This window comes from Glycine soja, chromosome 20 (assembly GCF_004193775.1).
Source record: "Glycine soja cultivar W05 chromosome 20, ASM419377v2, whole genome shotgun sequence".
In the NCBI taxonomy this organism is placed as follows: domain Eukaryota; kingdom Viridiplantae; phylum Streptophyta; class Magnoliopsida; order Fabales; family Fabaceae; genus Glycine; species Glycine soja.
The window spans coordinates 42,568,259-42,640,347 of NC_041021.1; the positions used below are offsets into that span (position 1 = coordinate 42,568,259).

General features: G+C 32.4%; 5 protein-coding genes and 1 non-coding gene across 10 annotated transcripts; 4 read left to right on the forward strand and 2 right to left on the reverse strand.

Annotated features, from left to right (window-relative positions):
- The first annotated feature begins 622 nt into the window (after window positions 1-622).
- On the forward strand, window positions 623-5,321 carry LOC114403625 (protein IQ-DOMAIN 14-like). Of its 2 annotated transcripts, XM_028366707.1 has the most exons (4): window positions 623-1,171; window positions 3,276-3,473; window positions 3,852-3,920; window positions 4,333-5,321. In XM_028366707.1, the coding sequence occupies exons 1-4, from the start codon at window positions 803-805 to the stop codon at window positions 5,065-5,067; spliced, it is 1,371 nt and encodes a 456-aa protein (XP_028222508.1). In that variant the 5' UTR covers window positions 623-802; the 3' UTR covers window positions 5,068-5,321. The 2 variants fall into 2 exon arrangements, with proteins under 2 accessions (XP_028222508.1, XP_028222509.1); XM_028366708.1 differs by lacking the exon at window positions 3,276-3,473 and having other exon boundaries at window positions 641-1,171.
- A 1,828-nt stretch (window positions 5,322-7,149) lies between these two features.
- On the reverse strand, window positions 7,150-8,494 carry LOC114401727 (putative non-specific lipid-transfer protein 14). Its single transcript, XM_028364307.1, has 2 exons — window positions 8,064-8,494; window positions 7,150-7,796 (listed from the first exon to the last, which is right to left on the reverse strand). Exons 1-2 carry the CDS (start codon window positions 8,420-8,422, stop codon window positions 7,787-7,789), a joined length of 369 nt encoding a protein of 122 aa, XP_028220108.1. The 5' UTR covers window positions 8,423-8,494; the 3' UTR covers window positions 7,150-7,786.
- Window positions 8,495-8,699: 205 nt separating this feature from the next.
- On the forward strand, window positions 8,700-8,773 carry TRNAV-AAC. The gene has a single exon. It is a non-coding gene; the product is annotated as a tRNA-Val (tRNA).
- Window positions 8,774-9,396: 623 nt separating this feature from the next.
- On the reverse strand, window positions 9,397-12,612 carry LOC114403837 (RHOMBOID-like protein 2). The gene is made up of 5 exons (XM_028367026.1): window positions 12,214-12,612; window positions 10,874-11,037; window positions 10,506-10,669; window positions 10,070-10,320; window positions 9,397-9,727 (listed from the first exon to the last, which is right to left on the reverse strand). The coding sequence occupies exons 1-5, from the start codon at window positions 12,504-12,506 to the stop codon at window positions 9,610-9,612; spliced, it is 990 nt and encodes a 329-aa protein (XP_028222827.1). The 5' UTR covers window positions 12,507-12,612; the 3' UTR covers window positions 9,397-9,609.
- Window positions 12,613-26,154: 13,542 nt separating this feature from the next.
- Window positions 26,155-32,474, forward strand: LOC114401487 (homeobox-leucine zipper protein ANTHOCYANINLESS 2-like). 4 transcript variants are annotated; one of them, XM_028363995.1, is made up of 9 exons: window positions 26,155-27,090; window positions 27,224-27,441; window positions 27,552-27,669; window positions 27,772-28,461; window positions 28,660-28,761; window positions 28,839-29,051; window positions 30,293-30,467; window positions 30,569-30,936; window positions 31,605-32,474. In XM_028363995.1, the coding sequence occupies exons 1-9, from the start codon at window positions 27,025-27,027 to the stop codon at window positions 31,986-31,988; spliced, it is 2,334 nt and encodes a 777-aa protein (XP_028219796.1). In that variant the 5' UTR covers window positions 26,155-27,024; the 3' UTR covers window positions 31,989-32,474. The 4 variants fall into 4 exon arrangements, with proteins under 4 accessions (XP_028219796.1, XP_028219797.1, XP_028219798.1 ...); XM_028363996.1 differs by having other exon boundaries at window positions 26,155-26,781; XM_028363997.1 differs by having other exon boundaries at window positions 26,155-26,331.
- A 23,232-nt stretch (window positions 32,475-55,706) lies between these two features.
- On the forward strand, window positions 55,707-60,678 carry LOC114403275 (E3 ubiquitin-protein ligase XBAT33-like). Its single transcript, XM_028366118.1, has 10 exons — window positions 55,707-56,081; window positions 56,158-56,217; window positions 56,590-56,661; window positions 56,885-57,069; window positions 57,346-57,506; window positions 57,584-57,642; window positions 57,725-57,771; window positions 57,870-58,013; window positions 59,194-59,285; window positions 59,645-60,678. The coding sequence occupies exons 1-10, from the start codon at window positions 55,905-55,907 to the stop codon at window positions 60,184-60,186; spliced, it is 1,539 nt and encodes a 512-aa protein (XP_028221919.1). The 5' UTR covers window positions 55,707-55,904; the 3' UTR covers window positions 60,187-60,678.
- Window positions 60,679-72,089: the final 11,411 nt, after the last annotated feature.

Consider the following 72,089-nt stretch of genomic DNA (forward strand, 5'->3'; position numbering starts at 1 on the left):
ATTGATAAAAAAAATAAATCAAAATCAAAGAAAGAAAGGAATAAAAGGTCACAGTAATACAAAAAATTAGGGACTAAACTAAAATATTGAATAAACACTAAGATAAAAAGTACACTGAATAGTATATATGTGTGTGTTACAAAAATTATTACATACTCGTTTGCTTAAAAAATAGTGCATTGTAAAATAATTAAAAATATAATTTTTTTGTTATATAAAATAAAAAAATTAAGTATATAATATTAAATAAAAATGTTCCATTTTTTCCCTATAAGATGTGACATAATCTTTGTTCTTGTTCTAATTTACTTTTTTTTAGTCTTATTTATAAGATGCTTTTAATTTTTTATTATATATTTTGTTATATGAAGAAATTTTTTAAATACAATTTCTTTGTGGAAATTTTTTTCTCTTACTACAGTCTTACTGGTGCAGTTATATTACACCCAATTTTATAAATACATAAACGACTGCTTTGAAGGTAATGCATGATATATACTATACTGTAATGTGCAGTAAATTGTCACCATAACAAATTGATTAAGACAAAGTTATTTACAGGAGGGTCGGTGAAAAAGAAGAAAATGGGAATTGCGAGTGAAGAAGAAGGTGTTAATAAAAGCGCGTGAAGTTAAACCCGAAACAGAATGAGACGTCCAAATCTCCGACACTCTCTCTAAGTCTAACTACAAAATCCTAGTATTCCACAGAACTTCTTCAGCTACTTCCATTTTCATTCTCTTTCTCTTTCTCTAACTAAACTAAACTCATTTCACTTCTCTCTCCACCAATGACTTGAGAAATGGGTTTTCTCCGGCGAATTTTCGGCGCCAAAAAACCATCCGATTCCAAATCCGCCAAGAAAAGATGGACCTTCCTCAAACACACCGTCAGGAACAAGTCACTCCCGCCGCCACCGCCACCCTCCGCCGTCACTTACTTTGATTCCTCAACTCCCTTGGACGCCAACAAGCATGCCATCGCCGTCGCCGCCGCCACCGCCGCCGTAGCAGAGGCTGCTCTCGCCGCCGCCCACGCTGCTGCGGAGGTTGTCAGACTCACAAGCGGAGGCGTCTCCGCCACAAGCACCAGGCCCGCCGCTATGGCGGCGCGTGTTGGCAACCTTGAAACCGCCGCCGTTAGGATACAATCGGCGTTCCGTGGTTACTTGGTAAGTGAAAAAAAATACTAAAATCTATAAATTTGCCTTTTTTTCACAATTTACGATAATTAATGATGTCCTTGGAATCATGATCATCCTTGTTTCCGAGGGTTTTTTTTTTTCTGTTTCAGTTTTTTTTTTTAAAAAAAAACAAATTCTTCCATGGTTAGGTAATTTCAAATGTGTTGACTATTTTTTTAAAAAAATTCTTGTTGAAATGGAATTATTTTTTCTACGGATTTTCTCGGGAATCAAACGGTGGTCAAATATTGCTTCTTTTTCAACAGAGAGATTTTTTATTTTTATTTTAAAATTATTTTTCGCACTGTAAGCAACCTGTTCCGTGGACATAGGTGTTGGTCCCCTTCCACCACCGCCCCCACACCTTTGCTTCCTTCCAAAATAGTGAAATTTACATGAATTAATTTTTAAATAATTATTTAAAGACTTTTTATTTTATTTTATTATAGTAAGATTCTGGAATGTGTTTGTTCTCTCTGTCTTCTGGAGTTGGATACTGCTTCTGAGTGCTGACAATTTGCTATATGTATATCATGTCATAAGATTCAAACTAGAGATTCCTTTTATTTTCCTATCCTAAGTTTTTCGATACACAATTTACGTTTGACTAATTATTTTCCTATCTCTCGTTGCATCACGTAATCCTTTCTCTTAAATTATTAAAATTATTTACGAGTATCGTTATCCTATTCGGTTTAGAGAATTATTGTTACCTCTTCTTATCACGTGCTAGTGTGCTACATTATATTTAATTCATTGCTTTTCAGTCATTTCTGCCATGAGTTCTTGAGTTCCTTATTCTACCTTATCTCATAAACTTTGGCTCTACATTACAAGAAAGTCGTAATTTCCATCAGAAAATGTTGCACTCTAGTCTCTACTCAATAATAATTTTTCTAATTTATTAGTTTGATTGACAAAAACGAATGATGTTTTAGATAATTTTTTTAATTAATTAGGAATAACATAGGAAGGGAAAATAGAGACTCCTAAGTAGCCTACTCCTAACAAGGCTCAATTTTTAATTTTTAGAGAAAAAGTGCCTTTTTTGGAATTTGAGTGTGTAGGAATTGCAGGACTTTGTGGGGATTGAAAAGAGGAAAATAGGACGTGTGTGAGTAGAATAAGAGAACCCCACACATAGTTGGTGAATGGTGAGGTTATGATAGTTACCTTTGCAGGAGGCAAAGTAGAATGGCCCTGCGCGCAAAAACCATCAAAGGTTAGTGGCCCTGTGCCAGCCAATCTTCAACCACATCTAAGGTCATGGCCCTAACTACTCATTGGTGGGGTTGCTATTACTCAATGTAATAGGAGAGAGACCAGCAAGTTGGTAACCTCTAATTTTGTTTTTTGGCTACGTATGAGGGGTGCATTTGTGATCAAGTCTTTGTCTTGCCAAATCAAAAGATGAAAATACCATTCCTTTGTGGGGAAAAAAGGGCCTTTTTCACCTTACTTAACATAAACACATTCTAACTTTAATGTGAAAGAAGTAACCCTTGTTAAGGCCACTAACCGACCATAATGCATTCTTTGTTTGAAAAGGTAAGAGAATGGAGCCAGATTACTATATTCATTGAACTAATGAACTTTAACTCTTTTACCCTTTTGCCTTTCTGCTGGTCATGCAAGCCAAACTAAAGGGCAAATGTAGCATATATAGGAAGCTTCAACGAATAACAGAAGAGTAATTAATGACCTTTATGCAACAAATTATTACAATAATTTCTCCGCAAGGATAATTTTTACACACAGAAAATATTAAAAAAGAAAATAAAAAAAAGAAGATACAATAAGTGATCTACTAAAAATAGAAAACAGACCGTTAGATTGAACAGTGAAATTTAGTTGGAAATTAAGAAAAGAACATCGTTATAGAATGGCTTTTCATCACGGTGTGTGTTCAATAGTGATTGAGTCTACCAGCCCCCCCTTCTGGATATTTCTCATTTATTATAGTATTGTAAGATTTCCTTGCTTGTACGTACTCAATATTTTATTTTATTTCGATATGTAGAAGGTCCTAAATTACAATATGATAGGAAATATTAATAATTGTTAAGAAAGTGTTTTTGGGTGAATTTGGAAGGCAAGGAGGGCATTGAGAGCGCTAAAAGCATTGGTGAAGTTGCAAGCATTGGTTAGGGGCCACATTGTGAGAAAGCAAAGTGCTGATATGCTGAGGCGCATGCAAACATTGGTGCGACTTCAGGCCCAGGCACGTGCAAGCCGTGCGCACTTGTCGGATCCTTCTTTCAACTTCAACTCTTCCCTTTCTCACTATCCTGTATGTAAAGTATTTTACAACTGTCATCATTCTTTTCTTTGTAATCTCTGGCTAACTTTTTAGTTTGAGGCTAACTTCTTAGAAAGCCTCCTCATTTTCTTCAAACATGCTTGTCACCTTTTAAAACGTTACTTTTTCATATGGTCTTCCTTTTCTGCTAAGAAATTACTTTCCACCTTGTAGTAGAAGCTAGCTGAGCCAGCGCAATGGCAAATTGCAATATATGATGGTGCCTAGTAAACTGTTTTAGTTTGACTTGTGATTGCCATTGAAATATATATATCTGTTTATTATTACTACTACTCAGCAAAGAATGACTCATCAACTATTAACTTGTATGATTTATTTATTTATTTATTATTATTTACTTACTTGTAGGTCCCTGAAGAATATGAACACCCACCTCGTGGCTTCAGTACAAAATTTGATGGATCTTCTATCCTTAAGGTACACGATTCTTCCCCATTGGGAGGAGCAGCCTATCCTTAGGAGAGGGCTCTCCTTAGGCTCTCAAGAAATGTTTTTATTTACAATTGATATTTTTTTAAAATTTAAAATATAATAACTACTTGATAAATAATATTAACTTCTTAGAAAAATATTTTTTTTTAAACTCCCTATCTTATTATGATTTTATTTCTTCTCATAAAAAGGGCTGCCTAAGAGCACATAGGTGTTTGAATCAGTCAAGTGTTGATATAACTTGAGCAAAACTTGACTAAAATGTGTAGGCAGTCTCAATCATTGAACTCCCAAGCAACAAAAGTTTTCAATTCTGTTCATTTCTGGGTCTTGGGGATGGTGTACCTCTCTTAATTCTCCCTACTTCAATTGCATTTTTCTCTCTTAAAACTTGCAGAGATGTAGTTCCAATGCCAATTCTAGGAACGTTGACTCAGAACGAGCCAGGTTTGATTCCAACTGGTTAAACCGTTGGATGGAATTAGATAACAAGAGCAGCCAAACTGGAGATGCTTCATTGAAAAATGGACGCCCTGATGATGATAAAAGTGACAAGATTCTCGAAGTGGATACTTGGAGGCCACACTTCAAGTCTCACCACAGTAGCAGCTCCTTCCAAGCAGCACATTATTATTTGAGTTCTGATTACAATAATGAGAACTTTGGAGCGGCACATGAGTCTCCATCAAAACGTTCAGCAAAGGCTCTAAACCAAAGCTTCTCATCAAGGGAGGTGTTGCAGCTAAGCTCATTGAAGTTTCACAAAGGAAAAGAAGAAGCAAGTTCAAGAACTGCTGACAATAGTCCACAAACATTTTCTGCCAATTCTAGAAATGGAAGTGGTGCAAGAAGAGGAGGAGGACCCTTTACACCTACCAGGAGTGAGTGTTCGTGGGGTTTCCTCAGTGGCTACCCAGGTCACCCCAATTACATGGCAAACACTGAATCTTTTAGGGCTAAGGTTAGATCACAAAGTGCACCAAGACAAAGGCTGGAGTTTGACAGATACGGTTCCACTAGGAGGCCTGTTCATTTGGTGGGGTCTAATTCAGACCATGATTCAGATTTAAGGAACAAAGTCTTACCTGCCTTTAACCAAATGAACAGAATTGGGAGTAGCAACTTAAGGTGACATTGAGTGTGTTATAAGACAATCCCCACTTTTTTCCACAAAAAGTAGAGACATATTATTTCATTTTGTTTGATTTTCCTGTGTGTGGCAGCAGTTGAGAATGTAATTATTTGTTTTTACATGTATTCTTATAGTCCATACACGATTGTTCTCATTGTTGACGTTTTCAGTGAGTGTGGATTTGTAAATCATGACTTGGTTTGACTGTTTGCTTAGTGGAGTGCATGTTTTTAATCATAACTTACATGGAACTAGCCCCTTCATGTGAATAACTTAATGATGATGGATCCAAGTAATCATTTCTCGTTAGGGACAAATGCTTGGCAGTTGGCACATCATAATGTATAGGACAAATACTTCAGTTTTTTTGTAACACTTTTTCATAACTGTACATTTTTGTTATTAATATCGTTACTATTCTGAGATAAATGCACTAATTCATTTATTACAGAGCTACTAATTGTCTGTTTTAAAGTTGAGTGCAGTTAATTTTGACAGAATTGGTTTTGAACCTTTAAATGTAATTGTAATGTAGTATATTCAAATTAATTTCAATCATAAATTTTGCATTGAAAGATATGCACGGTGAGAGGAAATGATTTTATTTGCACAACAAACAATCACTGATTTTTTCGCACTGATTTTTTTTCGTACATAGGAAAAAGATTTTTTTTTTCACACTACTTTTGAGGCTAATATGCACTGCTCACACATAAAATGACTTCGATACAGATTAGTCAAATTACATTTGATATGATATATCTAACATAAACATGTCATTATAAACTCAATTTCAACCAAATTTACTAATTAAGTTTATAAAATCAAATTTGTTTTAAACTCCCCTAGTTTATAGACTCTACTAGTCTAAACACGCTAATGCATCTAACTCCAGAATTTTTGGGGTAGGTGTTGGGTACTCATGCACTTTTTTCCTTTGAATGCTAAAGCCTATAGTGTTATCAGAATCCAGTAAACTGGTTGTGCTTCTTTAGATTAATTCATCTAATCTATTCCAGAAAACGGGTTCATGTACCTAACGCATACTTACACACATTAACTCCTACTATATACCGGTTTCACTATCAAATTATAAAGGTCTTATCTTTTTATAATCTATATAATAACTTCCATTCTAATTTTGTCCAACGCTCCAAACGTGAGATAATGTATTTTATACAGATGTACAACTAGCATTTTCCTCTCTTTAATTTGCATAGGTGCAACCAATTTCAATTTGTTTCCGCACTGCCATTAAATGCAATTGTTCACTTCTCGATTATTCTCGTATATTTTTTAAAAAAATATCCCATTGAGCATAAAAATGTATATACTTTTATTTATATATAGAAAACCTTGTGTTGTGTGGTAGTTATTTAGAGAAGATTTGTTTCTCATATCTAGAGTGTTCATTTTACTTAGTATTGGCATTTTGATTTATCCACTGTGAATTCACGGAAACTAGATCTAAGCTTTCTTTCAAGTTTAGCCTTTCGGTGGTCCACTTGGTGAGAAAGGGACATGAAACAAAAGGACAAAATAATTCATATATGACAGCATTACTCACCTCTTTGGATCTTTCCCTTATCTTGTTATTTTCTAGTCTTTTGTTTTTCTTGAGGCTACGAAAGGGAACTGTGTGTCCTTGGATGCTATGCTCACCACGGGCCATGCAGTTGAAATCAAACGATTATATGGAGCTGGTTGTGACCATAATTAATGTAGAATTAGACTACTTCTTCTCATTTTCCCCTCTATGATCCAGTTTTGACCCACACCAATCCCCACTAAGACTCCCTACTCAAATGTCTACTTACAATGCACTTTTCTTTTGCTGATATTGTATAGAATGGTGGCCTTCAATTCATTATGCCAAAATCATTAGCTTTTTTTCAATCATGTAAAGTTCCAAAACACTTTATTTGAATCACTTTGAATTGAATAGTTCAACATAATTATTTCCTATTAGCCAAGTTCTCCAGAATTTAAAGAAGGAATAAACGCCAGAGTTTATGTTCGTGTTGGGCACGGGTAAATGGTAATAATTATGAAATAGCTGAATGGTTTCACCTGGGCATATTGTACCATGAGAAAGAGAAGTGTCAAAGAAGAGAAAACGATGGTGAATCACAAAATAGTATTATTATTCAAGGGGTGTCATATCCATGGCAGTGGGTCCAATCTTTGAAAGATTTATCATGTATAGTTTAATTAATTGATGCAGGCACAATGCGAGAGACCTTAGATTTACGGATCCAACACCACCAGACATACGTAGAGTGGGGCATAGCTTAGTACAGCATTGTGATTGAAATGGATGTGGAATATCCGCGTTAGGAACAATAGATTTTGCTCTTGGCTATTGGTGGTGGGTGGTGTTTAGAGCAACAGAGCTTCATTGTGCCACACACTACCCGTCACGTGATTCATAATGGCCATTTCTGTAATGAATTCCCCTATCAGCCTAGCCAAGGAGAAATACAAGGTGTGACTATACGTAATGCTGATGATGACCCCATTCTTGGAAATATGGTCTTTATACAAAACTTTATCTGATACTACTCAATATGAAGAATATTTATGAAACTAAAATGCCATGTAGGTATTGTGCATTACACTAATTTACAATTAAAATGTGGCATCTCAAATTACAACAAACACTTTATTAATATTTCCACGAGTGAAACTTCAAATATCTAAGATTCTTCTACAATTGTTTCTAAAAGACCCTGCAAAAACACAAGAAAACACACTTTCAATGAGTGACAAGCAAATATTGTATGATGGAATTTACATTTACAGTAATTGTTTCCTGCACTTCCATAGTTGTTTCTTACATCTAATCCGGAATGTAAAGTTACATTCTGAAAAGGCTAATTCACAATGTAATTTTACATTTCAAATGAGGTGTTCCGTAAGCTTAAAAACATACAGGAAGCAATTGCCTTGATTTACTCAAAGCCAAGCCAACAAGACAAAGAGGGAGAGAGACTTACAAACTACAGTCTGTGTTTGGATCAATGATGAAGCCCAAAGAGACACCACATAAACCTGGTAAGGTAGCTATGGCTGTGGCGTTTGGGCTATAAGTGTCAATTAGGCCCATTAAGCATCTACAAACATATGGCCTATTATCACCAGTGTTAGCAATGTTGTTCAAGCCAGACATGGCATCACAACAAGGGGACCCTGGAATGGGGTCTGGGGAGCCATAGATGATGGAGATAGAGCATGCAGAGAAAAATTGAGTAATTGTGGAGCATTCTATAAATGCAGATACAAATGGGGCCGAGGAAAGCAACATCAGCAACACAATTATTCTTAAACTCTTGTAGCTTCCCATACAAAGTTCCATCACAAATATGCTTCTAAGGCTTCTTCTTTTTTCCCTTTCCTTTTGTCTCTCCTTAAAGAAGCTTTATAATTTAGTAAAAGTGGAGTCCTTACCGTACATTATAAAATTATATTATAAGATACATAGGAGGAAAATGCTGGGTTGGTGTGCAATGTGGAGCTTGTGGTTTTACATGATTTTTAAATGAACTTTGAGGCATGCATGATGTAACTATTTCAAATGTTGGATTAAAACGTGTAAAGTTAGTTATTAGTTACACACGAAGCCGGTATTAGCAGGTGTCGTGGTGTAGTTGGTTATCACGTCAGTCTAACACACTGAAGGTCTCCGGTTCGAGTCCGGGCGACGCCATACTAATCTAACTTTTTTTCTTCCAATTTTTCAATTATATTTCACATAAGAACAAAGTGGATGGGCCAAATTTTAGTCTTTTGCAGACACAGAAATAGTGGGAGAACCCAATTGAACGATTTAAGGAATGACTTAAGTCTTGAGCAATGATCACTGACACTATTTGTACAAGTAGTGGGTGAGCCCAAGTGTACAGTGTAAGCAATGAACAGCTAATATCTTTTATACACAAACAAATTAGGTGGTGAACCCAAAGGGTACGGTTTAAGGAAGGAGTGGTGATGCGTCCAACTTATGCGTTTTCACCCATTGCTTTGCTTTCCTACCTAATTTGTCTTTTTCTAAACACAATATCTCTTGGATGTTCAGGGCTAACCAACGGATAAAATTTTCTAGTTATCGTTTCTTTTAAGACATTGATTCTTGGCCATATTTTGAATTCAGCATGCTTGTTATACAAAGATAAAAATAATTAAATAGTAATATTGAGTCTTCCTTCCAAATGATTTTGATCAGTGATAATTCCTTGATTACTTGAGAATTCTTGAATTGAAATTTGAAATCCATAATTACTTGGATACACATTAGAAAATAAAAAGACAATAATGAAGCCAGAGAGGATATAAAATGAGAAATGAGCAAATTTCTTGATATATCATATACTAATATGTATATTTTACAACAACAAAAAAAGAGAGTAATCATAAATTCATAAACACAAACTTATTTAAAGAACCAAAAAAAAACTAAAAGAAAAAACAAGCCAGTTTCTAAGAGCTCTATGGCTATACACACAAGAAAATATAGGCAAGTGAAAATCATTTCCCCTTTCTTGTTTAACCGTCATTGCTGCATTCCCATTTAGAAGTAGGGACACATGTTAAGTAGCGACACCAATGGCAGTGGTCATACCCTTTCTCACCCCGAAATAGCATCACCAATGCAGTCGATAACCTGCCATTAAATAAACAAATAAATTCAGTGATTTTAACATCTATTCTTCTTTCTATTTTTATCAAAGTAGAGAAGTGCATGGATTCATGACAGACTATAAACTTGCAACACTATGCAAGGAAAAATAACCAATAAGTCCGTACAATATTTGGTAGGGAGCATACAAAGAAGTAAAAAACAAGCTTTTCATTTGATAAGAACAGCCCATGGAATATCGAAAGATTGAATTGACGAATACTTAGACATATACCAAATGAATATAATATATGAATTTTATCTCCTTTAGCAAAATACTTATCAAAGTAACAACATTCCTTATGAGGATTAATGGAAGGAACTAACCCTGCAATCAACAGAATAAGAGACACAATCCATAGAACATATTGGTAAGCCTTGTACTTTGACTTCATCCCAACACCAGCAGGAAGACGTCGCTGCTCTAACCAACTGAACTGAGGACGTGGCAGCAAAATAAAACCAAGGAGAAATCCCACCAGGAATCCTCCAATGTGAGCAAAATTATCTACGTGTGGCAAAATGCCAATGCCAAGGTTGATCACAATGATCACTAGAAGGGTTATTAAAGCCATTGCCTACAACAAGAGTAAAAAAAAAAAGTTAACTTGTGCCATGTTAATATAATTTAAAGATATGAAACTAATTGATTACAATGAGCCAAAGTGTAGAAGATTTGAGGTGTCTCTTATATTGAAAAAAATTAATAACCATGCAGAAAGCCATAAAAATTAGGCTGACCTAAAGAATTAGGTACACTCACTTTATTGGAATATATAGTCCAGTTTGTGATAAGTTCAGACAGCATTGCGCCAAGAAGTCCAAAAAGGGCACCAGAAGCACCAACAGAGATGTGGTCTCTGATAAATAGAGACGACAGTACACTTCCACCAAACCCGGACACCAAGTATATGATTCCAATCTTAACTGCCATTAGTTTGACAAATGAAAATGTTAGGTCCATTAATTTGTAAAGTAAAACTTGACCAACAGAGAAACTGAATTAAGTTTCCTGACTAGCAAATATGAACTTGGAAGTTTAATATTTGTTTTCCTTATTTTGTGTGACATTTACTACGTGCCATCAATGTAATCGTAAGAAGATATTACTAGTTTGGAAGAAAAACATACTAAATCCGAATTGCTGTTCAAGGCGAATGCCAATGAAGACCAGACTCAACATATTAGCTAGCAAATGAATAACCCCAGCATGTAACCAAATGCAAGTGAAGAGTCTCCATCCCTGATGTCTATTCACAACATTATCCCATCGAAGGGCTCCCATCTTGGTCAATCTTCAAAAGTCAATAAAACATTTCAAGTCAATATTTTTTCTTCAAGAACATTAGAACAAAATAGGCTACCATTTAAACTGTTACATGAATAGTGCATACAAAGAATTGCAAGTTACAAAATTGGAAAATCCACACACTCATGGTTGGGTAGGTAAATATTTTGCTTTCCCCTTCCCCCTTTAGTAGAAGAGAATAACCAAGTCATGAACCCAAATGAAATAAGTCAGCTACAAATTACATTACTTAAAAGCTTATTAAATATTCAATGAAATAGAAAAGTCGACGGATGTATACAACCCGTTTCACATTCTTCTCAGTGACAACATAAAACCAGCCAACAAACCAAACTGAAATTACATATGCTAGAAAAAGAAAAAAACAAAAAAAAAAAAAAGCCTTTCCTGAAGCATTGAGCCTGAAACAAAGTGCAAGTCAATACACCAATTTTTAAGGATCCTTGATCCTTACCTTGTTTGCAGTTTATAAAGGGTGAATGAGAAAATAGTATAAAAAACTTATTGCCATATTATACAGTGATAAAAAAATGAAAATTTTAATACAAGTCCAAAGTGTTGTGCGTTGCGAGAAATGCCATAGTCCTAGCCAAGTCAAATGATAGTCAATCACAAAAGATGCACCCAACTTTCTCAGTTCACTTAAGGCATTTAACCACGCAAAGAACCTTTACGTTTCACCCCACTTGGTTTTCTATTCTTTCCTTCATTACTCTTTTATTTATTCCTATAAAAAAAATGATGACATCAAGTTCCCTCAATCTCTACCAAGGCAGAGAATTGAAACAGGCCCTGAAGAGAGAACCGTTTGAACTTAGAAACTCATGTCATAGAATAAACAAATTCCAAGTACGACAAAGCCATCTCTTAGCACACACAACATACTTAAAGAGACACCCAATTCACTAAATTGAGCAAAATTTTCCATAAAAAAAAGCTCAAACAAAAAACGCCCGAAAACAAAAAATATTTTCTAAATTACATTCTATTCAAGCCAGGAAGCGTGGAAGTTTCCTTTCAAAGTGAGACCACCAATAAAAGCAATACCAAAATCCCCCCAAAAGAAACGAATAAGAACCAATAAATCCACAAACGAAAACAATAAATGAAATAGCACAAGGGTATAGAAAGAAAGAAAAAAAACAAGTGATTGAGATCATACGTTGAAGAAGAAGGACCAAGCAAGGGATTCTCCTGCATAGGCTGAAAAGAGAACCTTCCAAGGAACCTGGCCACGCAGCGACCTTGGAAACGAAGGTTGTTCCTGGGACAATTGTTGATGTACATGGTAATAACAAAGACAGCAATATTAGCAACCACAAACATAGGCACGAGCCATGATGTCCAATGGGTCTCAGAATCATAAACATGGGAAGATTCAGGTGCAGAGTAGTTTTCCTCTGCAGTTCTGTTATTCTTGGTTCCTCCACCGCCACTTTCAAGATCTCTTGCCATAATTTCTCGCAAGTCTGGAACTTTTGCTCTGTATCGGTGCTTTATAGAGGTGGAAGAGGTGGAGTTGGTAAATGAGTTTAAATGGGGGAATGAGAGGACATTAGTTAGTGGGAAGGGTATGTCTTTTACTAACTGCCGCAGTAAGAACTTCACAACAGAGATTATGGGTGTATGGTTGAGACGGGTTTACTTTTTTGTTTTTATCCTGTGTGAGGTTTTGATATAATTAATTTTGTGAGATAAAATTGGGTTAATTAAATAATTTTATTTTTATATGTATTAATTTTTCACTTAAATACAATTTTAGTTATCGTCTTTTGTTTAATTCATAACTTTTTATTTTTTATTTTAAAATAAAAATATTTGATCCAAAATTTCATTTAAAACGAAGATATCAAAATTACATTAAATCTTAATTTTAATATTATCAATGCTTAAATTATAAAATTAAAAAATATAATAGTTAAGATATATTTTATTATGTATACTTTAAGATAAATAATATTGTCAACAAAATTGATCCAATTTATAAGGGAGGAACTTATATGTTATAAGGTGTAGATTTAATTTTCACGAACTTTATTAGTGAGTAAGTAATATGTAATATTTATAAAATCTTTAGAAATATCTTAACGTGAATCCTAAAACTCAATTTATCTAAGTTTCTATATATTAAAAAAGTAAAAATAATATTAATATAATTATAGTATTAGTTAGATGAAAATATTATTTGTTAAGTAAAAAAATGATATATAATTATTTAAAAATATATTTTTCAAAGGAATGTGTGGAAATTAAATTGAGACGATCAAAAGCATTTCAAGCTTGTCCTTAAAGTGCACGAATCTAGTTTTTAAAAAATGAATTCATCGAAAGTTCTCTTGCCGTGTTAGCAGTACTCAGTAGGACATGACAGGTGATGGCCAATGAAACTCGCATGATTTTGCACTGGTTGGACTTGTGATGATATGGCAGGTTTTGATTGGTAGTTGGTTTCAATATTGTGGTGGTGGGAGCAGTAGATTGTGGCCGGTACGCGGTATTTCGTTTTCGTGGAAGAAGATGAACCCAACAACTTACCTAGAAGGTTCGGTTTTGTGCTTGTGCTTTCGGGAGAAACCAAGTTGGACAAGTGTTGTGTTTAACGCTCCTAAGCTATGTATTAAGAAAAGTTTAAAAGAATATTACAAAATTATCTTTTCATTTATTTGGTTATAGAAAAAAAATTTACAGAGATGTATTTGCTTCTAATGTATAGCCACTAAAATTGGAAAGACAATCATTAGCACTTATCTCCGGCTTTTTTACCCAAAAGGGGTATTTTTGTTGGTATTTTTCATACAGGGTTGGTTTTGAATTAATTAATAAAAGGGATAAGTCTTAATTGCTGCTGTGACTTCCAAGTCATAAAAAGAAAAAAGAAGAAATTATGACTTTTAAGTCGTAAAAAACGAATTTATATTAAAGTTGTTGTAAAATTATTTATGATTTTTGTTAAAAATAAAAAAATTAAAATCATAACAGATATTATGACTTTTAACGAACTTTAGATTTAGGAATTTCAATTATAATAAAATATAAAAGACATCATTTATACTAATACTGATAGGATATTTTTATTTGATAATAAAGCATTCTATTAACTATATATTAACATTCCAAAAGAAATATTTATCAAAAATCCCCCCTTATGACTTACTCCCTTTGCTTAATTAATTCAAATCTGACCCTATATGAAAAGTAGGAAAAAAAAATACTGCTTTTGGGTAAAAAAAAAAGCCCTTATCTCCTTTGCCATTCAGCAAATAAAGAAGATATTTACATGTAGTCCATCTTTACTTTATTTGACTTTTTGAGTTCCTTGCACACCTTAAACGAAAGAAGCATATCCATTTTCTATTTTAATATACTTCTTACTCGCCTAAATCAGTATAGCAAAACAAAGGGTTATAATTTATAAATGAGAATTTTAAATGTACTTCAAAAAATTTGAAGTCCTGTTTTCAGTTCTGCAAAGATAACAAGAAAAGATTTTTTTGGGAGGAGGGGTGTTTAGAAGTCACATTAATCTTAAAAGGTTATTTTCTAAGCATAAGCAACCCTCATCTGGTGGCTTTCTCCGTTATTGCCTGCAAAGAAAGAAAAGCACAGAAATTCCAACACCTTTGAGGAATCCTTAAATGTATCCAAAAGAGTAAAGAAAAAAAAAAAAAAAAAAAGCTTACTATACTTCAAAACTGAGAAAACATTAATCCGTGTACAAACGCAAAAGTCATTAACCCATAATCTTCGTTGTGCCTTCTCAATTATAATCATCGTTCAAACAGAAAGGACAACTCATTCGGATAAAATGGACTTGATTAATGGTTATCATAGAGAGTACACACTTTTACGTACTCCACCCTTTCTGTTTATATGTGAAATGAAGGACACTAATTTCATTTTCGCACTCTCAAACCAGCACCTTTCTATATAATCACACTCTATTCAAATTATAATACTACTAAATTTGTCATAAGAGTAACTTTGAAATACTAGTTACACTTTTTTAGCAGACCTTTGCCATAATGACCTCTTAAAATGTGGTAACTATACCAAGAGAAAAGGAAAAGATTTATGTGAATGATTATTAATAAAAACTTTGATCCATTAATCAGTATAAAAAAATGAAGTTTTTAACCTTTTATTCTTTTAATTCAGAAAACTCTATAGAACCCCATACGGTTAATTGTGCTTGAAGAACTTCACAAAACCAGACTTAAGCATACCTTGAGTTTTTCTTTTCTTTTTTGAGCGGAGTTAGGGTGGGTTAGAAAGAATTGAATATAAATAAGGAAATTGCTATTCACACCCTCTATCTGCTTTTAAAAAAACATTGATGATGCTTTATTAAGAAGAAGGGCCAATAGGCCTAACATCATCAGATACAATGCTGAACAATTGGGGGAGAGTTTCCTGAACCCAAAATCTCTCTTTAACAGAAAATACTAATTTGGCTAAATTATCAGTAGCTTTATTTGCCAATCTATTTACAAAATTGAAAGATTGCAGATTTCTATAATTTATCAACAGAGAACAGTCTTGGAGAACACCGGAAAAGTAGTTTTTGTCATGAAAGTGATCGTGTTTCCAAGCATCCACAAGTCTCTTGCAACCTTACTCGAACTGGATCCTTGAAATAACTGTTGAACCCGTTGGATATCCCACTCAAGTGGGTCTTATGATTTATCAAGTTAGCCACAAGTAAATTCTGATCCACCCCCATGCTACTATTACTGGAATCAGTATTTCGAATCCACCTGTCCACCCAAACCTTTACCAAATTGCCATCCCCAATTCTCTAAACTGCACCATGTTCAACAAGCTCAGAAGAATACAATATACTTTGCCATGTGTAGCTAGCTCGAAAAGGCTTCTTTGCTACAAGAGGGACGAATTAGGAAATTTTTTTGCTTTTAGAACTTGAGCTGCCAGTGTCTCACCATTATTTATCAGCCTCTACATCTGTTTTGCCAACATGGCTTTATTGAAAGCCTTGATCCTTCTAAAACCCATCCCACCAAGATTCTTGGGTTTACCACCCCAAAAAAACCGACCTATTAGACCCTCTACTCGTCGACACACAGAGGAAGGAAGTTTAAAACAACTCATAATGTAAGTAGGAATCCACTGTACCACAGATTTAATTAAGATCTCTTGCCTTTGAAAGGGCTCCCTCTTTCCAACCCCTATGCTTCTTCCAAACTCTATCGTTCACAAATTAAAATACTTGAGATTTAGATCTACCTATAAGAGAGGGTAGACCCAAGAAAATATTCTCTATGGAAACAAGATTTTGTTGACAAAATACACTATCAAATCATGTATGTTTTTATTGTATAAGAGCAGTTGTCCAAACATACACAGTAAAAATATGATTTTGTTGTATATTTTGTCAACTAATCATATTTCTGTTATGTACTTTTTTGGTTCTTCTTACACAGTAGAAATGTGTTTCTATTGATCAAATACATAATAAAAATATGATTTTTGTTGTATTAAATTTTAATATTTTTAATTATATATATATATATATATATGTATAAGTTACTTTTTTAAAGTAATCAAATTAATATTGATATAAATTATTATTTTTAAAATTAAAATTAATTAAGAAACAATTTATATTTTTTAGCAGTAATCAGTATCATATAGATTATCTTTTTTTAATTAAAAGTAATCAGTATCATATATTAAAGTTAAATTAATTAGATACAAGTTATCATTTATAAAAATAATCAGATTAATTATCATATGAATAATCTTTATTAGTAATAATAAAATTAAATCTGGTACTAATTTGTATCACAAATAATTCTATTACTATTAAAAAATGTAATGTGTGTCATTGTTAATATAATTTTTATTATATTATTCAAGAATAATTAAAAAAGGTAACTTTTTATAATTAATAACAATATTTTAAAAAAAATAATGAAATAGAACTGTACTTTCATTGAGTAAGAGGAAGTATGAAGAAATACACATATTTTTTACACCTTCTCTTACTTTTAGTCTATAGAATCATATTTTCGTTCAATAAGGAAGGATATTTTGAAAATGAATTTCTTAAAAACATATGGTGTAAATAGTAAAATAGGAGGTATGAATATCAACTTCCTAAAAATGAGTGGGCCTTGTATGTTGTATCATTCAAGCCTAAAGTTAATAAAGCTTACCACTATCCAATCGATATCCTATCACAATTATTTTTGGGAGATGTCATTCTCACTCCCACACATGTGGATTTTTTCTTTATTTCTATAATAGTGTTTAGTGTAACGTTGTGTGTTGTTATCATACACTGATTTATTATTTATAATCATAAGTATAAGATAATTAAGAAAACTAAGGATAATAATATTCCTACATATCTGTTCAAATATACTCAATTTTTCTATTTATATTTAATCATATCAAATCATATATTTAATAATTTCGAAATTCTGTTCTCACTAAATCATGATTTCTTTACAAAATACAAATGAAATTATGTTTTTGTTGTACAAGAAAATATAAAAAAATACAAAATAGAAATATAATTTTATTATATATTTTTTCAATGGACGGAATTATATTTTTGTTGTATAGTTTTTTTTATTTTCTCTTACACAATATAAACGTGTTTTTATTGTAAATTTTTATATAATATTTTTAATTAATTAGATATATAAGTTATTTTTAAAAGTAATCAAATTAATAGTGATATACATTTTTTAAAAAAAAATTGAAATCAAATTATTAAAATGCAATATAATATACCATTTTTAACACTAGTCAGCATGATATAGGTATTCTGTTTTAATTAAAATTTAATTAGTTATATATAACTTACTATTTACAAAGGTAATCAAATTGATTATAATACTATTTTATATTATAATTAATTTTATTACATTTAAAAATGGTAACTTGTGTCATCATTAATTCAAATTTAAATAAAAAAGTAATTTATATCCATTAATTCTAATACTATTTAAAAAAGATAACTTATATCTATAATTAAGTATTTTTTTTTTTTTTGTAAAAAATTAACAAATGAAAATATGTTTCAGTAGTTGTGTAAGAGGGGTGACAAAAAATTATACAAATGAAACACAATTTCATTGACAAAATACATAATAGAATCACATTTTTATAGTTTTTTTTTTTGCACTCTCTTACACAATAAAAATATAATTTTATTGTATTTTGTCAATAGAATTATGATTACATGGGAAGGATACTTTTGAAAAATAAAATTTAAACCACACATGGGAGGTGTAAATAGCAATTTTGGAGGTGAGAATAAAAGCTCCCTTATTTTGGTTCACTTTTTACCTTTGGTTCAAATTGAACCTAATTTTGCAATGAACAAAAAAAAAATACTTTTGCAATTATAAAAATGTACGCATTTTTTAAGAAAATCCCGTTTAAATAAAAAATAATTAAAAAATAGAGGCCTTTTTTTTTAGAACAAAGAATAGAAGTCTTAAAACTTTGTGAGGGGATAACTTGCCTAAAAAATAAAAAATGTGAAATGGATGAAGTTATAGAAGAGCTGTGTGCACGAACATATGGCTATATATAAATGTAGGATTTCAAACATATCATACTTTTCCTCAAATTTTGAACAATCATTATTTGTTTTTAAAGAGTGTTTAGAGAAGTTATTTGGAATAAACTGATGTTGAAATTAATAATAATGAGCAGGGAAGGCAAAATATTTTACTATGTTATACTCATTTTGCTATAATTCAATCGTTAAGTTATTTTGACAAATTCAAAGCATAAAAGATAATTAGGTTATTAAATAATATATTAACTTTAAAACATTATAAATTTAATTAATTGGAAACAAGAACTAATTGAATAGAGAAACCATAACTATTGGTGCAAATTTGAAGGTAATTACGAGTTCTTATCTTTTAGTTTGAGCCAATATAATATCACAATCAATATATATGAGCAATATATAGAGAGAAACATTTTTATATGAAACCGAGAGAAGTAAGCTTAAATCATATAATTATACGTGAATGCTCTAAAAGTTAATGTTACATGAGTATTTAAAAATACATATGACTTTTTAAAAAATTCACATAATTTTATATTTTTTTATGTAATTTTATGTTCTGATCTTATCATTCATCACAAAATCTAATGGTCAATGTTCATTTCCTTTATTCTCACATAAAAAAGTCACACAAATAAATCATATAAATTTAAAATAAATCTTTCTATTTCATTTAAATCTTCTCATACCCAACCATGAACCAACTTTGCAATTTAATGAAATTTGTCCCTCCTCTTCGTGAGACCTCGATTATATTCTTATTCTTTAAACATGAAAAATCAAGAAAAAAATTATTATTTTATAATTATTTATAAAAATTGAAATAAAACATGTTTTTTCTTCAAAATAATTTTTTTTCCTTTAGTGAGTCAAGAAATAAATATGTTTATAAATAACTTTTAACTTTGTTTCCTAATCAACATTGTGTCGATTCGTGAACTATATTATAGTCAATTTTGTGTTAGAAGACTTTCTCCTAACCATTAACTCTGAGTCATGTTATATATATATATATATAAGTGTCTTCCTCTAATAAATCAAATTATTTTAACTACCTGTCATGCATGCTTCAAAAGTGATTAACTACAGAAGAATATTTGCAAGATCTCCCACATAACTCTATTTTTAGTTTTGCAATAAAAATGATTAATTAATTTGCATGCCATTAAATCTGAAGGCATTTATATTGAACACCTTATAAATAAAGTAGGCTATATAGACTTTTAATTAGCATAAATGTTAAAAACATAAAATCAATAAGACGTAATTGCCGTAATTGTTCCATGAACAAAAATAAATCTAGGGTACTTGACATATATATTACTACATTTTATGAAGTCGAAGGTTCTATTGTGTCTTTAAATTCATTTCGTTTCATAACTTCTCCCTGGCCTCTTTCTTTGATTGGCTCGTAACAAATGTCATATGTAATTAAGTAGGTTTATTTTTCACCTTTTGAATTCAAGGATAGAAGTATTTTAAATGTGGACTCATCTAACTAATTGAACGAACCTAGTTGAATAACTATGTTGTTTTTTTCTCAAGCAGGAGGACTCGACCTAAACTAAACTAATTAAACTTTATTTCAATTAATTTAGTTCTCGAGTTTATATATTTTGATGCCAATACTTTAAATAGTATTTTAAATTTAGGTAGATTTTTATTATTTTTTATGATGGATTTTTTCAATCTTCATAACAAATTTATTCAAAACAAAAACCAATTAATTTAGTTTTTCTCCCTAAATTAAACTGACTTCTACACATTTTTTGTGTGGAACAAAAAAGGAATTCATTTATTCTTGCAAAAGAAACAAGTTTAAAGTTATTTAGTGATCATATTTTCATAAAACTATATAAAAGAATAGGTTGTCAAAAAGTCTAAAATGGACATTTTATGTTGTTGATATGTCGCTTAATTAGGGGTAATTTGGACTTTTCACCATCCTTTTCTTTTTCTTTACTCATCCCTTCATTCTTTTATTATGGCTGTATCACGACCTCAATCTGTCCTCCTTCCCCAAAATTACCTTCACCAATGAGTAAGTTGGCTGACCAAACACTTTTGTCGTCGCTCAACAATGACTTCCTTCACCACTGTCTCTATTGAGTAGTGACATCCTTCACCACCACTGCTGTTAAACAGTGAGTTCCTTCACCATCGCATCGGTACCATTGGTAAGTTTTTTCTGATCCTTTTTTTCATTTTCACATTTCTTATTATTACGGTTATTTCATATTTGTTTAATGAATTCCTTGATGTTTTTCATATTAAAAATCAAAAAGATTTTGTCCAACAACAAGAAGTTATGGGTATGTGGTGATTCTCATCCATTTTTTTTTTCATTTTCACTTTTGTGATTCTAATGTCAATTTTTCTTTATGTTTTTTATTTATTTTAGGAATCATAAAGGTTTCCCGCAATAGTAAGTAGTCGTTGGAAGTGCAATGGGTTCGTTTCATTTTATGCTTTCCACAATCTCCTCCTTTGGGTCCTTCATCTTGTGTTATGTATATATTAGTTTTTTTTTCAAAAGTTAGAAGCTCTATGAACTAATTAAACACCCATTTTTCAATGTTGTTGGTGTTCAACTCAGTTGCCCTGAATCTAATTATTGACAGGTTTGCACAAGCGTGAGCCTTAAGTTGAACAATTGCTTAAGGCCTAATTTAAAGAAAGATACATTAAAAAATCATTATTGAACTTCACTTCTTTCTTTCTCTTATTTTTGTTGGACATCCATTTTTTTATTTATATAATTGTGTTAGATGTTGCGGGTTTTTTAATATCTTCCCAGTCTAGAAGGTATGTTGTCTTAGCTTCCTTTTTAAGTGTTCAAATATCTTCCTTGAGAGATATGGCTTCAGCTTTATGCATCATTAGAAAATTTTACTAACATGATCACTTTATGTATATTAGGATTGTAAGACCACTTAAAAGTATGTATTTGGAGCTCTTACAACAAATGCAAAATCTTCCTCCTACATTAGTTGAGTTACTTTTTTATTTCCTATCCTACAAAAATTATCTATCTATATATATATATATATATATATATATATATATATATATATGTATATATATTCATAAGATACATGATCTTATGCATTGAATTAAGTTCAATTTTTTTTAATTGTTGGTACATCACTAAAAACTTCAATTTTAGCATAGAAGATAATATTGCATCGTACTAAGTTTTTGGAATAAAATTAATTTGCTACACCTCTTAGAAGAATCCAAAATATTGAAATTTATGATCAATTAATTACCAGGAAGAAAAGCTAAAAGTGTATCAATTCAATTCAAAAGGAGTTATGAATAAACACATTTAGCTTTTTCTTGTCTTTGAACCTCTTAAACCTTATTGACAGTCATCTCTTATTCTTTGAAAGACATCTCAAATATGCAATATTCAGTTATGCTTCTTAAGTTTTTTTAGTCCTTACAATTTGTATATTTAATTTATTTCAGATGAGTCACCTAGGCTAAAGCATGCCACTCCTGGCCTTTCTAACCATGACATTTGTTGATCGTAACAATCATGATTCCAAGTATTAAGAAACTTTTTAATTATAAGTTTATCATGATGTTTGATAGTATAGTCCCTTTTCGTATCTGTCATATGTTAGCTTATAGGTACATTTGTGATTGATTAATATTAATATGGTTTTTCCTTTTCTCTATTGAGATCCATCACTCTATCTTGGTAGTGTATGAGATTGTGTAATAAGACCTTTATGTTGCTGACATGATATTTTGATTTTAACTCCTTTTATTCTACAAGTTCTTTGCAACATATTTAAAGGGGTAAAACATGGTACTCATCATGCAATTATTGAGTTGTACCTTTCTTTAACATTGTTGAGAGTGACATGAGTAATTTCTTATGTAGAGATTAATTAGTTTGACAAAGTTGATCTCGGGCTCAGTTTTCCAAGCCAGTATCAATAGTAATCCCTAGCCAAACATCATATGCCGCACATCATTTAAGAAATTTAGTCAATAATTAAAGATATTGCATTTCCTCTCATCTCATACGATGCTATTGTTGGCATGAATAAGCTGGCATGCTTTAATTATATTTAACATCCACACTTTATCATATATAATTATATTTAACATCCACATATATTATACTACTCCAATTTTAATGTAAAATGGACTGTGTTATGACACAAAGAGATTGGTTAGTTTCCACTGAATATGGTCATGATTGTTGAGATTAGAAAACCAGAAATAATATATATGAATGTTAAATATAACACTTCATGGCAAGGTTACAAAAGGTGGAATTACTAGAGCAAAAGAACACTTGGTGGCAAAGCCAGGGAATGTTGCAGCCTATGCCAAATGTCCCAAAGAAGTTAGAGAAGAACTATGGAGATGTTTGAAGGATAAAAAGAAATAAGAGAGTGAAACATTTCATAGGATGCGTCTTTTCTTGAAGACTATAGTGATAATGATGAAGAAAGAGCTAAAAAGTATAACGCGGTTATGTGTTCTCAATTTCTCTTTATGAATTCAATTTTTAATATCTTTATCATGAGTCACACATTTTTAGATTATCAAAATCATCAAATTGGGATAATTTTAAAAAAATCGTGAATTATTTGTGAGTTTTTAAGTAGGTCTTTAAATTAAAAAATAAATAATCATGTAAATCTATATCTATCTATATAATTAGGCCGGTGAAAAGTCCAAAATGAATATCTTATATTGTTAACACATTGTTTAAATAGGATAAAATGAGAATTTTTAAAAAAATTACTCTTAGATGTATAAATTGAAAAGAGAAAGAGAACAATAGGAGAAATACATGAGACAGGAGGTAAAAAAATATTTTATTATTTTGATTAAGAATTTGATTTTTTTAAAAATAACTTTTTTTATTTAGTAATTTAAAATAGTTTAGATGAATATAACATCCTTCAAGTTTCAACTAGCTTCCATTCAATATTATGCTTAATAGTTTGTTTGTTATCTAATAAATTGTTAGTTTAAGTGGTTTTAAATTAGATTTTGAATTCGAATATGTATATCCAATGACATTGATATTTGGTGACTTTATTTTATTTTGGATCATTAGATTAATCTAATTGTCAAAAATAAGAAAAAGTCACCAAAATCACTGAAATCATAATCTCATATATTTAATTGTATTATTGAAAATAATATTTTCAGGAATATTATTCTAAAAAAAGATGGTTAATAAGTACTTTCTAATTTTTGAAAATATTTTTAAAATTTATTTAAAAATAAAATATTGAATAATGAAGTAGAATAAAAGCAAAATGAGAAATTACTTTTAAAAATTCCCATAAAAATATAAGATTTTCACCCCTTATATATAAATAATTCAGAAATTTAATAAAATTTCATGAAACGTATATTTCTTAAAGAATTTTGATATTTTTCAAATAACACGACAAAATATTTTATTTGATTAATAAATAGTAAATTATATTATAATTAAATTAATTAAATAAAGCAATTAATAAGTGTATGATTAATGGTTAAACAGAAATTTTTTCAATTAATGTCCATGAATAAATAAATAATTAATGTATGTCTATTTAGTTGGACTGTGCAAATAAATTAAAACGAAACGTTGTGACGATCTATATATTGTACTTTTTAGCAACAACTTCACCTGTAAAATGGTAGCTGCGATGCTTCTATTTGAATTATTCACTTAATTGTGCTTTTTTTTGTGGGTGGGTGGTGGTTTCTTCTTAATGGTATAAAATTTCTCATGATAAGTGCCAGACACAAAATTAATAAACATTCACGTAACAATTTCAATACAATGCTATTTTTATGGAAAAAGTTCATATGATTATGGATAGAGTCTATTTTATACTATTATTATTTAATTATAACAATGATATATTATATGAAGTTGGCTTTTGTATTATTGTTGACATATTCGAATTATTTTATTGATTCCAAATATATAATAAAAATAAAAAACAATTTTAGATTATTTGAAAAATCAAAATTAAATTTCAAAAAACTCTTAGAATTCCGAGTACGCTTAATTAGTTTTCCAGATATTTATAACACTTTCCTATTAATTTTAAAAAGTACTAAATAAATGGCATTTTTACACTTATATCGAAAATATGCTACTGTAAACAAATATAAGTATGTTAAATGAAAATGAAAAAAAAAAAAATTACACCCTGGATTCCCCAGTCTTGAACAACTGTTAATGCAGTGATTGTCTTAAATTGTAATTGTAATTTACGCAAGCACAAAAATAAGCCAACACTAATTGATATTTTCACACCCCCCTCGTCTCTCTAGCCCCATTCTCCTTCTTAATTGCATAAATTTTATTTTATTTTATATAAATCACACGTATCTTTCATATTATTATAAAGGATAGTTTTATTTGGTTCAAATAAAATTATTATAAATAAAAATTTTAAAAAATGTTTAATACAATTATATATATACTTTTTTAAATCAATATTAGATTTTTGATATATTAGTTAAATCAAAACAATCTTTAATTAATCAACGCACTCCATAATTTTTTATTTCTAACTAGAAACTAAAAAAGGGGGAAACGAGGCAAATCCAAGAACGGATAAAAAAGGTTGGATTTGTGACGCACGCAAGATCCAATCCGTTAAATCCCCTAGTCACGCCACCCATTCACAATTTTTCTCACTTCCATTCACCACCTTCCACGTTAACCTTAATTTTAACGAAATGACCATATAGTCCTTAAGTCTTGACACTCTCATTGGCCGTTATCAGATCTTACCGTGGATCGGCACACACTAGATAGCGGCCATTCAAAAGGACAAAGCGAGTAGATTGTAGTTGACAATAGTAATAGCGGACGCTGGCGCGTGTGACACGCGCTCCATGTTGAGTTGTGATTGGTGGCGGATATCACGAACCCCTTCTTTCTAGCATGGACCCCACTCTCTTATGCTATACATTTCCTCACATTGAAGATAGAAAAATAATAATAATAATAATAAGTGTGTGTAGAGAAGAGAAGCGAGTAACCACAGAGAAAGATGTGGTTGAAGAAGCAGCTATATTATTAACAGGAGCTACCACAAAAGGGGTTTGGAATCTAACTTGGATTCAAAGCAAAAGCCAAAAGGCTTCTTTCTTTCAGTTAGGAAAAAACAAACAAACAAATATCTCTAGTTTAGAGAAGAAAAGAAAACCATTGACTTTCTCATTACCCCCCCACAGTCACTGTAAGTCAGCTCCATCATTTTTTTATTGTTAAAGAACAACATATATAAATATTATTTTATTTTATCTGTCCCTTTCTCTTCCAAGAAAAATAAAATACTGAGAGAAAGAGATTTTCACCTTTTAAGATTGAATGGTTTTTGCTGTCAAATTTATCAACCACGAAAATTTTTTGCTATTTTAATTTAATTTATAATAATTTAAAAGTGAAATCATAACTTTTCTATGCTGTGGAACCCATTGGTTCTGTTTGTTATTTTGGCTCTTTTACTTTGCTCACTGTCAAATTAAAAGGTATCGTTTTCTCCGTACCATGGTTGGTTTGTATACCATCTAACTTTCTCCATTTCTCAGTTTCTCACTTATATCGGTGTGGGGGTGGAGAGAGAGAGAGACAAGAGAGAATGGTGTCAACCGGTTCTTTTATCTTAGATTTGGTGTGATGCATTTGAAAAGTCAGGGTGGTGTGTGTGAATATGACTATGTGAGATGAGATACATGTGAGATAAGGTTTTGTGTTTGTTGCTGTCCTTTTTTATTTATTTATATATATGTGAAAAGATTATTAATCTTTGTTTTATATAATTTTTTTTCCTGAGGGACTCTTTGGATTTTCTCCTTTCTGGGGTCTTTTTCAAAATTCTCAATACTAACAAAGAATCGGTCAAGTGTGAAATATAGGAAAAACAAGTGGTTCTCCTTCTTATTATGTGTCACTGTTTTTGTGTTTTTTCTGCTGTTGGGGTTGCAGACATGAGATGCAGGTGTGAACCTTGGATCAGAAAGGAAGGGGATTTTTCTTGTCCTGTTGCTCTTTCCATCTGTTTCAGGAATTGCCTTTTAGCTTTCTTCTAGAGAGAGAAAAGCGGGTGTCGACAAGGAAACAACTTTTTGGCCATGTCTACTTTTTCACACTAAAAATTCAATCTTGTCAGTGTTTAGCTCAATCTGGTTTAAAAGGTAAAAAAGTTAAGCGTATTAAGGAATCAAAAAACTGAAAAAAGTTCCTTCGCAAAAGTGAGAATGACAATTTCGGGTAAAAAAATAGAAATTAAAAAAAAGAGGGAAGAACATGTGAGTCAGCATGGGAGGAGGAATAGAAGCACATAAATTTTTCGGAGATAAAAGAGAAAGGGTCAATCCATTTTATTAAAGTCTTTTGTTGGGTTTGAGGGTTGCAGTGTGGGGGTGCAAGAGTTGTGAATGATATTTATTTCTCAATCCATTCCCAGTTCAATGCTAAATTCATCTTCCTTCTCCTACTCAACTGTATGGTTTTGGTCTCCATCTCTAATCATCTTTGTTTTATTGTATATTTCTCTGTCCGCATTGAATTTTAATAGTGTATCTTATTATTCATCCCACTTATTTTTGCTGATGAGGCTATTATTTTATTCTACAGCCAAGGAAAATGGAGGGCCCCAGTGAGATAGGTCTCATAGGGGAAAATTTTGATGCTGGTTTGATGGGGAGGATGAGGGACGATGAGTACGAGAGCCGTTCTGGAAGTGATAACTTTGAAGGCGCATCTGGTGATGATCAGGATGGTGGTGATGATCAGCCACAGAGGAAGAAGAGATACCACAGACACACTCCTCACCAAATTCAAGAGCTTGAGGCGTATGGCTTTATGAAACTCTGCAGCTTTTTAATTTTTATTTTGCCAATTTGCTTGTGTGGTTGAGTTATGTGGTAAGTTTTGTGTTAATTGTGTTTTGCTGTTTATTTAGTTTCTTTAAGGAGTGCCCTCATCCTGATGAGAAGCAAAGGTTGGATCTCAGTAAGAGGCTTGGCTTGGAGAATAAGCAAGTCAAGTTCTGGTTTCAGAATCGACGAACCCAAATGAAGGTGAATTTGAAGACACTAATATAATATGTTATTGCACTTGAATGCAGTTTGCTGATGCAATTTAGATGCTGTACTAATCGAAGTGATTTTCTCTTGATTCAGACCCAACTGGAACGCCATGAGAACATAATGCTTAGGCAGGAGAATGATAAGCTCAGAGCTGAGAACAGTTTGATCAAGGAAGCCATGTCAAATCCAGTGTGTAACAACTGCGGTGGCCCTGCAATTCCTGGCCAAATTTCATTTGAGGAGCACCAGATTAGAATTGAGAATGCCAGACTAAAGGATGAATTGAACCGTATATGTGTCCTAGCAAACAAGTTCCTTGGCAAGCCAATCTCATCATTGACCAGTCCCATGGCCCTCACAACCTCAAATTCTGGTCTTGAACTTGGTATTGGAAGGAATGGGATTGGTGGTTCAAGCACTCTTGGCACTCCCTTGCCAATGGGGCTTGATTTGGGAGATGGAGTGTTAGGCACTCAACCTGCAATGCCTGGGGTTAGATCAGCATTGGGTTTGATGGGAAATGAAGTTCAGCTTGAGAGATCTATGCTTATAGATCTTGCATTGGCTGCCATGGAGGAATTACTGAAGATGACTCAGGCAGAGAGCCCTCTTTGGATCAAGAGTTTGGATGGTGAGAAGGAAATCTTTAACCATGAGGAGTATGCAAGGTTGTTTTCTCCTTGCATTGGTCCAAAACCCGCTGGCTATGTAACTGAAGCTACAAGAGAAACTGGAATAGTAATCATCAACAGTTTAGCCCTTGTGGAAACTTTGATGGACGCGGTATGACTATGATGATTAATTCCTAGGCTTCAGTGAAGTTTAACCAATTTTAGTTTTCTGAATTGCCATTGATGCGGAGACCAAAGCAATGTTTTTGATTTGGTGTTTTTGTTCCTAATGGACTATGACTATTATTTAGTCTAGAATTGATGCATGTTTGCTTAATATCTTGTTTTAATTGTTTATTTCTTTGGATAGAATCGATGGGCAGAGATGTTTCCGTCTATGATTGCTAGAGCTATCAACCTCGATGTTATATCTAATGGCATGGGTGGAACAAGAAATGGTGCTCTACAAGTGGTGTGTTTCTTTACTGTATGTTTGCTTCATTTAGCCTTAGTTTAGTTGCTGGAACTGACTGGGATTTTGCATTTCAGATGCATGCTGAGGTTCAATTGCTTTCTCCACTAGTCCCCGTTCGTCAAGTAAGATTCATCAGGTTCTGTAAGCAGCATGCAGAAGGTGTATGGGCTGTAGTTGATGTTTCCATTGAGATAGGTCATGATGCTGCTAATGCACAGCCATCCATTAGCTGTAGAAGGCTTCCTTCTGGCTGTATTGTGCAGGATATGCCGAATGGTTACTCCAAGGTAAGTGTTGATCCAAGTTCTTTTTAAGACTTCTTTCTTTTCTTTTTAATTAATCTTTGCGTGACACTGTTTATCGCTCTTAGTAGTTTTCAGATTTTTTCTTTTTTTAAATTGCGGGTATCTTCTTGATTTTGATTAGGAATGGGGTGCGTTTTGTTATAGCTAGTACTATAGTTTTACTACAAGTTGCACCTGACTTCTAAGTGAACTTTGTTTTGACTGCTGCTATAAATAGAATAAGGTTGAACTTTGCATGAGAAATCAGTCTTTGAATTTTGACTATTTTTTTATTTGAGGAGATGCTTGCTTAATTAAATTGTATTATAATCTTTCAACTTCAGAGAAAGGGTCGCTTGCTGTCTGTATTTAATTTGTCCAGTGCTACTCCTAGAGAATAGTGAATCAAGGCTTGTATAGTTTAGCAATAGTTTAAAACTTCGTTTCTGCTTAGCATCTTTTAGAATTTAAAAGTGCATGAAAATTTTAAATCTTGGATTCTTCAGTCCTCGTTGTATAAATAATACACTTGATGCTTCTATTCTTATCTCTTTTTATATAAAATCTAGCATTTTTTTACTGCATACGAGACCATAATGACCTGGATCCAGTCATTTGCTTCTATAATATAATGCTGACAGGTGTTGTGTTAATCCGTGCCCTTTAATATATTCATATAGGTTTTACAATGTTAAAAAAAATTCCATAATCTGCTATCTGTGTTGGGATTCGCCACCACCCCGTTGACATCTGCTCCAATTTTGACATTTCACCTAATCCTCTACAAACTTCTTAGTTGGGGTATTAATTTATAATTAGCCTAAGGTTTTATGTCAAACATTTTTTATATTTGTCGTGTTTTACTTCATTCGATAATCACCCTTTCTAATTTAGTTATTATATTTATATACCAAATTGTATCTGATTTGCATCCCATTTAAATCACCCCATTTTGGGGTATATGGGTAGAAAGATGAGAGAAATAGAAAGGAAAAAAATTAAAGAGTGAAACTGATAGATACCACAAATGATGTAATAGGAAATGAAAAGAGAGATAGGAAGGAAAATGAAGTGGAAGTAAAATGGAAGAGAAGTTAAGTGTATAAACCCAACAAAAAAAAAGTTGAATCACTAGATTGCCTTGTGATTCTTTACATAACGGAAACTTAGGATATCTTTTAGTAGTTAAATTATTTCTTTATTATTGTATTGGATTTTTAAAAGAAATTGCACTATTTGTATAGGTTACTTGGCTTGAGCATTGGGAGTACGATGAGAATGTTGTCCACCAACTTTATCGCCCGTTGCTAAGTTCTGGTGTTGGATTCGGTGCTCATAGATGGATTGCCACCCTCCAAAGGCAGTGTGAATGCTTGGCTATCCTAATGTCCTCTTCCATTTCAAGTGATAGTCACACAGGTATACATGCATGCCACATTAATTTTTGTTTACATTTTCATCAAATGTAATGATGTCACATTATAAATTGTGTAAACTTCCGAACAACTTTGATTTTGCAGCATTGAGCCAAGCTGGTAGGAGAAGCATGTTGAAATTGGCACAACGCATGACTAGCAACTTCTGTTCCGGGGTTTGTGCTTCGTCAGCTCGCAAGTGGGACAGCCTTCACATTGGGACTCTTGGTGATGACATGAAAGTGATGACAAGGAAAAACGTGGATGACCCTGGTGAGCCTCCTGGGATTGTGCTCAGTGCTGCAACTTCTGTTTGGATGCCAGTGTCACGGCAAAGGCTGTTCGACTTTCTGCGTGATGAACGGCTGAGAAGTGAGTGGGACATCTTGTCCAATGGTGGACCAATGCAGGAGATGGTACATATTGCCAAAGGACAAGGACATGGAAACTGTGTTTCTCTTCTCCGTGCTAATGTAAGTGCTAGTTCTAGGTAGACAAGTTACAACAAGATGAAACCTAGTAGTAAGATGCAGGTTTTGTTTTACGCAAATTATTTAGGGTTAAGGAAACAAAAAATAGAAAGTTTTTATTGAAAATAAAAGTAATTATTATTTTAGTAATACTAATGTCATTAACACTTGTTTAATTAAAAAAATATTTAACTAGTTGTAGTTAATGTACCTTAATCTAACATCATTTTATGTTTTATGAGTATAAGTACTTTTTACTAAAGGTAATCTTGCTCGAATCAAGAAAAATTATTATCTTACAAGTTTTTAATGCAATTATATCGGTATACAATTGCGTTAGAGAATAGTCACCCATAGTAACTTGATCTGTAATGTCTCTCCTAGAGAATACAAGTGAACTCGTACAAGAAAAAAAAAACATGTGGGAAATGGATTTGTTGCAAAAACCAAATTCAGCATTCATGAAGTCATCAAATCAAAATCATTAGATAAAGATTGAATGACTAATGCATGTTCTAATTCTGATCTTTATTAAAGATTCTGAGCTGAATGTGTAAATGCAAAAAGTAATTAATTTAAGGAATTTTGGATAAGTTTCATTTTCTTCCTTTTCTATGCTGTTTTTTTGCATGTTGATTTCAATATTTCATTATGATGTGACTTATTTGCAGGCTGTTAACGCCAACGATAGCAGCATGCTGATTCTACAAGAGACATGGATGGACGCGTCATGCTCAGTGGTGGTATATGCACCTGTTGACGTGCAATCACTGAACGTGGTGATGAGTGGTGGAGATTCTGCATACGTTGCACTCTTGCCTTCAGGCTTTGCAATTCTTCCCGATGGCCACTGCAACGACAACGGCTGCAACGGGAGTCTGCAGAAGGGCCGCGGCAGCGACGACGGCAGTGGCGGAAGCCTTCTCACAGTCGGTTTCCAAATTCTGGTGAATAGTCTCCCAACAGCAAAGCTCACAGTGGAGTCAGTGGACACTGTGAATAACCTCATCTCCTGCACCATTCAGAAGATCAAAGCTGCACTAAGAGTTGCATGATGCCAACAACAACAACCATTTTGTTAATGCAGTAATAATATGCAAAAGTTAAGTTACCTTAAAATTATTATTTTGTGGTCTTTTTTAATTTTTTGGTTTCTAAGATGAATATTATTCGGAGAGGGGTTATATAATTCGGTTGGGTGTATAGGATTTATAATTATAGAGTAGTGGAAGAGGCTGAGGCAGAAAGGGTCGCGTAAGGAAGGTTTCGAGTCAAGAACGAACCGCGATGGAGGAACTTGAATTGTGCTGTTTGCATTTGCATGCAGCTTTTCTCTGCTCATAGTGGTTCGGGTATTGACTCGTTGACCTGCGAGTTAGTCTCAGTGCTCTTGTTTAGATAAGATGACAGAAAAAAAAAAACAAATGTGCGTGTGTTACTACTTAAATTATTACTAGTGCCCATCCATCCGATACAGTTGCAAATTGCTGAACTAATGTATTTTGGAATTATGCATTTTTCATATTTTAGTAGTCTTTTTATATTTTGGCTCAAGAATGACTTTTCTTTTTTGGAGGGGGAGGGGGGTAGCTGGTTGTGACAATAATCTATAATTAATTTGGATATGTATTGGGTATACGAAAACTGAATTTGAAATTTATTTATAAATCTAAACGGGGATATCATTTTCTTTCTTTTATATAAATTCATGAAAGATACTTTATAGTAATTGTTTTTTCTCTAAAAGTTGAGCTCCTAATATTTTCATTTAGAAAAAAATTCAAAAATTGATTAAAGTCGTACAATTATTACATATAGAAAGTCTACTGGATGATTAGTAAACTCTTACTTATTACCTAAATATTTAGGCTTTATTTTGACGGGTATATCAGGTAGGTTAATGCAAAAGAGAACCAATATCTATTCAATTCCGTATAAAAATCTATAATCAATAATATAAACATTACGATAAAATTATATGGTAGTATGGACAATATGTCAAATCATAACGTATGTGCTGCTATAGACATTTATGTACTTTATATATATATAACTGGGAAAATATTAAATAGAATTAGAATGAATGTCGATTTCGATAGGTAAATGGGAGTATTTTGTCTAAGAATTATTCTAGTCAAGGGGAAGTATTTCATTTTCATGAGTCAAAATTTGAGGACGATAGAATGATGCTTCAATATTAAGATAAAGAAAACTTTTAGACTCGAAATATTTATAAAATATGTTAATTTCTTTTACTTCTATAAATTGAATTGAAGGTAAACAATCCAATACTTAATAATTTTCATCTTTGGTAGATTGAATTCTCTCGTCACCCTACTAGCATTTTTTTTTTTTCTATATCCATAATTTTTATACCTGCACGGGAGTAAATATGCAATTTTCCTTCTTTCTTATGGGTTTTTCGCTATATCCATAATTCTCTCGAACAAGCCATGTTTAATAATTAAATTTATAGATACATTTTTATTTAATTTAGTATCTGTCAAGTCAATTCAAAATACATATTTTAGATTATAAAACCGAAAAAAAGAAATCACTTATTTTATTAATAGAAACCACAATTTTTTTTAAAATAAAATAAACTCACCAATATTATATTTTTATTCCTATGGACTTTGTTAATTATAAGTTCAAGTTAAGATTATAAAATATAAGTGAAGAATGAAGAGTATATTATAATTATAAAATTTACAATGAAATACAATTATACAGTAAAAGGTTAAACAATAATTGAAATATTGTTATAATTTTTTTATATTTTGCATCAACTTAATCAACGCTAAATTGAATAAATATGTACTTAAAAAGGTAGGATAGGACATACCAGGATTGGTTGCATTTTTTGCTACAGGATAAACCAAGTATATTCCTATGTGACAAAAATCATCTATTTTAATAAATATTTTGTTGACCAATAAGAATGATAATTAATTTTCATTTTTAAACCATTTTGATTTAAAAAAAAAAAAACCCTACCAAGCATAGCAGCAAACCCAAAATACTAATATTGTTTCTTCAAATTTCTAAATCATCAACCTCATGTCTCTAAACACAAAAGTCACTTTAATAATCCAGAACATACAGTGCCTATAAGCAGATCCCATTGGATTACCGCGTGCAATTTAGTGTCTCAATGATTTAATTTAATTAATCCTTGCTTTTAATTTTTCTTCTAAGCTCTATCGGTCTGTGCACTTGATTTGTAGGATTTCATTGACTATCCCAAAATTGGTGTAATTTTTAAATTTCTCTTTCTTGTGATTGTGGACTATGTTGCTTGTACCAATTAAGTAAACGACATATATTTCATCCCAAAATTTACTATGATTTTTATTTTATTTTTTTAAAGCTGGGAAAGGTCAAAATTCCTGAGTAGAAAGAAATGGTAATTAATTTCAATGCTTAAAATATTGCTTTGTTTCATACAGTCGTGGTGGCAAGAGGTAGCTGTTTGGTTTTGCTGGTTCAGTGCAGCAGTTACAACTTATCAACACTGTGGTTATTGTTACGTATTGTACATTCTTAATACAGAACACATCTGTAAGTTTATTATTTGAATTCTTCGAATTATATCTTGAATTTCATGCAAAAAGAATATTATTGTCTGAAATATTTTGGGTGGAAGATATGTACCACAAGCAACCTTTCTGATCATTTACTAAATCAACTGTTCAAGCTATTAACTAGTTAAATATTAACTGTTGGTCAATTAAAAACAAGGGTTTATTTCACTTGTTCATTCATATCAATGGATTTTGTTTTTTCTTGTTTAAATCGATCGATCGATCTTCCAGATTGGTTGACATTTATTTCCGTCGCAAGTTGACACAAATTCATCTTTCTTTATTTGCCAACCGATCGAGATAATAAAATTGATTCAACTAGCATATAAAGCTGTCATCTGATGAACTCACTAGTAGCAGACTCATACACTCTTGAATGATATGGTGTGTGTGTTCGGTATGAGATCGAGGCTGGAAAATGGCAATGAATATGGTCTTACTTTCCCTTCAAAATTCAAATACATTTCCTACCTGCCTATTTTAATTCCTACCAAGTACCCACTAGTGTTTGTGATGTGCAACTTGATATATTAAGAGATCGATATGCAGTTTTTGGCATTGATGATGTAAAAAATGTTTGAGGGGTTGGTGAATTAGCAACGTGACTAATGATCAGGAAACATAGTTAGCTGTTTGTGACATTGAAGTTCCCAAAAAAGTAGAAGTATAGTATAACATTGAGTCTACTTTAAGTGAATCTAGTTCATTTGATTTCGAAGAAAAGCATCAGTTTCTTACTTAAAGGCTGCATTGTGTTGGATAATTGAATAGTTTGTGGCATTTTTTTTTTCATATTTAAGGATTAAATTTAAAATTTTTCATCTTGCAATGATCAATTGATAAGTGTCTCATACTTTCAAATATAAATAATTGACTATTTATCCATAAAATAATTAAATCTTAGTGTAACTTCTTTTTTGGGTTTCCTTTTTTAAAATTAACATTTGGGTTTTCCAAATTTTAGTATAACTTGGTGGGGAAAAATAGAATTAAAACTTGGTTAGCTTTGATTCTTTATTTTGGGGGAGAGAAGGAATGCGTGTGTAAATAAATCCCTTTGAGTTATCCTCTTGAGAAGCAAACTTTACACTTAGTACATTCTTTAAGTTGGACCAACCTTGACAGTTGTTTATGGTGGATTTGTTTAATGAGTAACTGTTTTTGAAGTCATAGCATAGCAATCACGACGTCACAAATTGAAGAAGTGTGGTAGATTTGATTTTGAGTAGATGGTTTCACAGGTACAACAAAATGAAAATATGTCCCACTAGACAAAGATGAAAGGTTGTGAGTAGTTTGGAACCATCACTATTCAGTATTCACTAACCTTGTTGAAAATTTTTTCCAACTTCAGAAGAGAGGATTAATGCTTTTCTTCCACTCTGACATGTTGTTGCTGGTCAATAGTAATCCTTGGAAGGGGCAGCAAGTTTCCATATGCAGCAAAATGGTCTTGAGTGGTTGATGATTGCCCCTAGTTTAAAAGTCTTGTGTTGTGTCATGTCTTTTATGTGGACCATAGAATGAGCAACAAGTTGAACGTTCGCATTCAAAGGATGGAAACATAGCTTTATTTGCTGCTGGGGCGTTGTGATATTATGATCCTTAAATGCACTAATTAGTTGTCATCTAAAACCCAGCTACCCCGTGTGGTTTGTGTTGTGAATTGATTGCGAGATTTTGACGCTTGATCATCTTTCATTGGCTACGCTCAATATGAAGCAACATTCCATTGTGCCTAAAGATTACATGTAATCTTATTGCACGTAAATAAAATTATGCACCCTGGAAATTGATGCCCCCAGGAAATTGTACGGAAGAGATGTTAGAGCAAATTTAAATTTTGATACCTCCATTTTTCTGACTGGGGCCTGCTCTAGTGCCTACTACTACTTACTGTGTATCACCTTTTTTTTATATATACAATCCTTTTTTTTCCAGCCGATTGACCCATTTGTTTAAGTTTATTTTTAATAAAATAAGTAGTTTTTTAATTTTTTTTATATGTTTATTCAAACTATTTTTCCTTAAAAAACCAAAAAAAAGTTTTTTAAGAAATAAATCCCACCTGCTTCTTCAAAAATATTATTTTAAAAAATACTTTTTTAAAATTTAAACAAACTAGCCCATTATGATGCTATATATTGTTTGAATTTTATTTTGATAGTGTCAATTAAATTTTAGGGTAATTTTTTAAAGTCAAATATTTGTGACTTTAAATAAGAATATGTGAAATGTACTGCAGAATTCAACCTGCTTTAAACTCAAATTAACCGCATGAACCTTGTTTAGAGTTGTACTTAAAATAGTTCAGACCATAAGGTTGAACTGTGGACTAGGATTTTCTTCAGTTTAAAATTTACCGTATTCACGCAGTCAATTAATCGTAGTTAGGGGATGAAGAACGAATGAATCATATTTTATCTTCAACACCCATTTGCCTTGACGCCCGAGGGGCGATAAAGGTAAGGTAAGGGACAGAACCAATGCTGTGTGGATAGCACTTTGCAACAGTTGAAAACAATAGTTAAATATAATTACCCACAAGAAGTAGGGAGTTGCTAGGTGCACCCAGCAATATTGCTGGTGCACCCAGCAATTTATTGAAAGGTCAATTTTGCCCTTCATTTAAAAACATAAAAAACTTTATCCCTCTTTCGGAAGCATTCTGTCTTCTCTCTTCCGCGAAAAAGCTTTTCTCCTCTCTTCTCTCTGCCGCGAAAAAGCATTCTGTCTTCTTCTCTTCTTCTCCGCGAGGCTTCTCCGGCTTCATCTTCTCTGCGAGGCTTGTCTTCCATTTGCATTCGAGGTAGGTGGCCTTCTTTTCTTCTTAGCTTTCCTTTTGTTTTGCACTGTATGTGTAGCATTTAGGGTAGGTTAGTTGAACCTTAGGGTAGAGGACGCCGGAAAAAATGGCGGAAGCTTGGTGACGATGAGCCTTCCGGAAGACCCGTTAGGGGTTCTTCCGGAACTTCCGGAAGATTTCCGGAAGAAGGGTTCTTCCGTAGGTAATGAAACGACTTCTGGAAGAACAGATCTTCTGGAAAACTCTCGGAACACCTCTTCCGGAATGTTTCCGGAAGATGTACTTGTTCCGGAAACATTCCGGAAGAGGGTTCTTTCGGATGACCTTTCAGTGGTTCCGGAAGCACTTTTCGGAAGAGCCTTCTTCCGGAATTCTTCCGGAAGTAGTTTTTAAATTTTTTTTTTTAAAAAAAAATATTTTTTTTGTTAATTGTTTTTGTTAATTGTTTTAGTTTATTTTTTATATCATTTTAGTTGACTAATTTACTAATTATTTAATTTAAAATTACTTATGTATTATTTTATAAATGAAGTAGTTTATTTGTATAAATAAAGTTGTGTATGTTTGGAAATATTTTTTTCCTATTATTGTTTTATTTGTATATATAATTTTAGTTGTGTATGTTTACTAATTATATATTTTGAAAGTAGTTGTTTTTTTTTGGTCTATAAATAAATTTTTTTATTTTATTATCAATAAAGTTGTTTATTTGATTATAAATGAAGTATTTTTTTTTTTTATAAATGAAGTTGTTTAATTTTTTTTTAAAATTAAGTTGTGGATGTTTAGTAATGAATTATTTTTATATTAGTTGTTTTTTTTTATAAATGAAGTTATTTATTTTTTTTTAAAAAAATTAACTTGTGGATGTTTACTAAGTAATTTAGTTGTGTTTTTTTTTTAGAAATGAAGTTTCTTATTTTTTTTTTAAATTAAGAGTTGGATGTTTACTAATTAATTTTTTTTTACATTAGTTTTGTTTTTTTTATAAATGAAGTTTGTTTAATTTTTTTTTTAAATTAAGTTGTGGATGTTTAGTAATGAATTATTTTTATATTATTTGTGTTTTTTTATAAATAATTGAAGTTGTTTATTTTTTTAAAAAAAAATTAACATGTGGATGTTTACTAAGTAATTTAGTTGTGTTTTTTTTTAGAAATGAAGTTTCTTATTTTTTTTTAAATTAAGAGTTGGATGTTTGCTAATTAATTTTTTTTACATTAGTTGTGTTTTTTTTATAAATGAAGTTTGTTTAATTTTTTTTTTTAAATTAAGTTGTGGATGTTTAGTAATGAATTATTTTTATATTAGTTGTGTTTTTTTAATAAATAATTGAAGTTGTTTATTTTTTTTTTTTAAAAAATAACTTGTGGATGTTTACTAAGTAATTTAGTTGTGTTTTTTTTTTAGAAATGAAGTTTCTTATTTTTTTTTTAAATTAAGAGTTGGATGTTTACTAATTAATTTTTTTTTTACATTAGTTGTGTTTTTTTTTTTATAAATGAAGTTTGTTTAATTTTTTTTAAAATTAAGTTGTGGATGTTTAGTAATGAATTATTTTTATATTAGTTGTGTTTCTTTTATAAATAATTGAAGTTGTTTATTTTTTTTTAAAAAAATTAACTTGTGGATGTTTACTAAATAATTTAGTTGTGTTTTTTTTATAAATGAAGTTGTTTAATTTTTTTTTAAAATTAGGTTGTGTATGTTTTAAAATAATTTGATTCAAGTTAGTCTTATTTGTTTATAAATAAAGTTTTTTTATAAAGAAAATTGTGTATATTTTGACCGAAAGAAATACGTGTTCGACATGATTTACAGATCATGGCTAGAACACGAGGTTTAGGTCGTGCCATAGGTAGAGTTGTAGGCAGAGATAGACCTGCTGACGATGTTCCTGAGAGGCGTAGGCCTACTGCCTCAGCCCGTAGACTACGCGTTCATCAGATGACTACGGAGGGACGTGATATGGCTGAGGACGTCGCTGACATGACTGATGATGTCCCTGAGGGGTCAGATGGTGATGATGCTGCAGAGGGATTCCCTGGTGGTCCACGAGACCCGTCAATGCTCACATCATTTGCCGAGCATGTTGCACATGCCGTGTGGAGTGGACAGGTATTTTAATTTGTTAATTATTTGTCATTGTTTATTTATTTGTTTATGATTAGTTTTTTTTAATAATTGTATAATTTGTACTTCAAATCAGGAACGTCCTGATTTAAAGTTAGTGTCACATGGGAGGAAGGTGACACTGATTGGGAGGCCAGTGCCTGAGATTGAAGGCCTGGTGGCTGCCACAGGATTAAGTCCACTGATAGATTGTTCAGTTATTACTGGTGATCCTGGACTTATATCCGTATTTGTGGAGAGGTGGCACAGTGAGACTAGCACCTTCCACCTTCCTGTAGGAGAGCTGACGATCACATTGGATGATGTGTCGTCCATCCTACATTTGCCCATCACTGGCGCCTTGCACAGTTTCCACGCTCTTTCTACGGAGGAGGCCAAATTCTTGCTTACGGAGTTGCTGGAAGTGTCTGAGGAGGAGGCCAGAGCTGAGACAGCACTCACACGTGGAGCATATGTACGATTAGGATGGGTTCGTGACATTTATGAGACCAGATGTCAGGCCCGGCGGTGGATTGTCGCAGCTCGCGCTTATCTGCTGCACCTTGTCGGTTGCACTCTTTTTGCTAATAAGAGTGCAACATACGTGCATGTGGTCCACCTTGACGCTTTTCGGGACCTCGCTCATAGTGGTGGTTACGCTTGGGGGGTTGCCGCGCTGGTTCATATGTATGACCAGTTAGATAAGGCTTGTAGGACCACCACCCGACAGCTTGCGGGGTACTTGACGCTACTTCAGGTAAATTTTGTGTTTATTAATATGTTAGGTTCGATTATGATTTAAACATGTTTTTATGTTATGTTAACCTCAATTATTGTGTAGTGCTGGATCTATGAGCACTTTCCTAGTGTGCATCAGTGCTTGACTGACGATACATACCAGGAGACGTCCCCACGTGCTTCCCGGTGGTTGACGTCAAAGGCGCACATGAAGGGCATCACAGGAGCACCCTACAGGGCACGCTGTGATGGTTTGACCATCACAGATGTGTCCTGGTTGCCGTACACGGAGCATCGAGGTGTTAGGACGTTTCAGGAGATTTCATCGTTCCAGGGTCAGCTCAGATGGGGTCCTATGATCGTCACAGTTCGACCGGAGAGGGTGGTACGCCAGTTCGATTACATCCAGAGCATCCCTCCGCCGCCTGTTAGTGCACGATTGTCACACGATCAGATAGATGACAGGTGGATGGAGTTTGCGGATCACTTACTACCTGCGGGTCAGCCTTGTCTAGTGCCTGGGCAGGTATCTGCGGATTACATTGAGTGGTTTTTCCGCATATCTCATTCTTTCATGACACCGACCCAGGCAGCTGACCAGCAGAGGGATGCACCAGCTGCAGACCCTGAGGACTACATACAGACGCCCAGCCCCCAGGTTCCAGTGGCATTTGACCCCCCTCCATATGTGGTAAGATTATTTACGCGTTTAATGTTTTATAAGTTGTTGTTTATTTTGAATTTCATAATAAATGTTTTTACTGACTTTGACAGGATGATTACGAGGGATATGAGGCGATTGCACAGAGGTTGGAGCGTGTGCTCAACCTTAGGATAGTCACTGCAGGGACAGAGTTATATGACATTATGCAGGACTGTCTGACGATCGCGAGAGGGGGACCCAGTGCTGATGGGACGGTCAGGGCTCGTCAGAGACGCCGCACGGACCATTGATCATTGTATTTATTTTGTTGTGTTGTAGTTGACATGAATATTTGTAATTATTATAGTTTTTGTTTAATATAGTTGACGTGTTTTGCACAGTTTATTATTTTATAATATAGTTTGTTATTCTGATTGTTTGTGGTCCTTAAGCGAAGTTTACGGTTGTTTTAAATTTATTTTTAAAAAAAGGGAACCTCGAATCATGAGTTTTGTTTGTAAGAATTACATAAAAAATAAAAGTTTTTAAAATGATTAATAATTCATAAGTGAACCATTTTTTCATGTTCAAGTACCCATGTTTGTAAGAATTACATAAATGAACCATTTTTCCATGTTTGTAAGAATTACATAAAAAACATAAGTTTTTAGAATCATGAGTTTTGTTTGTAAGAATTACATAAATGAACCCTTTTTCCATGTTCAAGTACCCATGTTTGGGATTTTTTGCGTGGGTGTGCCTGTGCCCTGAGACAATGGAGGGTGGCCATTTCTCATGTTTGGACGTCAAAGAATCCAAAAAAAATAGTCTCGTTCCCCAGTTCCGTCAACTAACACGTCAAAACAAAGCCTCAAAATTCAAAAAAATAGGAAATGAACCCTTTTTCCATGTTCAAGTACCCATGTTTGGGATTTTTTTGCGTGCGTGTACCAGTGCCCTGAGACAATGGAGGGCGGCCATTTCTCATGTTTGGACGTCAAAGAACCCAAAAAAAATAGTCCCGTTCCCCGGTTCTGTCAACTAACACGTCAAAACAAAGCCTCAAAATCCAAAAAAATACGAAATGAACCCTTTTTCCATGTTCAAGTACCCATGTTTGGGATTTTTTTGCGTGGGTGTGCCAGTGCCCTGAGACAATGGAGGGCGGCCATTTCTAATGTTTGGACGTCAAAGAATCCAAAAAAAATAGTCCCGTTCCCCAGTTCCGTCAACTAACACGTCAAAACAAAGCCTCAAAATCCAAAAAAATACGAAATGAACCCTTTTTCCATGTTCAAGTATCCATGTTTGGGATTTTTATGCGTGGGTATGCCAGTGCCCTAAGACAATGGAGGGCGGTCATTTCTCATGTTTGGACGTCAAAGAACCCAAAAAAAATAGTCCCGTTCCCCGGTTCCTCCAACTAACACGTCAAAACAAAGCCTCAAAATCCAAAAAAATACGAAATGAACCCTTTTAACAATTAATTTTTTGGACCACTGAAACAACACATTCAACTTTATTATGGGAATTAAACACGCCGTAAACATATAAAGGTTACATCAACAAAAAAACAAAAAATTAAACATCACATTCAGTTGTTTAGCGACGTCCCACTGACCTCGTCTTCAACATATTTAGTAAAGACAACTAAAATTTCTATTGGTCCATATTTTTTCCAGTAGTTAGATTGTACTAACACCTTCAGCAGTTCTTCGTTGGTGATCAGCTCATTTATTTCATATTTTATAACCGTATCTGAATACTCAAACTGAGCTAGTTGGCGGAAAAACAATCGTCTTACCATTTGTGATTCGTGAATTCCAAGAGGGGGAATCCCTTTAGGTGCAACTTGCTTGATTAAATTCTTCAGTTCATCGATGGTACATGTTGAAGGAATTTGAAATTTCTTAGGATTTTTTCCTGTGAACGCGCATCCAACAAATTTGTTCTGTGGTGGCATGTTCCATTTGCCGTTGTAATACAGGATCGCGTCATGAATACGAGGCATAGTGCGTTCAAGTAAGTTTATTATTCCATCTAGTGTTCTTCCAACGGTGTATAATAACTCAATCGGACCAACACAAGAAAATTGATCATTACACATTAACATTGTGTTGACATCGTCATCATTTATCAATTTGATACACTCAAAGCGAATTTGGTTACCTGTATCGGTGAATGGCTTCCGGTAGTGAATTTCATCCAAAAATTGTTTGTCGGATAGCTGAAGGGTATTGTGTATTCTGGTTTTTAGGCTTGCAAAATCACACCTATTTGGTACTCGAATGGGCACCGGAGTTGAAGTTTGGAAGTAAACCCCAGTATCATTGTGAATAATCGATCCATTTGGATAAATGAAAGCCAACCTTGAGTTGACAATCGTCTGACTGCTAGTTTCTCCTAGAAATGCCATAGTTTGTGTATCAGTTGGGAGATTATTTGAAAGCAAGATAATGTGTGATTTAGTAGCCTAGTCTGCCATATATATAGATGGTTGTGACAGAGCCTTTGTTTAACTTTGTTTACAAAAAAATAGACACGCGTAAATGTGTAGTCAAGTCAGCGAATGTGTTGTCGCTAATGTGTAGTCAAGTCAACCAATGTGTTGTCGAGCGACTGCTAGTTTCAAAATGTGTACTGAAGTCAGCCAATGTGTTGTCACGCTCAAACTGTAATACGCATGCATGTCATTATGTGTTGTCAATTATGACAATGATGTATGCTGCACGCGTAAATGATTTTTGTTGGACCAACAATTTCCTTTCTTAACCAAACGAGTAGTTGATAATATTAATTGGTTAGTAACGGGTTACAACAAATTATATCGCATAATGAATACAATTAAATAAACAATGCATGTTTAGTCTTCATTTAGGTCTACATAGTGTGTTTTGAATGACATCAAGCTTGTGTATTGCTGCATTCTACTAATATATGGAATTGCCCATTGCTTTGCCTGAGAATAACAATTGGTTGACCACAACAGCGCTGGAGGCGGCAACGAACAATGGTCTTTCAAATAAACCTGTTGTACATGAACAAACATTATATCATGCGCAGATCGTGCCAAACGAACCAGCGAAGTCATTGCATAATTGTTACACTAACTATATTCAATGTACCTGAACAAAATGATTTCCAAACACGTGACCGACACATATGATGCGGTGGCCAGAAGAGTCAGGTGGTGGTTGACTTCTAAAAGGCAAAAATGTCATGCTTTATTGTTGGGACAACGATACAAGGATTACGTTATACCGTGAAGCAATCACATATCCCATGTCTGTTATATCCATCCACTTGTCCACACTAACCTGAATGAACCAAACATACACATGTAAGTAATTTAAACATTGTTATTAAAAAAAATTAACCTAAAAACATACCTTTGAAAAGCCATCAACAAGTAGGGACAACTTTAATTGTTCAAATCTCTCTGTGCCACCGAAGAGGTTCATGTACTCATGCGACCACCTGCCAAGTTCTTTAAGCAATTCATTACGCACTAACGGCCACGAATCTTCCCCTATACCTAATAAAGCGCCAATGGACCGATATCCACAGTTACCGTCCGCTTTCACATCCACAATGTCACGAATGAAACCTTGAAAGAATGACGCAAATTGATCCAACATCGGGATGATCCTTGTTGGCTGACGCGGTTAAGAACATGATGCACTTCCTTTCACTGGAGAGTTGCTGCTTTGAACAAAATGAAAAGCATCAACATACTCCCAGTAAGACAAATCACGCTTTGTGGATGTTTGACTTCTTTTCATCGGTTTCTTCGGTGCACCTTTAGTGTTCACCTTTGACGAAGGAGGGCACATAGAGTTATGATCAGGGTATGCGATTTCTCGAAGTTTACTCTTCAGATTTACTTTGCCAGCCACATCAAGTTCATCAAACCTTTTAGATATGACCTCTATTTCTTCCTTGATGGTGACTTCCGTCTCACATAACCCTTGGTCTGAAAAACAAAGTCTCCTCCAAAAAAGATGGACTGACTCCAATGGGATGCTGCTAGCAGTATACCTAGAAAGCTCACATGCATAAGGAAGACCGTGCGTGCTTCTCATCACACAACCACAAGAAGAGAGATTGTTGCCGAGATAACGTAGACGGTCAATCTCAGAAGCAATCTGATTTAAAGCATCCCTCGAAACCATCCCAAGAAGCCTCTTGTATAAGGTTTTTTTATATACATGGTCAACCACATGCGTACTGGTTTCAAAGGATGCTTTAATTTCAACGTGTTGCAGCGTGATCATGTTGTTCATGGCATCCCAAACACTACATAGGTCTTCAACGCTATTTTGTAGTATTCTTTTGAGAGTCCAATGAGCTGATTCAACCCTACATTTAAAATACACAACAAACATGAAAATATACAACAATTAAATACCATTTAATATTAATCATTACTAACAAATAAAATCAGTTGTTAATACCTGTTTGTTGTTGTGTTGCCTAGGTGCATGACCTTATTCGTCCATGCTGTAATAAATTTTTCCTTGTGGGGGATAATCCATGTGTCGTTAACATAGTCAACGAACATCGGCCAAGGCGAACAAGCAACTTGAAACTTCTGATGTGACTCATGGAACTCGTATTCGGACGGACAATCAACCAAAGTACCCCAGCTATCCATTACATAGTCCCACACATTTTTTTCCCCGATTAAAGATTTTCACTTCGCCTTCACATTCTTATCGATATGAAACCTGCACAACAAATTAGTAGACTCGGGAAACACAGTTTTCACTGCATTCATCAGTGCTAGGTCTCTGTCAGTGACAATAACAAGAGGGAGGCGATCGTGTCTTAAAAATAGGCCTCGAAATCGTTCTAAAGCCCATACAATATTATTAACACGCTCAGCCTCCAGATATGCAAACCCAGCAGAGAATGTCATCGCCGTTGGTGTCACTCCAACAAAGTCAAGTAGTGGGAGTCTGTACCTGTTTGTTTTGTAGGTACTGTCTATAAAAAACACCAGATGACATGCATTGCATAACTTTACTGCATCTGGGTGACACCAAAACAGATCACGCACCACAACTTCATCCTTCAATCTATGCCAATGAATGTATTGATCACGTTCGAGAAGCTTCATCAGATGCTGCATTTCGGTATCAGCTCCTCTTATTGAAGAACGATATGCACTTCTTGCATTGTAAATTTGCTTTATCGTGGTGTAACTGTCGGCATTGTGTTCCTTCAACGTTAGCAAGATGTTTTTCGGTTTCACCATCGACTTTGTCATATCAGTAATAATTTTCTTTTCTTCCTTAGTCAATCGCCCGGCGTATGGATGTCCAACTAAGGACTTCGCCAATTCATGATTATGAATCCCACAGATCAACTTCACCATCCAACCTTCCCCTCCACGCACTGGTTTCCCACGAAGCCTGAAGGGACAACCACATTTCCTACTCCCGGTGTCTTTTCTAACGAATTCTTTATTTCTACACTTGTACGTACCACTCCTTTCACACCCAATTAACACAAATGAACTTCTTCCTCTGCTACCGGTCTCTGTGTCAGATCTCATAATCACTGCAACAAATCCATTTTCATGGGTAACTGTTCGAGCCCATTGCAAAACATCATCTCGAGTAGCGAATACCTACAACGCAACCGTAACATATTAATTTTCATACAAACCATCAATTCAACCAATGACTCAAATTATCTATGATTACCTGAGATGTATTAAAAGCATTTGAACAATCGACATGTGGTTCATTCACTCCACATTCTTCTTGATTATCATAATCATAATCCATATGAACTTCTGGTGACATCGCAAAGTCATACCTCCATTGATTTTCGTCCATCTTAAGGACATATGCATCATACACAAGTACATTCAAATTATCATATAACCACATCCAAAAATTTACTACACCTTAAATAACAAACATATTAATAGCACATATGCATCATATACGACTATATTAAAATTATCATATAACCACATCGATAAATTGACTACTTATTAACTAACAACTAATACAAATATATTCTAAATTTATAACTACATTATTTACTTAAACTAAACTTATCACTATAATAAACAACTAATAAAACATTTTTGTACCATTATACATTTAAGTTACCTAAATCATTTAATATTATACCATTATACCTAATTAAATCAATAATCCACAACATATATAAAACAGAAATAAAAAAATTATAAAACAGAAATATATATATATATACCATTATAAAACAAAAAAATTATTAAATGAATTTTATTGTTATAAATTTTAATGTCCACAATATATACCATTATACCTAATTAAACAAATAATCCATTAATCCATTATTAACTAACAGAAATATATATATATATATATATATATATATATATATATATATATATAAATTATAAAACAGAAAAAAAAAATGCTAATAATTTAACATTCCGGAAGAAGGTCTTCCGGAAGTTATTGAGGCCTATTCCGGAAGAAGTGTTTCCGGAAAACACTTCTGGAAGCACTTCTTCCGGAATGGGCCTCAGTAACTTCCGGAAGGAGGTCTTCCGGAAGTTACCCATTCCGGAAGAAGTGCTTCCAGAAGTGTTTTCCGGAAGAACTTCTTCCGGAATAGGCCTTAGTGTTTAAAATTTCTTCCGGATACACTTTTTTTTACTGTTTTTTTCTCTAAAAACTAGCCGGAAAAGAAAAAAAAAAACCCATAAAAGCGTACCTCCGACAAAATAGGAAGAACAGCCACTAACAAAACTTCAAATACCGAACACGGGACCACCGAATCTCTAAATACTTCACGGGACCACCAATGGAAACTGCAAAAGGGACCACCGAAAGAACACCAAGCAACCGGAAGAAACAAAGCAGAAGAAAGCGAAAGGCAGTAAAAAGAAGCGAAGAAAGCGAAAGCGCAGTAGAAAGAAGCGTGTACGCGTTAATTTAAAGAAAATTACACAAGGGCAAAATCGTTATTACATACGCATTAAATATTATTTTATTTTTACTTATTATTATAAAATGAAAATTCTTATTTCGTTACATACGTTCACTAATTATTTAATTATTTATGTATAATAATATTAATTATTTTATAATTTAGTTTATCCATTAAAAGTAAATTATATTATCAAATAAATTTTTTTTTAAAAAAAGTTAACTTCTGGAAGAAGGTTCTTCCGGAAGTAGTTTGTGGGTACTTCCAGAATTCACAAATTCTTCTTCCGGAAGATGTTTTTTTCCGGAAACTTTCCGAAAAAACTTTTTCCAAAAAGTTTCCGGAAATACTTCTTCCGGAAAAAGAATTATTGAAGGGCAATTTTGCCACTTCACTGCTGGGTGCCCCAACAATAATGCTGGGTGCACGTAGCAACTCCCCAAGAAGTATTGGCCATAAGCCCATAAAGTCAGCCCAATTCTGACCCATATATATGTCACAAATGACATTATAGTAGATATTTAGTAATTAGTATATATCGTCATTCGGGTGAGATTAATATTGAGCGTTAATTGAAGTGTTTTTTTTTGTAAATGTCTCACTCGTTCATTGAGGTGTCTCAGCGATGCTCGAACCTTATCTGACTTAAGAGACTTCACACAGTCAACAATTCACTTCAAACGAGTTAGTTGCCACTTCCACCTTTGATTCATTGGCAGTCCATTCTAGATTTGCTATCACATACATTTTGGCATTTCACTTCTAACAAAAAATAATAATTTTTGGGTCTATTTCTTACACAATAAATCACAAAATTATTTTTAAAAATCAGTTTAAAGGTTATCCATGAGCTTGTTTTAGTTTTTTTATATAGAAATAATAAATAGTTAAGCAAATATAAAATCTGAATAAAATAAAATAACTATTTTCAGTAACTTCTCGTAAATATCAACTACTTAAAAAGCATCTTTATAATTATTAAAAAGATAAATCAACTTTTAGTTTTTACAATAACTCTAAATAATAGTAATTGCTAGAACATTTTACATCACAATTGTTTTTTTTAATACGTAATAATCTCTCCTTTTTGAAGAATTAGTCATGTTTACTAATCGAACAATTATCGTTTTTTAAACGATTTGCTGATTAAATCTTTTAACAACTTTCGAACAGGTGTAGTTGTTGTGTTACGTAAGCCATGAACCATGATGAAAGACCCATTAGTATTTTACTATATCAGTTAAATAACAAGTGATTACTTATATGATTGCTGTGATTATGGACTGACATGTTTGCTCATTTTGTGTGAAACGCAACGAAACTGAAAGAGAAAGATGGGAACAATTAAAATATCAGTAGTTTAGGCATTATAACACAAGATATTTTCTGGAGAATTAGTGAGGGCATCAAACCTAACGAGAAGTCCAGAATCAGCGCAATTGGTATCTTCAATATTTCTTTAGCAATTAAATGATTAGGCAAAGTACTATTAATCACGTTAATTAATTGGTGTAAAATTATTCTAATTTAATCAAAAATTTAAATCTTAGATATATAATTATGTTTAATATTTACATGTAATCTAGACAATAAAATAAAATTGATATTTCAAAGTCAATGTTTCGCTCAATTACATGATCAAAATATTTAGGCCATTACGCACGAATCACGAGATCTATCTCGTGCTTATCATGACTAAATTGGGTTAATTGGCCTTTGAAAAAGTTGTAAGTTCTTTCATAGAAAAAAAATATATTATAGAAAGGGACAGTTAAACGTGATAGTGCTATCAATTTGAGACGTACGTGGTAGGGAGAAATAATATACTAAAAATAGAAGACTGATTAGTTATTTTGATACACTTTTCAATTATATAGTGTTTTCTTTCCATATCTCAATTTTTTTATTTGTTTCCACCTTCATCAATAGCTTATATGAAGAATCAAGAATGGACACTTCAAATCCATAGTTGAGTAGTTGTGTACGTGTTGTATTTACATTTATATTGAATATTTTATATGGAGATCTAAAATATTTTAGTACATTGTATATGTTACTTTTTTTATTGACAAGTTGTATATAAAATATGATTTTTAATTTTTTTTAATCATATAATACTCTATTAATTTAAATTACAGAGATAATATAATCAATAAGTATTCAAATATTTAAAATTAAAAAGAATGTTATCCATTGTTTCGCTCTTATGCGCCCCTTTATAGTTTATTCTGACATGGTGACCAAACTTATATTTGTTTTGAAGTTAGAAAAATAATTATTACTTTTTTAATAACAATTTAATATAAATTTATGATTAGCATTAATTTAGGCATATACCAATTTTGGCCAATATTTAAAAATTAATTCTCTTAAAAATAATTCTAGTGAGTTTTAAAACAAAGATACATGTGGTTAAGGGGGGAAAAAAACAAAGATACCTTAAATTGAATACAAATATGGCAGTGATTCGTGACGGTGAGACTTGGGAGAAATCAAAGTCTTCTTGTCGAAAAATTGAATTAATAGAAATAAAATATATTCATATTAATAATAAATGATATTGTCAAATTATAATTTCTCACTTTTTTTCCTAAACGAGTAAGGGCAAATCATTGGATTCCAGTTTTTGTTCAAGCTCGTCCTTTCCATTAAACCATTATCATTCCTTCTTCAGCATCGTATCCATATGCTGGTCCATTATATTGGCCATCACCGTTTCCATGCACGATGGCTAATATTCAATCATGAATTCATCATTAACAAATAATTTGGCTCGCCTCATTTAAAAAGGAGCCATCCAACGCGCTTTTTATTTGGATGATTTATCGTAAATATAAAATATAATTTATTTATATATTTAATAATGTTTCTTTATCATAAACTTTATTTATAATATACTAGTAATACATATATATATGATTATTATTTATTTTATATTTTAATTATATAAAAATAAAAATTATTTTATATATTATATAAACTAAAATACTAGTTAAGTACTGAAATCAAAATTAATAATTTTATAGGATTAAAACTAAAAAAACTAACCATTTTATGGTTAAAACTAATATGTGAAAATATAAAAAGATATTTATCATTTATTATAATTAATCTGATTCTTTCTAACAAGAAAATGATATAATTTATTTTCTTAACTAACAATTTGATATTCTGTTAAGTAAAGTCTCCAGTTTAAATTTTGAGATCATACTAAAAAATAATCAATGAGAATTTTATAGCAAAGGTTAGTAACTAGCAAAATTAATATGATCTTAAAAAGATATATTAAATATTTACTTAATACAAAAACTAATTCCTTTTGTTTTTTATAACTAAAGGAGAAATTTTATCCTGGATGTTGAAAATCTCCCTGTACCAAAAAAAAAACAAACTATAAATTTTATAAGTAACTTAACGACAATAGTATTTTATTTCACATAAACAAGAAAATTTAATACTATATGCATTCAAATACAAAAAATGAAAGCGGATAAAGAATTTTTGTGTTGGGCAGTGCTACCGAACTGGACCTAATTTTGTTAGCGTAGAAAAGGAGGCAATGAATGAGAGTGGAAATCTGTGCCCTTTATTCACGTGACGTTAGTGTTCTCAGTCAACTTGGTCCCACGCATCACCATTCACCGGGGTTAATCGTACCACGTGTACGATAGCAATTGCTTTTGCTGGACCAAAAGACCATGTGTCTTTTGTGGTCCGCGGAGTACCAGATCTCTTTTTGTTTTACCAGATACACTGACACAATGCCCGCACGCGCTTTGACTCCACCGTTGGATTTTTTATCTTTATTTTTGGACTCAACCACTAATGTGCAACGACTTAAAAGCCCTCTGTTTTTCTTATTCAGTTGTTTGTAATTTTATATCATTGTATCTGTATTTTAACGAGGAGAATCTTCTCGACAAATATCTTTATAGTATTGGCTAAAGAAAAAAAAAAGAGTTTTTTTAATATAAAAGTATTAATTTTAGTAAAAAACACTTTTAATTCTTTATTAATATCTTAAGTCTTAAGTATACTAATTGACAAATCCTTTTAATTAAGAGTAATGTTATTTCTATTTTATTTTTAGAACAATTTCTATCTCTCTCCACATATAGAAATATGACAAGAAAAGAGACAGAAATTTGAAATAAAGCAGAGGATGTGAGAAAAACATTACGCGTAAAAATACGGTGAAAATGTAAAGTAAAAAAGTTATTCTTTAATCAATAGTACAGTTTTAATTTTGATTTCAATCACTTCAACCATAAATTCTACAAGGCCGCCCTTTGTCTTGATATTATCATGTTACTTATGAAAACAAACATCATATGAATTATTATTATGTTATATTAAAATAAAAATTCAGAATTTTTTGATTAACCAGGGTGACCATAATTTTTTATGTTAATATAGGTGTATTACGGTGTGTTTTTCAACGTCCGATATGCGTGCCACGCATCAAAATGACGTCAAAATTTTCAAATTACATAAAAGTACAAATTGTTGCATATGTCGTGACTAACTTCCAAGAAGAAGAATATGTATTCAAACATACACTTAATATATCATACCGTATGTATTTACTCAATCTATACTAGCAAATTAATTTTTATTAGAACAAGTTATATTGACACAAGTTAATCCAATGCTAAATCATTAGTTAGTGATATTATCTTAGTGTTATTATATATGCATATGAAATCAAATAATATTTATAGTTTAAAATAAAAAATCATATTAAATTACAAATAAAAAGCGATGAAAATTATTTAAAATAATGTAACGTTTCATAAACCTAATACTCTATATTTTGTGATGAATTTAAATTTAACAGTTGAATTAAATAAACAAGATACCTTTGTCCAAAACAAAACTATGAGATATTTATTAGGAGATGGGACCATAGTCCAAATCCCATATAATAGATAGTTACACATGGACAAATCACATATTGTCTATAATTATTTCAAATTATTAAAGCATGTAGAGTTTTAGTTGGTTACATATCATGCTTGTTTAAAGTTAAGAAACAATTCCCCTTTATGAAATGCAATTAGAGACTTCGTTTTGGTAAAGCATACGTCTTTTGCTTTGCTCACTTTGCCTAATGCTCGAGGAATTCTTTAAAGGAAAAGATGTACCTAATATTTATATATTAACTTAATTGAATATAAATATTGGTTAGGTTGAATAGTGGCACCGAGACTTATAAGTTATAAGTTTTACTTATATATTGTGGATTAATATATTCCTGGACACATGAATTAATTGTCTGAGAAATTATTTTGGTTTAATGGTTAATCTTTTAATTCATAGGATTGATGTAAGATTTTATTATATTTTTATCTAAAAGAATAATTCATTTAAGAAGAATTTATGTTTGATTTTTTTTAATGTAAAATCGGTTTAAGTCAACAAATGATTAATCTTTTATCTAATGAATTAAAATACACTCGTCATCTCTTATATAAAAATAATAATAACCTCTTATAGTCTGTCTTGACAAAAAAATATTATGGATTAATCTCGCAAGGTTACAGATAATGGGTACTTAGAACACCAAATTAAGCCAACTAACAGAACTGAGAAACCGAACACGTAAACCTCAAGCTAGATTCCAAATATGCAGAAATTTACAAAACTTTAAAATAGAATTAAGTTTTACATGACTAATATGAAAAATAAATATTTATATTAAAAATATCATAAATTATTAAATTGAATTTCAATTTTAATTAGACATCAGTGACAAAAATACTTATATATCTAAATTTTTCCCTTAAAATTATTTGCATTGCTTCAAATTTTTTGAGTCATCATAATATTAGTATGATATATTTATCAATTTTATTGATAAGTAATTTATCTTGGAATATTTGACATGCCATTACTGTATATTCCATTGCTCAAAACTTGTTACCAAATATGTGTACCTCATTTTCACCCAGTCAAATTTACCCTATGAAAAACACTAATGAATTCCACAGTACATGAAAAAAAAATGTTATACTACTGATTTTGTTACAGTCAAAGAAAAGAAAAAAAATGTTTATTCCAAAGGATTTTGATGACATTCATCCTCGTTGTCTCAGAAAGAGTTTGATTTCAAATGATTTTGCTGGCATTCCGAAGGATTATCTCTTCCAACTTATAAGAATCAGAACGAAAATCTCCTGTCTCATTCTTTGTCCCCCAATGAAAGATTACCACATCATTTAATGAATTCACATCACTATACCCCAAACTATAACATGATTAACAATATAATTCTAGTTCGTTTCTTCATTCCTTATTCTCCCTTCCAACCTACGTTTGTTTATACACATACTGATTTTCCTTAGCATCCTCCATCAATAAGTGTGATCATCATTAATGTAGAGAGAAGAGAAAAAAAATGAACTAAAAAATGAGGAAAATATGTAAATTAAAGTAGAAAGAAAGAGGTATAGAACCCACACCAAATTTTAAAAATTTCTTTCATTTTTTCTCCTTTTCTCTCTTATTTCTCTACAACCAAACATATCATAAAGGTACATAAGATGATCTTATAAGCATCAACTATTCAATGGAAAATTTCAAAGAAACGAAAAATATAATTTAACCAAGTTAGCTCAGTTTGGAACTGAATGAGGAATATGGCTGCTTTTTAGAAAGAAAAATATAAGAAAAACATTGTCTCTTTTGACTTGTGGCTACAACCTCCTTGAATCTACCCAACTTTCTTCTAACTAATCTTGAATGTCGTGTTCTACATAGAGGTTGGGTCTTGATTTGGCACTTTCAAAATTCTTAGTTTGGAATGCCTGTTTTTCAATTCCATATGGCAAAATGCTCAAATATCAAATGGTAGAACAAAATCAACAAAGTTTAAAATGTAACTTGGTAAAACAAAAAGGTAGTAGCTTCAGCAGAGTAACAATAATAGACACCAATGCATAAATGGGTGTGGGTTGTGAGAAAATGAAAAAACAAAAGCAAGAAGGAGCACATATTGAATATTGATAAAGACTGCCAGGGAGAATCAGTATACACATAAATAAATGTGGGTTAAAAAAGAGAACCAAGAACAAAGAAATTAACTAGAATGAAGCTAGCTATTAATCTTCCGTTAAAGTTAGGAAAATAGTGACACAAATTCATTAAATGATGTGATAGTTTTTCGTTGGGGGATAGAAAATGAGGTAGAAGAATGAGACTTAAAAATTCACAAATAATATCCACTTGAAGAACTTTGGAAGTCCTCTGAATTAAAAAAAAAAAAAAAACTTTGGAAGCACACAACTTTCAAATTGCTTCCCATCAGTGTTTCTTAGTCCAACAACATGATAAATTAATAATAATTAAGCTTGCGAGTGAAGAATACATAATATGCTAATCTCACAACCTAAATCCTTTTCTCGTTAATTAACCTATGACTTTAAGCTAAGAAAATAATATACCTTTGAAAATGAAAATAGAAAGAAAAAAAAAATATGATTGAACACGGAATCACGCTATCCACTTTAAGACCGCAGACCGCTCTCTCACTCTCTATAACAAATTTACATTTGAAAATGTTTTCTAATAAAAAATAATAAAAGACCTTTATAATACTTTTATATGGTCCATTTTATTTATTATTATTGAGAATCAATTGGCCGTGTGTCTCACGAATGTTTCCGTCTCCGTCCATTTTACTATGTTCACATTTCAAAACTAATTTTAAATTTCATAATCCGGGAATTATTTATTTTATATTCATCCGTTTTCAACAGAAGAAGGAAAATTAGATTGAGGATGGTGTGGATCCATTATCTAATAAGTCAAGCTGAACCGAGTCTTAAATAAGTTAAAAAATTTTCACAAGCGATTGCCAAATTATAATTTATGTATATAAAAAAATATTTATTAAAAGAAATAAACCTGGTAAATAAATCTAGTATTACTCTGACTTTAGGCTCGGCTGAGCAATGCTTGTTCACACCAAAAAGTTGATTAGTAAGGCGTAGCTTATTGATGGTTTTTTATGGGTTTTTTTTCCCCCCCATTTGGGGTGTTTGAGACAAAGACAAAAGACAAGAACAAGAAGCACCGAACAGAACAGAACAGAACACAACACAAGTTGCTTGAACCTTACACGTCACCATCGTTGCGTGTTGAGTGTTGAGAGATGGGAAATTCGTTCGGATGTTCGGCCTCCGGCGAAAGGCTGGTGTCGGCGGCGAGGGACGGCGACTTGGTGGAAGCGAAGATGCTTCTGAACTGCAACCCGTGTCTCGCCAAGTATTCTACTTTCGGTGGCCTCAATTCCCCTCTCCATTTTGCAGCTGCCAAAGGCCACAACGAGGTCCCTTTATTTCACTTTTTTTACATCTAATCCAACCCTTTAATTTATTTATTTTTCTCTGTTGGTTTTCTGTTAGATTGTGGCATTGTTGCTGGAGAATGGAGCTGATGTGAATTCCAGAAATTATTGTGGCCAGGTTAGACTTTCTCTATTTTCTTTTAGATTTTAATTTTATGAATATTGGTTTTGATTTGAAAATAAAAATAAAAATAAAAATTGCATCATGTGATTATAGATTGGTGAGATGGTTTATATTTAGTGCTAATTTTCTGTATTGGAGGATTCTGTTTTGTGTTTGGAAATTTGAATATACATTTTTCCATTTTGGGTAGGATTTTTTTCCATGAGGCAATTTGCTGTCTGTGAGGAAGCATGTATAGAGTGTGCATTTTGTAATAAGCAATCAGATCAATGGATCTGATGTCAATTCAATAGAAGCATGATAACATGAAGCTTTATTAGCTATACTAATTTGATAATATGGTTTGCATTGATCCTTGATTTGAAGACCGCATTGATGCAAGCTTGTAGATATGGGCATTGGGAGGTTGCACAGACACTTTTACTCTTCAGATGCAATGTGAGTCCTGTTATATTATACTTTCCTTTCCCCCTTCTTTCTATCTGAACTTTTTATAAGTTTTGCCCTATTTAATATAGCACGGAGATAACTTGGCATGGGGTTGATTTGAGAAACTACCTGCTAAGTGCAACTTGATTGCTTTGTTTGTATGTATTGTCTTCTTTTTACATGGTAAAAGTAGATTTCGAAAATCACTGGACTGTAGTCTATTAAATAACAGGTTATAAGAGCTGATTATCTTAGTGGGAGGACAGCTCTTCACTTTGCAGCTGTGCATGGGCATGTAAGATGTATTAGACTTGTTGTGGCTGACTTTGTACCAAGTGCACCTTATCAAGCTATACATGCTGGCACAGCTGTTGACAGGGGTGGTGGATCAAATGTGAAAGGCAAACATGAGCATAGGTACCCGCTTCCTTTTCATTATTTATTTCCCAAAACAAGATGTCACTGTGGTGAATTTTGTATGTTATAATTTACATTTGGCTAATAGGGTTGAATGACTGGTATGCTTTGACAGTACATAGTATGCCTTTTATTTTAATTTTATCAAGGGAATGATGACAATGAGATTTTGTTTGGAGTTTTTTGCTATTACTAGTGTTTTAAGGCCTGACTTTACTAGAGCTGTCATTTAGGTCTGTTATATTCTTGCAATTTATTTACTTTATTCCAGTGCAGTGCCCTTTCCAAGTTTGTAAATAAGACTGCTGATGGAGGAATCACTGCCCTTCATATGGCTGCGTTAAATGGGTACTTTGATTGTGTACAACTGCTGCTTGATCTTAATGCAAATGTGAATGCTGTGACATATAATTATGGCACATCAATGGATTTAATAGGTATGTCTTGTGTTTAATATGCTAAATATCTCTAGGTTGTTTTCCCCCTTCAACATAATTAATGTGATTTGATGTAGGGGCTGGAAGTACTCCATTGCATTATGCTGCTTGTGGAGGCAATTTAAAATGTTGTCAGGCAAGAATTGCTTTAGTTTTGATTGTGATATACCTTATGGTCATTTCTTTTTGAAACTGGAAATAATGTTATTCTTTATCAGATCCTTGTTGCACACGGTGCAAGTCGGCTGGCTTTAAATTGCAATGGGTAAGACATTGTAAGACTGTAAATAGGAATTTTTGCTCAAACTTTCACTTGCTTGGTAACGATTAACATTAATACAAATTTGAATTTTTTTCCCCTAGGTGGCTTCCTCTTGATATTGCTAGGATGTGGGGGCGTCATTGGCTTGAACAATTGCTGGCACCCAGTTCTGATGCCACAATGCCTACATTCTCTCATTCAAATTACTTGTCCTTGCCCCTTATGAGTGTGCTCAACATAGCTAGGTATTTTGCAATCCTCTATTTCTGTTTCTCCAAGTCAACCCAACTGTTTTTCATGTGGCAATCTATTTAGATAATGAAAATAACTGACAACTAGGAGAAGATAATGTATCTATTTATGGCAGATTATTGGGACCATAATTAGCCCATTGAAAAAAAAGTACTGTAATTTAGGTAAGCTATGAAAGTAGCACATATTATTCCCATCATCCCTCATTTAGATAAGAAAAGGAGGAGAACAAATAAGCAAGCATGCCTGAACTTGTGGCCCATCAATATGGAACCTTAATTTACTCCTCGCAATGAAAAAATGAATTATATGTTACAACTTATAACACAACCATTGTTAGACTTTAGTTCATTTTGTAGATAAAAAAATGGGATATCATGCTTTCTGAATTTCCATGGTTATTCCAAATGACACATCTATATTTGCTCTTTTATTGGTTTCTGTCTAATGTCAATATTCCACTCTTTGTGTAAATACCGCAGAAACTTTAGATTCTAGATTTTTATCATTAAAAATGTTTCAAATGAAGACAAGTGTAGTTGATGTTGCTGGGAGAGGATTTAGATTTTAAAAATTGCGAGGAAAATAAACTTGGTAGAATTTGTCTGTAGTTACCATTGGGAATTCTATGGAAGTTAAGGGTTGATGAAAGTATTTGGAAATAAAAGAATGTTTTGAGGGGTTATATTTTGATGAAGGAAATGAGTTAAATAAGCTAAGAAAAATAAAATAGTTCATTTAGTTGAATTGTGAATCCTAAGCCATTTCAAATGAGTGTAATTATGAGAAGTTGAACATTACATTGGAACTGTATAGACTGTTATAGTTGGCATTTGATGCTCCATCTGTGTTGATTTATAATTTAAAAATATTGGAAGTGGAATGAAAATTTGAAATGTCAATTGACATGAACTAATATTTTGAAAGTAAATTACTCTCTCCTATCTAGCATTTTGTGTTTACTACACAGACCTCTCCTTTATTGAAACTACAATTTTTTTTAAAAAGGTCTGCTACAATACAACTTAATCAAAATTGCTGTCTGACCTAGCCTGACAGATTTGTTAATTTAGATGTTAGCTCAAGGATATTTTGTAGTTAATTATTAAGAATAGGGGAAGACACATTCCTATGTTGAACAATGGAGCTAAGATTGATTTGAAATAACTGCAGAGAGTATGGATTGCAATCATCTACAGCCTCCTCTGATGAGATTGACTTTTGTGCTGTATGCCTGGAGAGGCCATGTTCAGTGGCTGCAGAAGGTATTATCTTATGAATATCTGTTTTTTTGCCTGCCTTCTGCATGTAAATATCTAATGAACAGCATCAGTTAAAAGCAGACCCAAATCTAGGTTCCTAAAGCAGTGATTATGTAAGGAGTAAGGACTACTTTCAAGAACCGAAAAATTACAGTCAGAAATATCATTTTATAAGAGTGTAATAAGCTAATATACCTTTGTGTGTGTGTGTGACCCCACTGAGGGGTGGGGTGTATCATCCTCTGTCACCATATTTTCACCCTTTTTCCTTGACAAATTTTCAAGATTCTGGTGTTAGAATTTGTATAAAGTATTCAGCTTTCCATAACAGCCAAAGTGATATCATTGGATTATACATGCAGGATGTGGGCATGAGCTTTGTGTAAGATGTGCACTCTATCTTTGCTCAACAAACAATGTTTCTTCTGAAATGGTTGGCCCTCCTGGCTCTATCCCTTGCCCCCTATGTAGACATGGAGTTGTCTCTTTTGTTAAGTTGCCAGGTTCCCAAGCAAAAGAAAATAAACTACATGTGTCTCTTGGCCTGTGTACCCCATGCATGCTACATCCACGTGACCTAGACAAGCCATCCCTTTCTCATACACCAGAGGTTGGAAGAAATCGTGTAGCTTCTGTTCCTTCGGAGATACTCTGCCCCGTCACTTGTAGTCCATTTCCATCTATGGCAATTCCCTTATGTACCTGCAATGATGGTCCATGTCCATCATTTGAACCCAGAGAAGTAGAAACACAGGATGGATTACCTCATCACTCTCAAGCATCAACAGTGGATCAGGATAAAATTGAAGGGCCAAGACTAGATAAAACAACCTGCTCTAGCATGTTTTGGGGTAGAAGAAGTTGCAGCAGGGAGCACCAATGCAATTCAGAAATAAATGCTTGACTCGCACCATGCTTGTACGACACATACAAGTGTCGTGGATACTGGGTACACTATAGATCAACAGGATCAGTCCACAATTTTCTTATTAACCAGCCTCAAATAGTGAAACTCGGGATCTCTCTAGAAGAGAAAAAACTGCTCTGCAGATCCTCTTGGCTGCTCAGGTTGTATGGTAGGTGATAGACACAATTCTGGCGTTTCAGCAACACAACCACCCTCTGGATATGTCCTTTTTCTGATATGTAGGGAGCGTGTGTGAAATTAGTTTCAGTTTCGTGAGATTTTTATTGTGATTTATTGTAATTGGATTTCATTTTATCCAGGAAAGTGTCTTCTTTAAGGGGAAAAGAATATCGTATGCTTTTTATAACATGTATGAAGTTAGGAGCATCTGTATATTATGCTTGTCATAAATTTTATAGGTTTACAAAGCACAAATTTGGGGACTGAAACTTGCTGATGCAGTTATAAATACCTGTTTTTTGTGGACTTGAGGGTTTCTCTTATCAACATTAACACTGCACTGCTAAAATACTACTCAAAAGTATGCTAGTGTAACTTTGCATATAATGAGTTTGTTCTTGCCATATTGGTTTCTGTAATGATCATTTTTATGATGATTATATAGTTGCTAATGCACAGCGGTCAACTCATTGTAACAGCTATCAGTTGGAGCTTTGGTTATAGGTTCTGTAAGCAGTAAGTCCTTGATGGGAGTGTCGAATTTGAGTCAAAATAAAACTATTTAATTACATGTAGTATAAGTCACAAGTTGGAGATTTTAATCATAACAAAGATCAAATTGAGTTTCTCAATTACAATTAAATAGGAGATTTTAATCATAACAAAGATCAAAATGCAACAGATATTCAATAATCAAATTATCAATTCCAAAAAAATAAGCCTGTGGTAGAATTTATCACGGTTATCAAAGGAATTTTAGTCCTGATAAAATTCTCGTTAATTTTGAATTTCAACTCGGAGATGACCTAAATTTCAATAACAAGCGAGAATATAAATTTACTAAACCTATATTTATCTCTAATTAAGTATGTTTACTAAAGTAATTAATGCACACCACTTATTGTATACCTCTGTATTTGGAATGCGGTAGAAAACTACGCATAGAAACTTAGTTAAGATACATAATAAATTTTAAAGGAGTTATTAGAATTATATATTCTATTATCATCACTGACCATATGATATCTTCACGACTTCTCGTTCTTATAACTAGCCTGACATAGTAATAGAGCGTTGGATAGAGATTTAGCTACAAGAGACTCACTAAGATGAAATGAAATGACGCCATATATCCTGGATTTTACTCCTCGAACATACTTTATATATGAAGAAGAAAAAAAAAGAATTATAATCATTTATTAAAAATTAATGAAATAAATTTTAACATGTCTATAATTTGTTATATATGCACATGATCTCTTTTAGTGGAGTCAAATTGACATATCTCACCTTCAATCAGTCTCCTTTCCGTGCAAAATATGCAATAAATTTTAAAGTGTGTCTTTAATTAGATTGGTCAAAAGTGGGTAAAGTAAAGAATCTTTCGCAAAGAATAATTCACAACATATGGGCAAGAATTTTAGTTCAAGTGAAATAAAGTTTTTTGAGTAACTGAATTTTATATATGCGTAATTGACTTACACTTTATGGATTCGAAACTCACTTTGTAGTGGATGAGAAGAAACAAAGAAAAAACTGAAATTGGAGAATAACTTTAGAAAGAAAATTTTAAAATTATGTTTGTTAAAGTTAGTTTTTCTTTCTTATTTCTTTTCATTTTTTCAAGGAGAAACTTTTAAATTATATTTTTTTTTTCATTTTCTACATCCATTATATAAGCTTTTATCTGTTTTAGAATTTAATGACTGTGAAAGCGAGAAGTTTGGTGTCCCAAACACGGTAAGGCAAAAGGAAATGGATTTCGCCTTTCTGTTCGCAAGTACCCGGCATAGATAAGTTAATAGGTTGCTTAAGGTAAATAATATACTTATATCTCAAAAGGATAAAAAGACGTGAGTTTAATTATTATTTAATAATTTTGTTGGTGGATAATCTATAAATATTTCTATGAGCGTTTTTTAAATATTAAAATTTATCGCAATACTGATAAGTTCTGTTAAAAATCCAACACACCTAAACTTTATTATCAACCATAAGCATAGATAAGTTAATACTACCATGGTTCTAAAATTAAAGTTTTAGTCTTCTTTTTATTACAAAATTATTAATATGTTAAAAATTTCAAATCTAATTAATTACTATTTTTCTTTTATACTTCTATTTAAAATAATTAAATTTAATCTTTACAAGAATTATTGTAGTTACAACTTTTTTAAATAACATTTCAGCAAAAAATAGATGACATTTACATTTTATATTAAATGAGGTTATTTTTAACGGAATACTTTTAATCTGACTGCACTAATCTTAATCTGATGACACCGGGTGCTCTATCAAAAAAAGAATAAAGGCCTTGCCGATTTTAATAAAACATATTTAAGATAAGGGCCTACGTTTAATACTTGGATTGTATTTCAAACAGAATTATCTGTTATTCCAAAAGAAGAATAAAAGCCAGTATAAAAAAGAAAAAGAAAAAAGAATAAAAGCCTGGCAAAGAATGTTAGTGAAAAAACAAAATAAACATCTCCACACTAGGTGAAAAACATAGAAGAACCATGATAGTGGAATAATAATAAATATAATCCAAGTTATCAGTTCCTTATAATGCGTGTGGATCAACAATTTTGAAAATTTTGACTATTGTCATGCCCATTCAATAATCAAAAGCTGGGCCTTACTTTTGCACTATTTATTTTTTTCTAATTATACCGTCCTTTTTGATATAAATTTTGTTTTTCTTTTCACCATGACAGCACCTATTCAAATAAGTAATAACCCCATCCTCCTTTATCCTTCATTTACTTTTTTTCGGAAATCTCCCCCTATTGCTCCACCTCATTTTCTCACACAAGTCTGCTGCACCCTTTCACCATCACAAGTCACGACCCTCCCCTTCTCCTTTCTCGCAATTCTCTAGTTAGTGTGGCAACTCTATTTTTTTTCCTTCTATTTATCAGAATTCAGAAACTAGTTTCTAAAATTATACAAATGTATTAAAAAAATCTAATTTCCTTAATACTTTGAAATGTGTTTTGAAAATTACTTTCCAAAAAAAAAGTGCGGGATTGTAGTTATTAGCACGTAGAAAAAATGCAAAAGAAAATTCGGTACAAAATTCCTATGATACAATTGAGATTTCAGAAGCCTAATAGTATTATTGAGCCCAATTGAGTAAGATAGTACAAATACGTCTTAAGTTAGTTATTTTACATGGTTTGAAGTTAGCCTCGAGTGATAGTGATGAGGATGTTGGGTATTACTGATTCTCTGGAGTGAAATGAATCCGTGTTAGAAATATGCAACAATTATTGCATCCATTAAACATAATTTTCGTTGCCCTTGTTGGCCAGTGTAACTTGGTCATTCTTTGTGAGAAGGAAACCATTGTGCGAATTTTATGTCTAAGCTTGGTCCAAATTCTAGGTTGGACTTTCATTTTGTGCATAGAGCCCCAAATAATCTTTGTCCTTTTCTGCTGGCTCACGCTTCTGAGATTGTAAGTTTGCTCCTTCTTAACTATTTTGCCTTTCTTTTAATGAAACAAAAAAAAAAAAACGTCGTAAGTTGTCTTTTATTTATAAAAAAATAATTTTATATTATAAATTCGGAGATCAATTATATTAGCGTTCCTTTTTCTCTCATTGAAAGCGTACTCCACACACACACTCTACCATTACAACTAATTAAAAAAATATTTTCACCATAAAAAATCAATTATTTCAAATTACTTTTGTACCTTTATTTTTATACTTGATCTTCTTAACTATGTATCACTTTCAATATATCATATTTTATCTCTATCTTTAAATGGAAATTCAATAGTTTTTTTTTTATAAGAAAATGTTAATAATTAAAAATAATCTTAGCCACAGCTTCAAATTTAAACTGTTATAAAAACGTTAAAACTATTTATTATAATTTTTCCTTTACGGATAATTTATACTAGTACAATGAAAATATTTATCTATTATAAATTTTAATTATATAACAATAAATATTTAGTACTATTAGAGTAAAATATACTAATTTTAGTTTAAAATGGTTTTAGGCTTTATCCATATAATGGGCCTTTAGGCAATTATTAACAATAAATATTAACTTTGAACATCATTACTAACTAACCATGCTTACCTGTTAAAGGATTGAGTCTAGTAATTGTTAGGCAATTATTAACACATTTTTCAATGAGTGATCAACTTTGTTTTGCGACCATTGCGATTCACTTTTTCTTTGAAGAATTTCTTCCTGGTCAAAGGACAAGACAACAATTTAGACCTTCCTCCCTCACCCTTTTTGTTTTTTCCTTTTACTCTTCGTCTTATCTACTCCAACACGAACGTCCAAGACGTTGTACTTAAGCTTTATTTTGAATTACAAAAATAATACCTTATTTTCAAAAATTTATATGGAAAAAGGTAAATAGTCAAAAGTAAATATTACTATTTTTATAATATGAAAAATAACATAAAAATATAATGACATTCTTATGATTAAAATATAAAAAAATATTTTCTTAAAATAAGTAATCCATCGTTTTTTCATTGATAAAAACTATTATCATATTATTTTATTCTATTTTTGTCATTTTACCTTTCATACTTCTATCTATGATTACTATTATATTAGTCTTGGATGTGTGTTTTCAAAATTAATTTTAGATTAATGTGATTTTAAAGAATTGATTTTAAGTAAACGTGAATTTAAAATAACATGATTTTTGTTTGCAAGTATTGAAAAATTGATTAATATTAAGAATGTTGTTTGAAAACTTATCGTCAAAATTGATTTTAAGTATGTAATTACTAAAATAAGTTTTAGCTTTGTGTGAACATTTTTTGTACAATAAATAATTATAACCTGTGAGCAATAGTTCAACATAGAATTACGGCCAAAAATTAAAAACAAGACATTTCATAACTAAATTACTAATTTGGCACTTGGCGGTGAAAAGGTTAAATTACTAAAAAGTAATTTAAAAACAATATGACTAGTAATTGTCGCAAGTCCTATTTTAAAGGTAATCGTGCGCTATCTTCATTCTTCACCGGCAACAACTGCATTTTCTGTTATATTTTTCTTTAAAAACCGTTCTTATGAAGGCTGTTGTAAGTGAACGCAAGAGTGAGGGTAGCAGGGTTAAAAGGAAAGGGTAAAAGTGAGAATATACACATCAGCAAGATAAAATTAATTCTTCTGACTAATGCAGAAGCAACTCGTAGTAGAATCAAGTGGAAGTTGTGCTCTCTTCTTTACACCCAAATATCTAAAAAATGATAAAATTGTTAGTAATTTTGGGTCATTTATATATATATATATATATCACATAATTAAATGAGGTAAGGTTATTATATATCACATCAAAAGATGAGTTTTTTATTTGATATATTTTTATTATCAATGTTTGAATATTACAACAAGGATAACATTAGTTATTAATGGTGCACTAGATATCTTGAGACGAGATATATCATTATTTAAATGCATTGATGATTGTTATGTGAGTTTATTGTGTTATTTGTTTTGATCTTTTCAGTTATTGCTTATATATCTCCTAATCTGAGTTCGATTCTGGTTCTTAATGGTACAAATTTTAAGGACCGGAAAGAGAACATGTAAATTGTTCTTGGCTGCATGGATTTAGACCTTGCGTTAAGATTGAAAAACCCCTTTCTCCTACGGATTCTAATGCCTCTGAACAGAGAAAACTTCATGAGAAGTTGGATCACTCAAATCGCATGAGTCTTATGATCATTAAACGTGACATTCCTGAGGTCTTTAGGGGCACTGTTTCAAATGATATAACTAGTGTCAAAGAATTTCTTGCTGAGATAGAGAAGCGTTTTGCAAAAAGCGATAAGGCGGAAACAAGTACTCTCATTTAGAACTTGATTTCCATGAAGTATCAATGAAAAGGAGATGTCATGGAATACATTATGGGAATGTCAAATATTGCTTCAACATTAAGGGCACTAAAGCTTGAGCTATCAGAAGACTTTATTCGTTTAGTGCTAATTTCTCTACATTCACAGTTTAGTCAGTTTAAGATCTCTCTTATATTTCATAGTGTGTGCAAGAAAAGGAAAGGCTGAAGCAAGAAAGGATTGAAAGTGTTCATGTTACGAGTACCTCTAAAGACAAGGGCAAACAAACAAGGACTGAGGAGCCCAAGAATGAAACTGCTAAGGGTCCAGCACAAAAGAAATCTAGGTGACAACTGTTTCTTTTGCAGTAAGCCTGGACATGTAAACATGTAAAGAAGAAATGTACCAAATATCATGCTTGGGGTGCATATCTTTCTTACTTTGGTCTATTCTTAGGTCAATTTAGTTTTAGTACCTAGAAACACTTGGGAGTTAGATTCTGGTGCCACTACTGACATCAGTGTTTCAATGAAGGGTTGCCTAAGCTACTGGAAGCCAATTGATTCTGAAAGATGGATCTATGTTGGAGATTGCAAATCGGTGGAGGTGGAAGCTATAGGGCATTTTAGATTATTATTATGATTGGTTTTTATTTGGATTTGAAAAACACTTTTGTTATACTGTCATTTAGACAGAATTTGGTTTCAGTTTCTTATTTGAACAAATTGGGTTATTTGTGTTCATTTGGAAACAATGTGCTTAGGTTGTCTTTTAATTCAGTAATTGTTGGAACTGGTTCACTTTTGGCTTATGATAATCTATATTTACTTGATATTGTAGCTTCCTATGGTGAATCCTTTAATGCGAAATTGTGTGGTACTAAGCATAGAATTAATAATACAAACTCAGGCATAAGCGCTTAGGTCACATTTCTAAGAACAGAATTGAACGACTTATGTCAAACGAAATTTTGGATTCCATTGATTTCACAAGCTTTGATGTTTGTGTTGAATGTATTAAAGGTAAACAGATCAAAAGTAAGAAATTAGGTGCATATAGAGCTACAGATGTCTTGCAATTGATACATACAGACATTTGTGGGCCATTTCATACACCTTCATGGAATGGTCAACAATATTTTATATCATTCATAGACGATTACTCCAGATATACATACTTGTTTCTTATACATGAAAATTCACAATCTCTAGATGTGTTCAAAACATTTAAAGTTGAAGTTGAAAATCAACTCAACAAAAGAATCAAGAGTGTCAAATCTGACAGTGGTGGTGAATACTATGGTAGATACGACGGTTCAGGTGAACAACGTCCTGAGCCTTTTGCCAGGTACCTAGAGGAATGTGGAATCGTCCCACAGTACACCATGTCGGGGTCACCTAGCATGAATAGTGTGGCTGAAAGACGAAACATAACTCTTAAGGATATGATAAGAAACATGATTTGTCATTCTAACTTACCAGAGTCACTTCGGGGAGAGGCACTAAAGACTGCAACTTACATTCTAAATAGAGTGTCAACCAAGGCAGCTGCCAAAACACCTTATGAGCTTTGGGTTGGGCGAAAGCCTAGTCTGAAATATTTTCATGCATGGAGATGTCCAACTGAGGCAAAGCCTTATACGTCAAATGAAAGGAAATTGGACTCTCGAACAGTAAGCAACTACTTTATTGGTTATTATGAAAGATCTAGGTTATAAATTTTATGATCCCAAATTAAAGATACTTTTTGAGACGAAAATCTCCATATTCTTTGAGGATATTGAGTTTGAGGGAAAGAATAAGGTTAGAGACTTTGTCTTAGAGGAAGAATCGGTAACAATTCCAGAACTGATTCATGCAGTTGCTTTTGATAAAGCAAAAGCGGAACCTCTACAAGATTTTGTTATTGAATCCCCCACTCAAGATAATTTGGTCGTTCATGAAGAACAAAACTCAAGATCCTCAAGAATCTATGCTTCATGAGCTAGTACCTTTGCGAAGATCTACAAGGAAAAATGGAAGTGTTATTCCAGATGATTATGTGGTATTTCTCTAGGAACATGAGAAAAATAATGCTATGATGGAAGATGACCTAGTCAACTTCCATCAAGCCATGCAAGATTCTAACCCAGAAAAGTGGATTGAAGCAATGAATAAGGAGTATAATTTCATGCAAGACAACAAGGTTTGGGAACTTGTCCCATTACCAGAAGGTGTGAAACCCATTGGTTACAAATGGATATTTAAGACCAAGTAGGATTCCAAAGGTAATGTGGAGAGGTATAAGGCTCGTCTTGTGGCGAAGGGCTATACCCAAAAGGAAGGGGTTGACTTTAAAGAGACTTTCTCTCCAGTTTCATCGAAAGACTCTTTTAGGACAATCATGGCTCTTGTTGCACATTATGATTTGGAGCTTCATCAAATGGATGTCAAGACGACATTTCTCAATGGCAACATTGATGAGACAATTTATATGGTGCAACCAAAAAACTGTGTCAGGAGACCCAAAGAATATGGTTTGCAAACTGACAAAATCCATTTATGGGCTAAAACAAACATCTCATCAATGGTACCACAAATTTCATCAAGTAATTCTCTCATTTGGTTTCAAGATGAATCTTGTTGATGATTGTGTGTATCACAAATTCAGTGGGAGCAAGTACATTTTCTTGCTCTTATATGTTGATGACATACTGTTTGCCACTAATGATATAGGCATGTTGCACAAAACCAAGAGATTTCTATCAAGAAACTTCGAAATGAAAGATCTTGGTGACGTCTCCTTTGTATTATGAATTTAGATACACCAAGATCGATCTCAGGGTATTTTAGGATTATCACAAAGGAGATATATCGAAAAGGTACTTAAAAGGTTTGGCATGTAGGAATGTAAATTCGGGGATACTCCAGTTACTAAGGGAGACAAGTTTAGTTTCAAACAGTGTCCAAAAGGAAATTTGAAAATTCAGGAAATACAGAAGATTCCATATGCATTAGCTGTTGGGAGTTTGATGCATGCTCAAGTATGTATGCGTCCGGATATAGCATACATAGTTGGGGTATTAGGCAGATATTTAAGCAATCCAGGAATGAATAATTGGAAAGCAACCAAAAGAATTATGAGGTATTTGAAGAAAACAAAGTATTATATGCTCACATACAAGAGGTCAGATCAGTTGGAGATCACTAGGTATTCTGACTCGGATTTTGCAGGATGCCTAGAGAGTTTGAGATCCACTTCAGGTTACATTTTCATGTTAGTCAATGGTGCAGTTTCTTGGCGTAGTGCCAAGCAAACCCTTACTACTTCATCCATTATGGCGGCAGAATTTGTGGCATGCTATGAGGCATCAAATCATGGAATATGGCTGAAAAATTTTGTCATAGGGCTACAAATTGTAGAAGGAATTGAAAGACCACTTAGGTTATATTGTGACAATAAATCAGTTGTATTGTATTCTAACAACAATAGGAGCTCGACCAAGTCAAAACATATTGACATCAAGTTTCTAGTTGTTAAGGAAAGGGTACAGAGTGGACAAATTTTCATAGAACACTTAGGGACAAATTCCATGATAGCAGATCCTCTTACTAAAGGACTTCCACCCAAGGTCTTTTATGAGCATGTTGCTCACATGGGTGTTTTACATTTTGAGGAATCTTTGGTTTAGTGAGAGTTAGTCACTTTTATGTATTTTATGTTCTATGTTAGATTTTATGTATGCTACATTGACTTTTGGATATATTTGGTTATATATATGTGGTTTATTATTCAGTTATTACACCTTGTACATTAAGGTTATTAAATGATCTCATCGAGGTAAAGTAGGACCAGTTGAAAATAGACGTGTAGAGACTACCTTCACGTAATTTTCATGCTACACATTTCATGATGAGTCTATGTCATTTGATTTTGTCAGCATTAGTGATCATTGATGGGCTTAGTTGTGATTGATACAATGAAAATTGTTTTAATTCTACGTGCGGATGTAATCAATGGACAAGATTTTTGGAATATGCTCAAGGCATGTAATGACAAATTTTGAGCTCATAAAATCTAACACATTCATAAGGATATAATGATATATATATATTTGTGACCATTGAGAGATTGTTAGCAATTTTGAGTCATACATATATATATCACATAATTGAATGAGTTAGGGTCATTATATAATTAGTCAAAATATTAATGTGGTCTAATCAATATAAAAGTATGGCTAAGGGCATATATGTCATGAAAGACTAATTATGTAGATACAATCAGTGATATTATACTTTGATAAGGGACCAAATTATAATTATCAAATTTGGGATAACTGATAGCGATTACCATTATAAGAGGTTATGGTCCGTTTGTAGAGAACAACAGGTACAATTTTTCTTTTCTCTTTATCCCATTAGAAGAGAAAAATTCAGAGGAAGAACATAAAAAAGACTCTCTATATTTGGAATATCATAAAATCAATCTTCTGATGAACCTTTCATCATCATTCCATTATGGCTCATCCAGATACGCTTCCATATTTAATTTTTATCATGATTTTGAGTATGAGAACATAAAGAGGTTCTATTCATCTTTGTACAGTAATTTCTTTCTACATGAATAGAATGCATGTGATTAGGTTTGATGATTGTATGCTAGAATCAAATTAAGCTAATTGATTGAATCCCAACATTTGAAATTGAATCTCAACAAAAATTACATTTATCTTCACGTTTGACGGCTCCAAACATCAAACCAAACAAACCAAACAGTATCTTAATCTTCTTCTCATGTTTATGATGTTTGTTGTGAAGTGTACGTGTTGACCAAACATTTATTCTTCATGTAACTTAATGTATTATTTAGCTTATTAATATTATAAATCATATTTATTGGTGAAAATTATCTTTCAAATTATGAGTATATATAACTTAAATCATTCAATTCAATTTTATTTTAGAATAAAGTTTAAATTTATAATACAATTATTTTTTCTATGAATTATGATTTTATTAATTAAAATTAATTAACTTAACTGTTTCATTATTTTTAATAGATTAATTTTTTGTTTTTATTTTTATATATAAAAAAGAGTAGAGGTAGTATTAATTATCAATTTAAACTGTAAACAAACATCCGGCATTTAATGAAAGAAATTGCAGAAGAGATATATTATTAATATCATGTGAGGTTGATTTACTGGTGAGTAAAATGAACAACAACAAAAATAGTAAGGTGATTTACTGGGGAGTAAAATGATGAAATGATGATTGCAGTGTAGGTTGATGATTAATAATAACGAAAGAGATAGCCAAAATAATTACTAACTACAGTGGTTGGCGCCGGTAGTAGTCAAAGGAGTACAATTACGATATGATGATCATTCACAACAAATGCTGGGTGCGGTGCCATTAAATTTTCGACAATAGTACTGCGTAGCTTCTAGTTAGGGTGGCTGTAAAAGTGTCAGGCTCCAAATTGCTATTACACATTTGGGAGTTATATATATATATATATATATATATATATATTATAAGGGTGTATATTCTTCAGATTAATGATGTATAAATACCTCTATATTATAAACATTGTATCAATACTTATTTTTTTTATTTCTACCACCTTATAATATCTATCTTATTTATACTTCTCTTTAGCCTATAAAAAAACTTACACTTCTTTATCTTTATTTTTATGCATGTATTTGTTACTTGGAAAGAGAGAAAAGACGGTGAAGAAGGCAACGATTTCAAAAAAAAGCATGCACGGTTTGGATGCGCAAAGGAGTAGGGGAATTTTAAAAAAATTATGTGGATCCCACGTCTTTGAACATCTTCTCTATTGTGAGAGAATCACGAAATTCCACTATTTTACTAACATTTCCCTTTCTTGTGTCCACATTTTATTAAG

Excerpts from the sequence above, each read along its gene's own strand:
- LOC114403837 (XM_028367026.1), bottom strand. The coding sequence starts at position 12,506 with ATGGCAAGAGATCTTGAAAGTGGCGGTGGAGGAACCAAGAATAACAGA. Across the intron at positions 11,038-12,213 it reads CTTGGTCCTTCTTCTTCAAC|ATTGACCAAGATGGGAGCCC; the intron begins GTATGATCTCAA and ends TGACTTTTGAAG. Across the intron at positions 9,728-10,069 it reads CTTATTCTGTTGATTGCAGG|GTTATCGACTGCATTGGTGA; the intron begins GTTAGTTCCTTC and ends ATTTAATGGCAG.
- LOC114403275 (XM_028366118.1), top strand. The coding sequence starts at position 55,905 with ATGGGAAATTCGTTCGGATGTTCGGCCTCCGGCGAAAGGCTGGTGTCG. Across the intron at positions 56,218-56,589 it reads CCAGAAATTATTGTGGCCAG|ACCGCATTGATGCAAGCTTG; the intron begins GTTAGACTTTCT and ends CTTGATTTGAAG. Across the intron at positions 57,070-57,345 it reads AAAGGCAAACATGAGCATAG|TGCCCTTTCCAAGTTTGTAA; the intron begins GTACCCGCTTCC and ends ATTCCAGTGCAG.
- LOC114403625 (XM_028366707.1), top strand. The coding sequence starts at position 803 with ATGGGTTTTCTCCGGCGAATTTTCGGCGCCAAAAAACCATCCGATTCC. Across the intron at positions 1,172-3,275 it reads CGGCGTTCCGTGGTTACTTG|GCAAGGAGGGCATTGAGAGC; the intron begins GTAAGTGAAAAA and ends TGAATTTGGAAG. Across the intron at positions 3,474-3,851 it reads CTTCCCTTTCTCACTATCCT|GTCCCTGAAGAATATGAACA; the intron begins GTATGTAAAGTA and ends ACTTACTTGTAG.
- LOC114401727 (XM_028364307.1), bottom strand. The coding sequence starts at position 8,422 with ATGGAACTTTGTATGGGAAGCTACAAGAGTTTAAGAATAATTGTGTTG.
- LOC114401487 (XM_028363995.1), top strand. The coding sequence starts at position 27,025 with ATGATATTTATTTCTCAATCCATTCCCAGTTCAATGCTAAATTCATCT. Across the intron at positions 27,442-27,551 it reads CAAATTCAAGAGCTTGAGGC|TTTCTTTAAGGAGTGCCCTC; the intron begins GTATGGCTTTAT and ends CTGTTTATTTAG. Across the intron at positions 27,670-27,771 it reads ATCGACGAACCCAAATGAAG|ACCCAACTGGAACGCCATGA; the intron begins GTGAATTTGAAG and ends CTCTTGATTCAG.